General features: G+C 33.6%; 2 protein-coding genes across 2 annotated transcripts; both read right to left on the reverse strand.

Annotated features, from left to right (window-relative positions):
* Window positions 1-10,049: 10,049 nt before the first annotated feature.
* Window positions 10,050-45,098, reverse strand: LOC133334255 (myosin-G heavy chain-like). The gene is made up of 10 exons (XM_061542541.1): window positions 44,891-45,098; window positions 33,561-33,933; window positions 33,245-33,464; window positions 33,023-33,140; window positions 25,504-26,144; window positions 19,644-20,351; window positions 19,388-19,485; window positions 15,799-17,306; window positions 14,139-14,383; window positions 10,050-10,442 (listed from the first exon to the last, which is right to left on the reverse strand). The coding sequence occupies exons 1-10, from the start codon at window positions 44,979-44,981 to the stop codon at window positions 10,050-10,052; spliced, it is 4,395 nt and encodes a 1,464-aa protein (XP_061398525.1). The 5' UTR covers window positions 44,982-45,098.
* A 3,305-nt stretch (window positions 45,099-48,403) lies between these two features.
* On the reverse strand, window positions 48,404-57,492 carry LOC133334256 (probable basic-leucine zipper transcription factor E). Its single transcript, XM_061542543.1, has 3 exons — window positions 57,074-57,492; window positions 56,762-57,009; window positions 48,404-48,483 (listed from the first exon to the last, which is right to left on the reverse strand). Exons 1-3 carry the CDS (start codon window positions 57,490-57,492, stop codon window positions 48,404-48,406), a joined length of 747 nt encoding a protein of 248 aa, XP_061398527.1.
* Window positions 57,493-68,707: the final 11,215 nt, after the last annotated feature.

Here is a 68,707-nt window from a genome sequence, read left to right on the forward strand (position 1 = left end):
TTACCTGTAAATTGAATAATATCTACGAATAAGTAATTTTTCAACCAATTCCGTATGCCAACGGTTGGAAAATATGGACATTTGAAGCTATATAGTCAATCGAATGAACAGCTATTATGTTAATTTTTCGACTTTATCTGAGTTAGTTATAGTCTTTAAGAACTATTTGTTATAATATTTTGTTTATCGACATGTTGGTGCGAAATATTGATATGGGACTTATCATTGAATTGTACCATAAAAGTTCATAATCTAGGAATTCTAAAATGAGCCGAATATTGTATTAAGTTCATCAACGTCATGTTTACGCTGTCATTGTCAGTCAATAATTTTCCTTTAGATATGAAAATTATTTATAGCGATCATTTTGTCATTTATGTTTTGTTGTAAAACCGACAAAGTGCTTTTAGATTTACGAAATCCATTCAATCTCAAATGTCAATTCCATGACGTATACATGGAATTATGGATGGGGTTTACTTACGATTAAATGCAATATAAAATCATTTTAATTTTACCTCGCTTTTGCTTTTCCGTTTTCAGAGCTAGAACTACTAGAACAATAACAAATACCTCCACAAACAAAAAAACACTATGCCTCAATTTTTGATTCATAAATCCCGAAAATTTGCCCATATCTATGACCGACATTTCAAAACAATCTTTTTTTATTTATAATTTTAAAACCAGTAAGAAAAGTAGTAAAGTCGGACGGGGCCGACTATATGATACCCTTCACTACTATGGGTATATTAAACAGGACTATTAACATGAAATTGGATGAAAAAAATATGTGATATGTATCTAAATGTGAATCTAAATAGATCTATCTATAAACATGTCATCTGTTTGTTACAATGGGACAAAATTATGTAAATCGACTTCAAACAAATATCAGTACGTCATCCGTTGGGTTATGTCTGCACTTCTAGAAAACGCAACTACGTAATTATATGCTCAATTTTGTACGTTATGCAAAATTTCATGTCAATCTGACTAACATGAGGAGTTTGATGCCCATAATATTTAAAATCGGGCGAAAATATATATGGAGCTATATCCAAATATGACCCGATTTCAACGAAACTTGTCACAGGTTAGGTTATAATAATTTTAGTACATTTTGTTCCTATCAGCCATATATTGGTTCCTTGGTGCATCAATTACTTAAAATCAATCGATAATATATAAGGGAGCTATATCTAAATCTCAATCGATTTTCACGAAACTTGGCACACACCATTCTGGACTAAATTCAGTACGCTATGCAGTATAACAACTTTAGTACATTATTTACATTAAATCGGACGAAACTATATATGGGAGCTATATCTAAACCCGAAACTTGGCAGACATCACACTAGGCTCAATTTTGTTATGCCAAATTTCGTGCAAATCGAAAGATGTATAGGGACGACTTTGGTGCACCATTTACATTAAATCGGACGAAACTATATATGGGAGCTATATCTAAATCTTGACTGATTTTCACGAAACTTGACAGACATCACTCTAGGCTCAATTCAGTACTTTATGCCAAATTTGGTGCACCATTTACATGAAATCGGAAGAAATTATATATGGGAGCTATATCTGGACCGATTTTCACTAAACATGGCAGACATTACTCTAGGCTCAATTCAGTACGTTATGCCAAATTTCGTGCAAATCCAAAGATATATAGAGACTTTGGTGCATCATTTACATGAAATCGAGCGAAACTATATATGGGAGAAACTATATATGACAGACATCACTCTAGGCTCAATTCAGTATGTTGTGCCAAATTGGGTGCAAATCGAAAGATATATAGAGACTTTGGTGTACCATTTACATGAAATCGGACGAAACTATATATGGGAGCTATATCCATGGTACAGTAATACAAGGTAGGTCAGCTTGAGGTGAATAACAAAAGAAGCAACTATGCACGTGTGGCTTCTTCTGCCAAAAATTAAATAAATATACGCAACAAGTGTTTGTGTTTATTTGACATTTTTTCAACACAAAAATAAAAAACGCGAAAAATGAATGAAAGGTTATGATTTCTTCCCAAAATCCAGTAGGGAATACCATAAAATGTTTGTTTCATCCATAACCAAGTAATTACTTCCAGACGAACGTGTTAAAAACTTTATTTTCATTTCAATTAAACTTGAATACATTTCAATTTATTTTGAATTTATTTGACATAGTATTCAAAACAATACACACACATACGCAAAATATGTATTTTAATTTGATGGAACAAGCCACCTTGAGAAAAAATTATAATTAGTTGGTAGCTGTGCCCTACCTTGTAATAATTATACCATGGCTATATCTAAATCTGGACCGATTTTCGCGAAACTTGGCAGACCTAATTTTAAGCTCGATTCAATACGTTATAAAAATTTCTGGCAAATCGACATATATATATATATATATATATATATATAGGGTCTTTGGTGCACCATTTACGTTAAATCGAACGAAAATATATATGGGAGCTATATCTAAATCTGAACCGTTTTTTCCCAATTTCAATAGGGTTCGCCCTTCAGCCAAACAAATGGGCTGTGGCAAATTTCATCCAAATCGGATATTGAATGCGATCTGTAGTTTGTTAACAACGGACACCAACATACGGACGGAATTTCATAAATCGACTCAGAAAGTTATTTTATGCATATTCTCAAAAGGAACTACAGTATTTTTCGGTTAATTGGTTTCCACGCTTAATTGAACCACATGATGGGGCAAAAAATATTTCATAGGAATTATACATGTAAATTTTCCTGGATAATTAAACCCTGTTAATTGATTTTCCCGCTTAATTGGTTCAAAATTCATGTCATCAAAAATAAATGTTCTTTTACTTTTCACCGGTTAATTGCATAATAATAATTGAAAAATAAACTGCCATTTTTACATACATATTTGACATAATTTGTGAAAAAGACTAAGTAGCATCTCTACTAATTCAAAACTTATGTTTATTGCTCAGGAAAAACTGCGAGAAAGCGTAATTTGTATTTGACATTGGATTTTTTTTAATCATTAGTAGTTCCAATTATACGTGGTTACTGTAATTGAACAAACTAGTCAATTATGCGGGTTCGGATAATTGGTTGCTCGGTTAATTGAACAAAAATTTGTGCAAATTTTGATGTGCAATTAACCGAAAAATACTGTATATGTCTATCTCGTTTCCTTTTGCCTGTTACAAACATGTACACAAAGACATAATACCCTGTACCACAGTGTGGTGAAGGGTATAAATACTAACGTGTGATTAATTTAAATTCAACCTCTTAAGCCTCAATTATTTTCGTGCCCATGAAACTGTTTCCAGTGCCCATATGCTATACATCTATCCTAAATAGAACATGAACAAAATTTTACTTCAATATATCCTTACGGCTATCAAAACAAAATTTTCTTTTAAACTAAAATATATTGCGACTAAGCGGAAAGTTGGGCGATAAAGCTACGCACACAAAAATACTCTTTAATAAAAAACTGCGTACGGCAAATAAAGTAGATAATCAGAGGAGAATTATTTTTTATTATATTCTTATTTATTCCGCAATGGTATCGCAATGGTACAAATTATAGCACTTTACCTATATGTGCATAGACCCCTTCTTATAGTAATGTCTTTGGTATACCACATGTGAACGCACACGCATAACTATCTTTATAAATCTTTCAATAATATGGACAGGAAAAAATATTAATCCTAAGGGTATCTTAAAGTAATTGTTGTATACCTTTTATTAACAAACCTATGATAAAAACGAATAGGATAAAAAATATAAACATGTTATAGGCAAACAGTTTATAATTAACTCAACGGAGCGGGGTGATGCGATCGACAACCAGAGCTCATAAGCAGGCCTATAGTGGGGAAGTTGAATATTACATTCATCGATTGTTACATTTTATCGATTGTCGAGTTGTTTAAACATTTAAACAACATTTTTATCGACTTGGGTATTATATAACTTTTTAAGATGTATAACAATGTCAACAATTGACATTGTTTTATATCTTAACAAACTTAAACAAACAACAATACATTTTATGTTGTTAGCAAATCGAGAAATTTTATTCGAAAATTGTTTGAATTCCAAATGTACGACCTGTCGCGAGAAGATTTTCCTCTTAGCGGGTTGTATAAGTGAGATATTGAAACCCAACTGTCTCGTTCGATTGTGATTACATTTCCCTTTTTATACCCTTCACCACACTGTGGTACAGGGTATTATGTCTTTGTGCATATGTTTGTAACAGGCAAAAATAATCGAGATAGACCCATGGTTCCTTTTGAGAATAAATTGTAAACAAACTACAGGTCGCATTTATGATCCGAATTGGATGAAATTTGGCACAGCTCATTTGTTTGGCCCAAGGACGAACCCTATTGAAATTGGGAAAAATCGGTTCAGATTTAGATATAGCTCCCATATATATTTTCGCCCGATTTAATGTAAACGGTCCCTATATATCTTTCGATTTGCACGAAAATTGGCACAGCGTAATGAATTAGGTCTAAAATGATGTGTGTAGAATTTCATAAAAATCGGTTCAGATTTAGATATAGCTCCCATATATATCTTCGTCCGATTTAAGGTAAATTGTGTAATAAAATCCCTATATATCTTTCGATTTGCACGAAATTTGGCACAGCGTAATGAATAAGGTCTAGAATGATGTATGCCAAGTTTCGTGAAAATCGGTTCAGGTTTAGATATAGCTCCCATATATATCTTCGTCCGATTTAAGGTAAATTGTGTACCAAAGCCCCTATATATCTTTCGATTTGCACGAAATTTGGCACAGCGTAATGAATAAGGTCTAGAATGATGTATGCCAAGTTTCGTGAAAATCGGTTTAGATATAGCTCCCATATATAGCTCCCGATTTAAGGTAAATTGTGTAATAAAAATATATATCTTCGTCCGAAATTTAAGGTAAATTGTGTAGCTCCCATGTGTACACAAGTCCCTATATATCTTTCGATTTGCACGAAATTTGGCATAGCGTACTAAATTAAGTTTAGATTGATATGTGCAAAGTTTCGTGGCGATCGGTACAAATTTAGATTTAGCTCCCATATATAGCTTCGCCCGATTTTAGGTAAATAGCCCACTAAAGTCCCTGGAAATCTTTTGGTATAGCGTACTGAATTAAGTCTAGAATGATGTGTGCAAAGTTTCGTGACAATCGGTTCAGATTTAGATATAGCTCCCATTTATATTTTCATCCGATTTAAGGTAATTGGTGTACCAAAGACCCAATATATCTGGCATTTGGGTCTATAATAATTTGTGCTAAATTTCATGAAAATCGGTTCAGATTTAGATATAGCTCCCATATATATTTTCGGCCGATTGTAGGTAATTGGTGCACCAAAGTCCCTGGAAATCTTTTCATTTGCTCGAATTTTGGCATAGCGCACTGAATTAAGTCTAGAATGATGTGGCAAAGTTTCGTGAAAATCGGTTCAGATTTAGATATAGCTCCCATATATATTTTTGTCCGATTTTATGTAATTGGTGCACCAAAGTCCCTATATATCTTTCGATTTGCACGAATTTTGGTATAGGGTACGTTGGTCAGCTAAGTAATTCGCTTTGTTACAAGAGACATTTGGGTTTGAAAGGTTTTTTGTATAGAAGCAATAGCTTCTGGGGAGAATATTTCAACAAAAAACTAAGGGAACTGATGAGGATCAGTGGCGTGATCCGAAACTATAGTCTTCCCTGCCTTTCCCCTCGGCAATCAATGCCATACATTCCCCACTAATAAATAGTTGTTTTTTATAAAAACAAAATACAAATAATATCCCAAATAAACCGCCAACACTACTGAAGTACTGAATTAAGTCTAAAATGATGTTGCTAAGCTGCGTGAAAAGATCCATAGCAAGGCCGAATGACACAACGTACTGAGGAAATATATATTAGTCTCTGGCAATTTTCCCTGAAATCGGTTCAGATACAGATATATAACAAAAACGCGTCGCCTGTTGGGATACATATGGTCGATTCACTATCAAAATTAAACAATTCTCAAATCGATAAAATATTAGAACCACAAAATAAACAATATTTTAATTCTATAACAGTTTTTAACAACAATTGTTAAAAATGTTGTTAATAAACAAGACCAAAAAATCCCAAGTTAACATATCGACAAATATTCTTCAATATTGAACATGCCTGTTTTGTTTTGTTCAAAATTTGTTTGTATTTTGTTTTCAAAATGTTCAAAATAAAAAGCTTTTTGAAAGTTTATCGACAATTTGTCTACATTTTTACAGAATAACATTTTCGTTACTGCAAACGATTTTATGTGTAGACAAAAGTGTCGATTGTCGGATCGTTATAAGTTACTGAATCGACCTACTGATTTATTTGTGAAATATTCTTTCTTAACCCTTTCAGTGTTTTTGTCGAATATATTCGACATTTAAAAGTACTCTCTTTCTTTGCGATTTTTCGGTTATCCTATGCACAGTTAATATTGATGTATTTGCTGAAAGACAGACGAAACACGCCGAGGGTTAAAATGACAGTTGCTATTTTTCTAAACTATGTCCAAGGTGTATTTAATAAGGTGTATGCATCAGATACAACAACAAATATTTTACTAAAACAACATTGTTGTTATAGAAATTAAATTGTCATGCTGACAATAAGTTTTTGAAAAAAAAAAAAAAAACAATTATTAATTTATTTCTGTCAAGAACTATTCTTTGAGGAATAATTAATGAATTTGTGTATTCTTGGGTTATTGGCGGTTTTCGGTCAGTGAAAAATAATGTTTAAGACCTGGTCGCGATTAATTTTAAGTTTCCCACATGCAGCCCATGGCTCCTTGTGATGTTGTTTATATCGTTAATTACAATCTATTTTTTCTATGGAGTGACTTCAAATCTTGCCTTCTTAAAGAAAATTGAAGGACATAAATCCCCGGCCAAAGACTAAATCATGGAAATTGTGTTGACTAAGCACCAAGGGCCCATTCCAATATAGGCTAACATAATCTCCTCAATTTTATGAGTAGCTGAGATTTATGGACAGATTTCCAAATGTTTTTGACAAATTTTCTTTACAATCTAGAAAAAAGTTTGAAACCATATGATTGTCACTTACACCTTATTAAATACACCTTGACTATGTCCCTTTATATGATTTTAAATACAAAATCTTAGATTTTTATTGCGACAAAATTTTTTTTTACACTGAAAGGGTTAAGATCTACATAAACTAATCTAACTTAACCAAATCTTATATACATAATGAACACACCATATATAAGTCGTTAATCGTGTCATGAATGCTATTAATAACAAACTAGTTTGTTCGAATTTATATTTTGTTATTTCATCATATACGAATTTTAGGGTTTCTCTTAAATGAAAATCATCTGAAATGGACAAAATCACACTTCAATAAACTAAATACAATAAAAAATTTGAGAAACACGTTAATGTACGTTGTTTTAAAAATTGTTTTCATAATATGAATTCAACTAGAGTAACTTCGGGTAATGTGGACTATGCGTCTAATGTGGACCAACCCACATATATAAGAAAATGTTTGAACTATGTCAATGCCGCCTTGATAAATGTTTTCCTAATTAGTGAAAACAAACAACAAACTTGGTTTTTAATAAATAATTGCAATGTTGAAAATGTAGTAGTAGAAAATGTAGCTCTGCTTGTAAAAGTGTGATTTGAACATTTTTCAGCACAATAGTCGAAGGTTTTTGCAAAATAGTCGAACACTTTGTTTTTCTCGAATATAAAGAAGTTATGTGGTTTCCTTGTTTTCTTTAACGAAAATATACGTTTAGCTGTAATTACAATCGGCGATTTTTAATTTTTATTCATTTTTGAAGCCGATAATTATTTTTAAATAAAAATATTTAATGTCGGCTAATGTGGACCACTATAAAAAAGTGGGATCTTTTCATGAGGACGTGTTCGAAACATGGGCGCATTTAATATGCGAGAAGATATTCTATCCTCTGAAAACTCGATATACGAAATCACAGGTGCTTCGGTTGGACAATGAAGAAGGGACCTTCAAAATACCGCAAATGGGGCCTATTCTAAAACATGAACCCATATATTTATGCATTCATTGTTACCCATAAGTGCAATAAATTGAATTTTATCCCAACCAATCCACAACCTGGTCCACATTACCCGCCAAGTTATTTTTATTCGTGGTTAAGAGTTTTTTGAAGTATAATGCAATAACATTTTTATAGACAAATATATATGTTTGACCTGAAATATATTTAGCCAACAAATCTACTATGTTGTGAAAACAAATTGTTTTTATTTTTTACAGTTGTTACGCACACAATATCAAAAAAAGAAAATGGTGGTCCACATTACCCGAAGTTACTCTATATAATGTAGAATGCATAACGGCGATAATCTTAATTATTTAGAAAAGTTATTATAAATAAAAAAATGTATGACTACACCAGGGACTTTGACAATGTACGATTTTTCAAAAAGTGGAATTTATCAATTGGCTAGTCAAATCAGTAGTGATTTTTAGAATTTTATGGCAAAAGGAATTGCTTAGTATGGTATTTCGACGCAAAATTTTTCAGGTTTTACGAAATAAATTCTGTAGGACTATTCTGTAACTTTTAGCAACATTCGATAATGTTTAATTTTCTTTTGTTATTATAAAAACAAAAAGAAAAAACAAGTGAAATTGTTGTAAACTAAACAATGTCGAATGTTGTTAAAAAGTTACAGAATATGCCTACTGATTTTCTATTGTACGTTTTTATTTAACAATAAATGCAAACGTTTTTTAAGAAGTGTGCCACAAAATGTTTTCGTGAGACATTCTCTTTTCTTGAAACCAAAATTAACAATTTAGAAAAATTATAATCTGGCATTAATTATAATATTTCTTCCGATTATCCTTTAGATTGTTCTCAATTCTATGTTTTCTATTATATAATACTGTCATATGTAAACTAAGCAAAGAATGTACAACAAAAAAGATCGAAATAGAATTATGGAATTAATACCTGCGAATAAAAAGCGGTTTAAAAATTGGTTGGTACTTACCGTGTGATTTAGGCATGAAATGTGTTTCGTGTAGTTATCCCGTGTATTTTAAAATTCAAATGGATATAATTAAAAATCAAGGTTTATTAAAGAAATATTTAAAATTTTAATAAATCTACGATATAAAAACCATCGTTTTTTTCGTTGATTTCTTAAAATACATGGAAGAACTTTTGAACTTATTAAACAAATATTTATGTAGATGTAGATTGGCACTTAATGGGGGGAAACTTAAATCTATGCTCAAATACTTTACCTAAAACGATAATACTTATTATAAATCCATATTTAAGAGGATATATAAATATTTGAAATCAGATGAGGACAGTAGTAAAGTGGTAGTAAGGCACATTGATTGCAACAGTTATGGTAACGTTGTGGGCCTCAAAGAACAATTGAACGTTAAAGAACGATTTACAGTACAGTTTCAGTACCATCTATCGATTCCAGTGAGCTCTATATTTGAATTTCTTTGCAATTGTAATGTTCCAGTTTACATTTTTAAGATTAATATGTATATTTTCTTATTAACTAGTATACTTTGTGTTGCTGTTTTTACTGGCAATAGAAATTAGATATACGAGTAAAAATTATGATGCAGGATATTGTAGCTTTTAATATTTACAGTCTTAATTTATTCGTGTGGTCATCATTTATCATCTGTGTTCATATGGTGGTTTCGATGAACTCTTGTATCGGATATTTGAATATGAGCGATTTCTTCATACTTCTACGAGTTTTAATACAACGAAATTTTACCATCATTGCGATTTAATTTTGTGCAGTTACAAACACATCGCGACAAAGTTTTCGGAAATTACTCAATTACAATTATGTTCACTATGCAGTGTTGCTTCTAAGCATTTTGCTCAGTCATTGCATATCTCTTATTTGTTCACACGAGGTTTCATAATAGGATGACGAACGGGCGGACGCTCCATTGTTAATTATCACTTGGTTATATTTTGACAGCTGCACTTGTTGCGGCTGCATTAGTAGTGTTGTTATTGCCACCAGTGTTGTTGTTAGCTCCACCGCCATTGTTGTTGTTGCTGGCATTTTGGATTGCGTTGGTTCCGTTGGTTGTACCGTTGCCCATACCTTTGAGCAGTTCCATATATTGGAATGGAACATGAAAGTTTTGTCCTTTGTGTTCGACAATCAAATGGCCACGGCATGATGACGCACCAACAACATTTACACTTTCGCCCTTTTTCAATTGTTCGGTAGGCGGATTTGTTATGGTGTCCTCGGGAAAGTTCATTTTCATAACACGCGTTTGTGGAAAGCTTAATTTTGTGTTACCAGTTATAGTGTAATTACGAGATGGTGGTACAGGTGGTGGACGTTCCTGCAAATGGATAGAAGTGGAAAATAACAAATTATTAGCTGGATTGTACACATACTTACATATGAATGAGAATTAAGTATGTATAAGCGAATTTTTGACAAAAAGAATATATGTATGTATGTTCTGATTGAATTTTATAGTTGATAACTTAAATTGCAATAAATACAGTGAGAAACAAAATTTTATGACAATGGAACGATATATCCACCGCTATTGGTCTGAATGCTGTTGGGCCTAGAGCTTATAATCACCTGTAGCAATTGTATAACTTCACTGACCAAAAAAATACATGACGACAGACGATAAAATTTGCTACTCATCCTTCTTTGAAACTCTCGAATGCGACTTGCACAATGATTTCATTACAAGCAATTCTGATAGAGAAGTCATGTAAACTGTGGATTTTCTATGAAAATGACAAGGTGTAGGCTTTGTAGAAATTACTACTATATTGGATAGATACATTAGTAGGGAAAACTTTTCTATAAAATGTTAAGAACCAACCTTATGTCCCTGAGGATAAACGGATTGGAGAACTTCCATTTATTAATGGAAAGGAGATACAAATTCCATACTCACACTCCTAAACCTTTGGTGCCAATTTCTATGGTAGCCAGTGGACTATCGCATCTATACTCTAAACATAGCATTGAAGATTTCATGTCCTTCTCATGCCCCAATCTACTCAATTGCTACTGTATTGCTGATGACAAATGGATCTTCAAATTAGGAAGATCCACAGATATGAGATTTTATAAATTAAAGAAAATTATACACAATGACGTCACATTTGTAAAAGACAAAGGGCGGAACAATACCACAATTGTCAAAGGCCAGGCCACGTGTAACATAACTGCGGTATGACATACAAATGTGTGAAATGCTCGTAGGACCATGGACCTGGCAAATGTTTAATCCCTAGCAAGAAAATTTTAGAAAAATTGCCAGAAGAAGAAGCCAAGAAATTTATTTTGAAATGTGCAAACTGTGGTGCTGAAGGTCACCCAGCTAATTCCAAAGAATGCCCTAGGATTCAGGCTACACTCCAAAATAGGGCTGAAAAAATAGGCACTCAAGAAAGCGAAGGTTGCCTGAAGTTCGTAATGGAATTCCGTTCTCATTTATTATTCGTTCATCCTTGCTTATTAATTCGGGGCCAACACTAACCTCAATAAACCTAAATAAAACGCCAAATACGGCTGATATAAGGATTACATTATAAATCCTACTTAGGACAAAGTTTAGCTGAACTACTTATAGATTTGGACGAATTCAACGATGTTTTGTCATAGCTAAGCACAAACTTAATAACTGACATAGATTTTGCATTGATGGATACACAATTTACATGCAGTGTAGAGGGGGTACTGTTATCCTTATTAGTATAAAAACCGGCAACATTGAATCCTGCTGCGCCATTTTTAGACCTAATGGTTCAAACATAATTTTTGTGTCCATGTACCTTCAACCACAGGAGCAACTTTACCCCACCCATCTGGATGAAATCGTACATTTAGGTTCAAACAATGAAATTATCATTGGTTGCGACCTGAATGCGAAGCATCCGGATTGGGGGGTTTTGTCACAAACCGTAGAGGAATATATTATATAATTATCTATTAAACTGCCCAACACTATGCTTATGCCCAACGTCAAAGCCAACAACTAGGCCTAACAGAACAGACGGATATTTTATTGACTATTTTTTAATATCACCATGTATTACTCTCGTTTGTTGCCAACACATTACTTTAAGTCCGATCATATGGCTGTCGAGATGAAAATGTTTGTTGGCAGCACTGAATCCGCTGAGGCGCAATCCTATTTCAATTTCGATAGGATCAATATTCGTAGATTTAGGAGGGAAATTTAAAATAATATTGGTAATAATTTTCTGCCAATAAATAGAAATGTAAATGTAGCAGAAATAGATTCTTGTATTGAAGGACTTACCTCCACTTTTCAAAACGCAATTAAATTGTCAGTACCAAAAATTTAATGCCGTAGCCCATTACTAGAAGAATTGTCACGAAATATTATTCGTTTTATGCAAGAACGCAAAAGGATGAAACTTACGTTGCGAAGTACATTATATCCGGACAGATATGCAGTACTAAAAGCTGACATCAGGAGCTCTCTCAAACGAGGTAAAATTACTAATTTATCAGCAGGTAGTTAGGCCGATAGTAACCCAGATGGAAAGGAGACGTTAAATTCAAACGCATCGATGCATATATGATGCAAGGAGCTCTTAAGTTCCTGCAATCGTGTGAATTCATCGACAATATGCTAGTTAATGATATCCTCCAATTAAACGGGGACCTATTAGACCTTCTCCCCAGGAGGTACTTGCCTCCTGCAGCTTTATTAAAGCTACGCGATGAGGGTCTTTTGTATGACGATAACCGCCTCATGTTTTATCACAGAAGGCATCAAAGATACGACTGGAGAGCAAACCCTGGATACAACACAATACAATAACCCAATTAAAAATAAGAAAGTATTGAAAGAATTAAAATATACCTTCTATGCTTATACTCCAAAAGAGGAAAAACCTATATAATCATTATATGTAAAAAGATATTGATAATGAAGAATATATCAGCACTGGCCCAATAACAGGTCCTGTCAAGAAAAGTATTGGATTATCTGCCCGATGCACCAGTTACAAAGTAGATTGCCTCGTGATAAAAGATGCCAACAGGGGCAAGAATAATCGAAGGAGTAAATCAAAACAGGAACAAGTCTCATATTGATAGTCAAGAAAATGCTCTGGCATTTTAAGTCTATCTGTCATTTTACAATATATGTATTTAAATTAATCCATATAATCAACCAACAGTAGTGAACACAGAAACCCCTGATGACTATATTGGACAGAATGGATGAAATTATGTCCAAACAAATTGTGTCATATAAAAAAGTTTAGAATTTTTCCAGAAGGGAATACGTGTACCAAAGGGTGCATTACGTATGCTGTTCGATCATCCTCAAAAATATGATACAATGTACATATTAACTGCTGACCAACCAAGATTGGCGTGAGCATTTTTTGGAGCAAAATTAAGTTCTAAGTGACCACCCATGACTTTAAGTCTCGTATTAGGAAATATATGTGGTAATGTTTTTGCATTCGTTTGTAGCACGCAATACAGAACTTTTATCCGGAATTGATATTCAAATAATTGGATAATCTCAAAGATACTACTTTTTCGACCACACGATTTAAAACGATGTAGTAGAGGCTAATAAAAACAAAAACGATATCCAACAGAGTATTAACTTTTATCAGAACGCGTAACATGTTCAGTCACAAATTGATAGATTTGTTGGTACATTGCAATTTATTCCAAAATTATTTAACGGGATAACTTCGGCTTCATTTAGCACATTTTAATGTCGAATAGTTTTTTTAGAAATTTTATGTAAAAGGGAATACAGAATCTATGTGACATTAAATGTCACTTTAATATAGATTTAAAATCTATAGTAAACATTCTTGAGACATTTTTTGTAAGTTCCATAAACTTAATCTATAAATAAAATAATTTAAAATACAACCTCAATGCGACTTCAATCTATTGTTGTGCGATGCATTGTCCACACCAGTCAATATTTACCAATGTATTCATTCTTAAGGAAAAGAGGTCATTTTATGTCATGACCAGTAACAATATACACGTCCTCGTTACTTACCAAATCTAATCCGAAAAGGCTACATGTTTGTTGTATTATCTTTGTGTCACATTTTTCATTTGGATCTGGTGGCGGAGTACCAGCAATTGGCTGTGGTCTTGGTCTCGTGACATTGCTTCCTCCTGTTCCTGCAGGATTTGTGGTTTTGGCCGATAAGCGCGGCAACGATGCTGATAATGCATTGACGCCAATCGAAGCATTCGCTGTAATTGTTGTCGATGTTGTTCCTCGTGTTGGCATTGTGGCTAAAACTTGCAGATAATAGAGGAAGAACAGAAAATAACATTAAAAATCACTATAAATAATGACAAATTGAAGTTATTTATGGGAGAAAAATTCCATACATTTGCAGATGCCATGTGATGACGTCTTAATGAAGTGAAAACATATTCTAATAAAAAACATATATTATTTAGAAACGCTTTATGCAAAAATATTTGAAAACAAAAAATGGAGTTATTATAAATTCAGGATTTACAGATATATTAGAATCTCTGTGTCATTTCAATATCGTTTGTTTAGCATGTATAGTGCTTATGCGTAACAAAATACCGGTCCCTAGGAAAAATCGTGATAATTCTTAAAAATCCCATATATTTCGGTCCTCTTCGATAATTCGTAAAAGCGCCAGGGACTTCATTAAAAACTATGAACCCTAAAATATTTTACGGGGCTGTTTTTTAAATGCCTTCGTGACAGAACAATGTGTTTCAAGTATGATACGTGCCATAATGGTAAAACAAGTAAGGACAGAATCACATTTTTGTTTGCTGCTAATATGGATGGCACTGAAAAGTGGAAACCTTTAATGATCGGAAAGTCAGCGAACCCAAGATTCATTAAAAATATTAATTCATTTCCTATGGACTATCGTCCGAACAAAAATTCGGGGATGACAGGCATTTTGTTTGGTAATATGGTAAATAACAAAATAGTCAGCCTAAATCTCTGCTTCAGCCACTCATAAACAATTAAATCTTTCTATCACAATGAAGTCTTAATGCAACTCTTAGACTGCATTGAAGATAAAAATGAACACAAAATTACAATCTTGCACGCGATGAAAAAGGCCTGGAAAAATGTTAGCCAATCCACGATTCAGACCTGTTTTCGACAAAGGACCATATTAGTAAGTGAAGAACCATGTATTGAACCCAAAGTAGCCGTATGGAAACGCGTACCTCAAGATGGAGAAAATCATATCAGCTTCGACGAATACGTTCCCTTTGACGACAATGTCACTATTGCAGGCAAAGAAACGGATGACGATATGTTTTCTGCAATTGTGACTCTAGACAACGTAATCAACAAGACGCGACAAAACTCGCTGCATCAAAAAACTGATTGATTTTATTTTCTATTATATACCACAGATACATATGGGCATTTCCGGAAAAGAGTAAACCAAAGTCATAGAATTTGAAAGACTACGTTTGTCATTTTTTCTTCTTGTTCTTAGCATAAATACTAATTTAAAGACAAAAATGACAGCAAAAGAAGACTTAGACATTAATTGGCTCCCGGTAGGCCTTGATTATAGGCCATGCTTTGACCTGGACATCCTAAATCCTTAAAAATTATATTGGGTCCTCAATTGATTGAACTCAAATAACAAATGTAATATACCACCATTAAAGTAAGTTACCATAATATTTCTTACCTCCACTATTTATACCATTGTGTCCATGCAATTTATTAAGCTTAGCCGATGGAGATGTCATAAGCCCACCAGTTCCATTATTGATTACTCGATGATTAACACCACCCATTTTCTTCCGCCACTGCCAACCACGCCATGTGGCCTGAATCAGTGTTGCACTCTTGTTACGTATTTCCGTACGTAAATGTTCCAAATGTTGGCGAATTCCTTCGCTTAAGAAGACATGACGTTTTCCCGGTGCCCAGCCCAATGTAACGGAGCCCTCAACAACGGGAGGATTTTCCATAGCATGTTGCAATATTATATTGCAACATTCTTCCATTTTATCCTCGTTTCGACGTATCAAATGGAATGGCGCCAACATACGGTAGCGTGCATTGAACTGTTTAAAGCGCATACGATGGGGAAATCCCGAAGCCATAAGGTTGACCGTTTCAAGGACTTGCAGAGAGCGTATTTGTTTGACAACTGTCATGCGTTCAAAACAACCAACTGCTTCCATTGAATTGCTGCGGATGCAGCGTACAAAATGTGGGCGTGCATGTACCAGAGTACGTAAAAGGTTGTCCAAACGTGTATGGAAGTCTTGAGTTAAGGTTGATACCGGTTCGTCACCATTCAGTAGATCTGTGTGTGATGTTGGCGCTATGCGGAAACTTAAACCACGGGGGACACTTTGCAAGGCATACAGCGCCTTCAGTTCGGATCCAAAAAGATGTGTGGCAAAACCAAAGTTACACGTATGCTTATAAAATACCGCAACCAAATCGTCGGGTACTACATCACGATTTGTATCCAGAAAATCTGTTGCATCGTATTCCACTCGACCGGCAAAATGACGTATCATGAACATTCGTGGATCATGAGGCTCAGTGGTGTGCTTGATTTCCAATCTAGGTGAATTACGATGTTGCACCTTTATTTTACACACATAACTCTCAGCAGTACCGCGGGCGGCACATTCCGCATCCAACATACTCAGCAGTCCAGTGCGCAACGAAGATATCAAATCGATGCATGGAACATTATCCACATAATCCACTTCGGTATCGCAAACGATTCCCTCATCCCGACATGATTCAACGGAGCTCTTAAAGATGTGAGTATTATAAAAATGTTGCATTGTTTCGGCACACAAATTGATACACAGATGTTCCAGTTGAGCATGTGGTGAGGGTTCCTCAAATCCGAACATATCTAGGATGCCAATGAATCCATCCGTGGCATGGCGTACTGCATTGTTAAGGGCAGCCATTGATTTGGAGCCGGAATTTCCGCCAATAGTGGAAGCATGTTGTGATGCAATATCGCCTTGATTGTGTACTGATTCATTGGAATCTGAACTTAGTGTGCCCAATGTTGAACCCAAACGCTTCAGGCTATTTGCTCTCCTGACAATTGTGGCAACAGTACGGCAATAGAGAGCCTTTGCCAAGGAATCACGCGTCATGTTAGACATGTTGGCGTCACAAACTGATTTTATCAGTTGTCCGCGTGCATTGTGAGTCCTAAAAAATTCATAAAGGTGAATTACTTAACCAGAAAATGGAAATAATAACCTTAAACAAATCTAACATTAAATTTAATATATTGAAAGACTATACCAGAATACCAAAACATTTTTATTTATATACATACTGAATCTTTGTATATAGACTCCAAATATTTTATATTTTAAGACAAGGTGTATGAACAACGGAAAGGGTTCACCAACCATAACTGACGTAATGTCGGTGCAATTATTGGACGATTCTATAGAAAATATGACTATAAAACCAAGGATACTAACAGAGTATTTGTACGATATATTTAGTATAGTGAAGAAAACGGGAGTCGAAAATAAGGGTATTAATTTAAATCGAAAACATACAGTTTAAACATAAATTAGAGAATAATGACTAGCTGCAATAATCAGAAAAGACACTTAAACTAGATTTGTACCAAATAAAAACAGCATCTGGACGACTAATAAACTTTTATTCTAATCATCCCCAAAGAGTGAAGATAAATAAGGCAATAAATTTTATACATAGAGATTTCAATACAAGTGACCAACAATTCCACAAAAACAATGGTTTCCCACAAAAAACAATCGACGACCTATTAAAACATACAAAACAGAATAAAAATCTTAGAATTAGAGGGGAAAATAAAAAATCGTATAAATTTTTAACATATATCCCTTGATCTCCGGAGAGATTCTGTACAAAATTTTGTAGTGAAAATGTTCAGTAGTAGTTCAACGCAATGTAGTTTATAAGATAGCTTGTAGCGGTGTCAAATCTGATGTATGCCAAAAGATATGTCAATGACATGACAAAAACAAATTTAACCAGTGAGCGGAGCAGTATAGGCGGACGGGACCGACCATATTATAACTTACACAACTTCCACGATCAATAAAAACTAATTTTACAGCCCTTCTAATTACATGTCCAGATTCCCTTCACGGTGGGTTGTGTTGTGATGTTCGGCTTTCAACTAGGGCAAAAAAATAAGTTTCCGGTCCACTTCATACCAATATTATTATATGATCGTCATCGAAAATGATAGGCGTTTCCCTTGACCATATCTGAATCCTCATGGAAAATTGCAAAGCGATCAGCGCCATATTGGTAATGTGTGGTAATGGGTTACTAAATAATATCTGAATACGTTAGCACCTGTAAATATTTCAGTGTAACTCCTATATCAGAGTACATACGACGATATAATTGGTATCAATTTGAAGGTCAACCACTCCTCTTGGACATACTATCAACTTCTCGGGTCTATGTCCATCTGGAGTAACTATATACGCCATAGAATACAAATTTTGTCATTTTTCACACAAAAGTCAGGGTCCATTTGACCGCCTAAATATTGACCGATCTTTATGAAAAGAGGCATGCTTATTCTTTGGCCCGATCAGCTCCTCCATGAAAAATTTTGCGATGTTTGGGCCATAAATGCGACCTCTGAAGCGACCAGAAAATCAGACAAAAATAACGGTTTTGGTCCATTTCATCCCCTAAATATTAACCTAAATTGGCCTGAACCCATCCTACATGCAAATTTTCTTGAAGATTGGGTATAACTGTGGCCTGTATCGTGTTTACAAATTATAATGGACAGACGGAGGACACACATGTCTAGATCAACTCAGCTAGTCGAGATATGACGATCGGCATACTTAAAGGTGGGTCTAGGACCAATATTTCGCGGCGTTACAAACTCTTGGGGCTGCACAAAGCTATAATACCCTGACAAATCAAAATGAGTTGCCATTATTAGTTTCTCAAAAACTTAACCAATAAAAAATTTACCAAATAAAAATCTAGCCAAAGGAACTAAAATTATAAATTTATTTTATTTAAACAAATAATTGCATCTATAAGTGAAATAAGGTGTCATAAAATTTCTCGCCACACAACATTCACCTCAAATTCACCAAAAATTTCACACTACACAACATTCACGTCAAATGGACAACCGTGTCTTTTAATATCCCACCACAACAGATTCACCAAATACTAATGTGTTATAATTCAATTATGAAACGAAATCCATGACAAGAACCACACAATGGTAGTGTTATAATTGAACTCACCTCACTGTTAGACCACGAAACAGGGCCGCTGGTGGAACACCCAGTAAACTGGCCACGGCATTTAATTCAGTTTCACCCTTGACATCAACCTCTAGACTCTGTGAATAAAAAAATAATAGCATTTTTAGTACATATTTGCACCACAAATACAGAATCACCAATTTATTAGTATTGTAATTTTACAGATTTCATTTTTCAAATGCCGTATGGAATTCCAATACACAAATTAAATTTATGAAATAGCTTTAACACTTACCTGACCATCGATAAATTGTACATTTCCCAATAGTAGAACAGCGGCCAACACACGAACCACATCCAAAAATGGTATACCCAATATACCCAAACAAGTCTTCCATGCTTGAAAGCGTATCGAATCTTCTTGTTCGTTTTGTACCACATCACCGTTTTGTAAGTAACGCAAATTTAACGGTGAATATCCCTCCAAATTTAATTTCACACGTTCTTCCCGACTGAGGCCGGCAAGCATTTGATAGAAAATATGATAGTTTTTCTCTTTTGGCAGTGGTCTTATCACTCGTGTCTGGTCCAAAAAGTAACAATGAATTTTAGTCCGATACAGAGCACCATCGGTTACTTGTACTTCAATAAATTGACCAATGCGACTGGATTCGGAATTTGTTGTGGTCTTGGCTGAGCCTAAGGAACGTAATACTGTAAATGCGGCTGCCAAATGTTTAAAGGCATCCGTTTCTGGTCCACCACCGGCGACGGCAAATAGTTGACGAAGTAATAGCATAGAACAATGTGTTTTACCAGCACCCGATGTTCCGGATAAAATAATGGCTTGTGGATAACCTGTTTCGGCCTGTTGACGTACGGCTTCCTGGACAATTTTACGCAGTTGGGGTGCCAACGGGAATGCTCGGGTGGATGTAAGTGTCAAGGGATTGCCGACATGAAGATATGGATTTATGGACAGCAATATTGGACCGACATTTGTCTAAAACACACAATATTAAATTAAATAGTTAATGTTTTTTAATATTTTGTTATTGCAATTATATATAGAAGAGCTCATGAAGAAAAAATGTCTGTTTGGATTTATTTTTTTCAAAAAGTCAAAAATAAAAGTAATTTAAAAATGTTTATTGTACTTATGTCTTGTGGTTTCTTGAATTTGGACTATTTACAAAGTTCTGAATATTCTAACATTACTTTTTAATAAACGGAAAGCGTAAATATGATACAATAGCCACAGAATTCCGAGTCATCACCATAAACCCAATTTTGGTGTTTTTAAGGTTTTTGTTCATCGAAAATTCTAAATTCGGGATACTTTTTCGAATTTGATTTCCTTATCCATATTACGAAATTTTTGAGTTTTGTAAAGTTCGACCGGACCATAACATTCCTTTAATATGGATACAGCCGCTTCGGTATTAAAATGTAGCTTGGACCATCGGCATATGTAAAATAGGGAGATACCTGTATATGGGCTATCTAAGAATATGGACTTATATTAAAAAAAATCTTCGAATAATCAATACGGTTAGGAGAAGTAACAAAGTATATGAAAAATTTCATAGGAACATATTTAATATTGCCTATTTATACCCTTCACCACACTGTGGTACAGGGTATTATGTCTTTGTGCATATGTTTGTAACAGACAAAAATAATCGAGATAGACCCATGGTTCCTTTTGAGAATATGGATAGAATCACTTTCTGAGTCGATTTATGCATGTCCGTCCGTCCGCCTGTCCGTCTGTCCATGTTAAATTGTAAAAAAAGTACAGGTCGCATTTATGATCCGATTTGGATGAAATTTGGCACAGCTCATTTGTTTGGACCAAGGACGAATCCTATTGAAATTGGGAAAAATCGGTTCAGATTTAGATATAGCTCCCATATATATTTTTGCCCGATTTACGGGCTTTAGACCCTCAAAATCTTTCGATTTGCACGAAATTTTGGCATAGCGTACAGAATTGAGCCACGAAAGATGTGTGCCAAGTTTCGTGAAAATCGGTTCAGATTTAGATATAGCTCCCATATATAGTTTCGCCCGATTTTTGGTAAATGGCGTACCAAAGTCCCTTATATATCTTTCGATTTGTACGAAATTTGGCATAGCGCACTGAATTAAGTCTAGAAAGATGTGTGCAAAGTTTCGTGAAAATCGGTTCAGATTTAGATATAGCTCCCGTATATATCTTCCTCCGATTTAAGGTAAATGTTGTACCAAAGTCCCTATATATCTTTGGATTTGCACGAAATTTGGCATAGCGTACTGAATTAAGTCTAGAATGATGTGTGCAAAGTTTCGTGAAAATCGGTTCAGATTTAGATATAGCTCCCGTATATATCTTCCTCCGATTTAAGGTAAATGTTGTACCAAAGTCCCTATATATCTTTGGATTTGCACGAAATTTGGCATAGCGTACTGAATTAAGTCTAGAATGATGTGTGCAAAGTTTCGTGAAAATCGGTTCAGATTTAGATATAGCTCCCGTATATATCTTCCTCCGATTTAAGGTAAATGTTGTACCAAAGTCCCTATATATCTTTCGATTTGCACGAAATTTGGCATAGCGTACTGAATTAAGTCTAGAATGATGTGTGCAAAGTTTCGTGAAAATCGGTTCAGATTTAGATATAGCTCCCATATATAGTTTCGCCCGGTTTTAGGTAAATAGTCCACTAAAGTCCCTATATATCTTTTGATTTGCAAGAAATTTGATTTGCACGAAATTTGGCATAGCGTACTGAATTAAGTCTAGAATGATGTGTGCAAAGTTTCGTGAAAATCGGTTCAGATTTAGATATAGCTCCCATATATAGTTTCGCCCGGTTTTAGGTAAATAGTCCACTAAAGTCCCTATATATCTTTTGATTTGCAAGAAATTTGGCATAGCGTACTGAATTAAGTTTTGAATGATGTGTGCAGAGTTTTCTGAAAACCTGTTCAGATTTAGATATAGCTCCTATATATATATTTATATATATATATATATTTATATATATATATGATATATATATATATATATTATTTAAGGTAATTGGTGCATCAAAGACCCTATATATCTTTCGATTTGCACGAAATTTAGCATAGCATACTGAATTACGTCTATAATAATAACAAGCTATGTCTGTTGGATACATATGTAGAATATACCCAAAGTGGTGAAGGGTATCATATAGTCGGCCCCGTCCGACTTTACTACTTTCCTTACTGGTTTTAATTGGTTTTTGGGATGATGTTCATTATTTATTAGGAATCCGATATGTCAAATTAAAGCTAACTCGATTTGAAATTCGGTCGAAAACTTATTAATACCGAAAATGGAGCGCAACTTTTATGTGGGGACTATGTCAAAACTTAAATACAGTATTTTCCGAAACAAAATTTCTTTTACCCTTCAATATCCAGAAAATGTAGCTAAATTCTTCAAAATAAGACAAAGGAACGCTACGCTTATAGGGGGCTATGTGAAAACATGGACCTATATGGATTATTTTCTGTATATGTACAGTGACTCACAATCAAAAATATTCACTTGGTTTTGGCATAAGTTCGTGTTAATTAATGAATATTCTTTTTCATATCGCTCATTTGCTGCAAAACAGGCATAACTCAAAAAAAATGAGGTCTATTATAGCGAACAATCGTACATCATTAACTCGAAAACCACGTTTTATGAGTTACGCTTGTCTTGCAGCGAAGGAGCAATATGTAAACATGAATACCCTAACTTTAAATTAATGAAATAAAATTGCCAACTTTTATATAAATTCAATATAAACAAGTGAAAAAGCGTTAAGTTCGGCCGGGCCGAACTTTGGATACCCTCCACCATAGATATACTGACAGGTACTTGAAATAAAAATATAGGGAACATACCAAAATGTACCTATACCGGCATTTCTACAAAACCGATTATGGTTCTAAATATTGGTCATAGACCCCATATTTCTTTGGACCACATTTGTTTCAAATAATTTTGATTTCTTCCAAACTTTATTTCTTCCAAAATTAGTTCAAGTTCGAACATGGGGAATATCGGTCCACTTCTTCTGGTACCTCCCACAAAGGGGCTAGGCCTAAATGCGGGTTACTTTTCATGTATATGAATATATATATATATATATAAGGATAATTATCGAACCTTATGTTCTAGTTTTTTTCGTATCTTCCGCAGATGAAATGATTACAACAGAGTCTTAGAACCAAACCCAAACACGGAACAAGTCATACAACAATTTTAATATAAAAGGGGGTTATATGGGGACGACCTCAAAAAGGGGGCGAATATTAAAAATTTTTGATAGGGATATGTGTTACCATATACGACAACGAAATACCAACGAAATACCCAATAAAAACCCAATGTACCAGATTTCAACGTATTGGGCTGAAAACGCGCTCAAGAACGCTAAAATACCGAAAATTGGGAGGTACCGTTATATGGTACCTTCCATACTATCGTGGAGGGTATAAAAATAATTATTCGATAGCTATTGTTAGAATTTGAGACCATGGAACGTCACACAACGATTGCCGTGAGAAAATTAGTCCTTTATCATGCTGAGCTATCAAAATTCATCGGAAAATAGGGGAAATACTCAATATTATCCATTCATAAACCCCAAAAACAGGAAAATCCGATTGAAGTTTATTCAGGAGCACGCATTTTCATTTTGAAAATCTGTTATTTTTGCCGATGAAAGTAAACTGGGTTCACTATTGAACACATTTGGTAGGGAGACTTTTTATTCAATCAGAAGCCAATATTAATGAGACACGAGTCAATAACTCCCCTAAATACCAAAACTTGGGATGTAGCGTTATATGAGGGCTAACCTAAAAAGTGTACCAATATTGATCATTAAATATTGAAGGTTGAAAAACGTGCCTAAAACCTTGAAAATACCAAATATGAAGGTATCGTTATATGGGAGCTATCCTAAAAATCCATTCTCAATACCAAACATCAGGAGTAGTGGCAATGTACAAAATTTCAATGCTCTACTTAAATATTGTGAGCTCTATACTGATTTAAAAATACGAGCAGACTGACATGACTAAATCGACATGGAATTTTATTCCGATCAAGAATTTTTAATCTTTATGGGGTCTCGGTTCAATATTATAATACTATACAAGCTTTCTGTCATTGTTGAAAATGTTCAACTTTATATTCTTGTAAGAAAAACATACGTTACCCAACATTAATTGAGGTTTCTGAATTTACACAGTTCAAAATGCGCACGAATCACACCCTGTTATTGTATTTAGTCGAGACATAATACATAGTGCAATCGTTATGGGACATTGGTGAAATTAACTCAAGTAGAATAAAAAAAACTCTCCATATCAAACTCTACAATGTTGATATCGGTATATAAGATGATCACCGTGAAAATGTTTCGTATAAAATAAATGTGTTCGTATTCACCATGTTTTGTTCTATTTATAGCCACAAATTCATAAAAGCTGTTGTGAGGCTGCTAAAATGTGGCGAGTAGGTCGGATGCTAGCGTGCCGACTTTACAATCAGAAGTTAGTGGGTTCGATTCCCACTTCACAGTGTGTGAGTTCATGAAAAATCTTCTGTTCCTGCCACCTGAAATAAAGTTGTCATTTCTCGTAATGATGTCGTCTATCTTGGGTAATTTACGCCTGAACTTTGGATGTTGAGTCTATGATAACTGAGCGAGAACATTTTTTTTGTTTTTCTACATAAAATTATTTTGATATTTGTATACAATAAACCACCTATTCATAATATAGGTTTTAATTATCATAACGAAAATAAATTTTATTATACTATTTTAGAAATTATGGTTGGCACTAATCCGAATTATTCGAGGATATATTTATAAGTGGAGTACGATATCCTACATCTTCCTCTCCGTGAGTTCTTCTAAAACTTAAATTAAATAAACTAAAAATTGGAGAATATATCCATTGATATGGTATGTGATTGTGATTTATGGTTCTTCAAAATGTAGGGGCCACATATGTATGTGTATCTTGGTACGAAGACATTTTCCCTTTGTATCTCACTCCCTATTACAAATCTGTACATTTGTCTGGATATGTAAATTTATCATTTTAGTAAAATATACATAACTATTATAAATACTTACAAAATAGCAATTGTCATGAAAACGAGCCTGCAATGTTCGCATTACAGCATCCTCAGTTAATGGCCCCGAGAGATGAATTAGATCATCCAACTCATGCGGCTGTTTTGTCTGACCTCCAGATGGAAAGCTCTCAATCACGCCAGGAATGTTTCCACCAAAGCTACCATTGGTATTTATAGTAGGGTGTAGTTGATTGGCATATTGGTTCGATCGATAATTAATATTTTGATGGGCGTTACCGTTAGGTCGAGCATGGCAATTTGCGAATGAGATGGGTAGAGTGTTGATACCACTGCAAGGATTCAAATGTTTTTGTATGGGTATGAAGGGCAGTTGTTGCTGCTGCTGATGATGATTCTGCAACTGTTGATGATGTGACGAGTGCTGTGCTGTCTGTTGCTGAAACTGTTGTTGATGTTGATTGGTGCCGTTGGAATGGTGTGATGATGGCTGGTGATGATGCAGGTGCGAATGTTGTAAATTATGTTGGCTCTGATGCTGCAGTTGTGATGCATGCGAGCTGGATGATCGCATTGGTAGAGTGTTTGAGTTGTAATTTAGTGATGTTGTGTTGAGCGAGGTGGATAAAACTGGCATTACAATGGAATCCATAAAATTTTGGGCCGATGAAGAGGAAGGCGCTAAAGAAAAGCAACAACAAAATAATTCATTATTTATAATGTGCAATTAAATATTTTATTTAATAAAATTTAAGTTATTCGAAAAAAATTAAAAAAATACATATTATTTTTTATGATAATATTTAAGGAACCCCTTTTTATATGATTCGAAACTTTAAGTACATACTTAAAAATTGTAATTTTTTGTTAATACAAAATTATGATGGTAATAATATTTCAGTGAGCTGTAACCATGTCCGCATTCGAAAAGAAGCTTAGACAGACGAAGCCTTAATTTTTTGAAACTTTTCATAAATACGGAAACTATCGTCTTTCAGGGGTAAATATTAATTGAAATTAAGAATTTTTTAAGACAAATTAAGGCTGTCTAGGGCAAAAAATCTCAAAAAAAAAAAAAACAACAAACTTATATCAAATTATTTTCCTCGTTTTGAAGTCTTCAAAATTATGAGTGTTCATTTGCCAGTCTGTTAAAAATAATTGCATTTATATGTAAGGGAGACCGGGGACCTTTCGGTATTTTTTAGAGCTCTATATCTCAGTACTTATTAAACAGATACAAAAACTTTATGGCAGATTTTTGTCCTCTGATACTTAATTATAAAAACTAGTACCAAAAATATATAATAAATAAGTATTAGTTAAACATTTTTATAGTTTTGTTAAAAAAAGTCAAATTCGCCGAATGTGTCCCTACCCGGAGTAGCTTCGGCATTTGATGGGAACATTCGGCACCATAGTCATAGTTGAAATTCAGATCTTCTAAAGGTTCTGTTTTGTTTTAATATGCAACTGTTTGACTTTTAAGGCTATATTTTCTAGCGGCGGACGTTGACGTATCAAGGTCCTCAATACAAGAACGTTTGGTCTTATACATGTAAATATGAACCATATTAAAGGATCATTTTTAAAGACAAACCCAAAAACATTTTAAGGAAATAATATTGCACTATCTGTATATGACCGAATGTGCCCCATTTAAAATTGCCGAATGTACCCAAAAGGTACTTTCTATAGATTTCTTAAATTTTAAAAACACAAAAAACCGTAAATCTAAATAACTTTATTAGCTAGCGATTTCAAACTTTGCGACATTTATTTATTTTGATATTCCATACCTATGTATCGAAGCTAGTGATGTACGGTGAGAGATTCATATCGAAAACGCGATTGCCGAAGGTGCCCCAGTCTCCCCTACTATTATTTATTAACCATACGCACTATGGGCAAGAAATGCAATATTTTGGTAAAACGCCCATTTCAGGTAGAGAGGAAAAAATTTATATTTTTCAATTCTGTTGAGGTTTCGTAAATTTATTTTGATCCCGAAAGTCGTGCAGGAAGTGCCAAAGTATATATTAATTGTTATAGCGTCCTTGATATGTTCCAGAATCTGTCCGAATCTTCCTACTATATAAATGTACCCCCAAATTTAGGTATATTGGTACGTATTTCAAACAAATTTGCTATAATTTTGTATTTGGGATTCTCATCTCCGTACAAAATTTTGGCATAAAATAATTGTAAAAATTCGTTATATATTACATTGTGAAAAAATTGAGCGGCTATTAAGAATCCATTATAAATGATTTGACATAGGTCAACATATATTTGTCATTCATCGGGGTCACCATAAACTATATCGAGCCATATTCGCCAAAAAATCGTAACCCTCAAATTTGAAATTTTACAGGAGAAGGTTTTTATTTGATAAATTCAGATTTTATAAAGCTATTACTTTGAAATTTAGAATTGTAGTTTTGTTTTATATGAAATACTCAGTTTAATCAATTCTACGTGGGTTTTTGGAATATTACGGTTGTTTTTGTGAGTTACGTTTTTTTCGCTGTCTTGCTGGCAAAGGGTCAATATAAAAATGTGAGGGTTAATACCAAAATGTATTTTAAGAAAATGAATTTCCGTTCCAATTTTATTAAATTTATAAATATTTTCAATTAATTTAAATTAAATATCATACTTTAAATAAAAATCCTAACATAACAAAAGATACAAATAAAATAACGTAATTCATATTAAATATGTGCTAGTTTAAATAAAATTTCAAAACATCTATTATTTTAAATATCTTATCCTCCTATCGGTTTCATGTATGTGAATCTTTGATCGACTTATACCATTAGGTGGAGAGTATATTAATTTTGTCATTCTGTTTGCAATACCTCGAATTCCATTGTAAACATTGGAATAGCCCCCATATAACGGACCCACCAAATAATTGTTATTCTGGGAATTTTTGGCAATGAGCCAGTTTTTTAAACGAGTGTGCTTTTATTTGTGTTAAATATACTAAAACATTTTCGTGGAATAACCCGCCATATCTCTAAAGCCCTAAGGGTTTCAGGTATTTTATATATAGGGGAGACTGGGGCACCTTCGCCACTTTTTGTTTAGAGCTATATACCTCAGTACTTATTCAACAGATATAAAAATTATATGACTAATTATTGTCCTCTGATACTTAATTATAAAAACTAGTACCAAAAACATATAATAAATTAGTATTAGCTAAACATGTTTACAGTTTTGTAAACTTTTGATGGGATACATTCGGAAAAATAGTCATAGCCTGGTAATTATCACCGCTATCAGTCTCGTTGAAATTCAGATTCTCTAAAGGATCTATTTTGATTTAATATGCGACTGAAAGTTTGACTTTTAAGGCTATATTTTCTAGCGGCGAACGTTGACGTCTAAATATCACACAAACTATAAAAAAATATCTTTTTTCAATCGCATTTTGATCAATACAAGCACGTTTCATCTTATATATGTAATTTCAAAACATATTAAAGGAATATTTTTAAACTAATTGACCACTTTTTAATAATATTGCCTTAAAATGTAAAAACTTTTATACACGAAATACGAAATGGAATGAAAATATTACAAAAACATCTGTAAAAATACAAAAAACCGTGCATCTAATAAGTTTATTAGCTAGAGATTTCAACCTTTGTGACAGTTATTTATTTCGATACCTATGTATCGAAACTAGTGATGTACGGTGAGAGCTTCATAACGAAAACGCGATTGCCGAAGGTGCCCCGATGCCAAAGGTGCCCCAGTCTCCCCTACACCACATGGTATAAGTTCGAGCTGCTCAAATTAACGAAATTTTTACTAGTTGTTTACTAAAATCACATATATATCTTTGACATGTTATCTAAAAGCTTCCGAAGTACGGATTTCTAATATAATACTAAAATAATTGTGTGTTTCATTTATATTATTAGAAGAGAAAAAAAACGTAAACCACACGTGCGTTTAACAAAAATGTAAACAGACTGATCACATGTGTTTACGATAAAATTGTTTTTGTTGTAAAATTATAACGGTAAAATCTACAGCCACCAAATTTTCAGAGATGATGTATATTATCGAGAACTATTGATCTATCGAATAAAACGAAAATCGATTATGTTGAGGGTTACGTTTTTTTGGCGAATATGGCTCGATATATTTTTGATCAGAATACAGTTCTATGCCGTTTATGATAGTTTTGCAATTTTGCACTGATATTGCTATTACTTCTAGGATATTTGGTATTGTAAGTGACACGTATCGCTCCACTTTTGTGAATAGTCCTCATATGACGATAACCCATGAATTCGGTATTTTGGGCACTTTTTTCTACCATATCTACCATATAAAAAATACATGTATGTTCGAAATCGCTAAACTCAAAAACGACTGCGCCGATTTTGACCAAATTTTATGTACAGGCTCTATGGGGCGTGAGGAGTGTTTCTGTGTAGTTTGAAGTTTATCCGGTAGATGGCGCAATATTTTTGTTTGTGTTTTTGCACCGTAACTCAAGAACCACTGCACCGATTTTGACCAAACTTTATATATACGCTCTATATAGTTTCTTTGCATTTTGACCGATTAGAGATTGGGTGCTAAATCGACGTTAAGTATTCCGAAACCAATTCATACATAACCTGTTTTCGTGAATAGCGCGTGGGAGTCAAACGAAAAAAAATAACTTATCAAATTGAAGTAAAATTAATTTAAATCTACTTATAAAAATTATGTAAAAAACTTATAGTAACTCATCAATTTGAGAACGGAGGGACCGATTTGACTAAAAATTTCCTTCAGTTATCTTTAATTGAAGTGGAAAGGATTTTCTGAAAGAAATTTAAAAAAAATACGCAAAAATCTTGAAAAACACATTTTTAAGCAACGGCTGGACCGATTTGTTACAACTTCCAAAGTATCTAAAATAAGACTATGCAAAATATGGAACAAAGATAAGGAGGCTTAAAAAGACACAATAATGGCGAGCCAATTTTTCTATGTTTTAAAACCAAGACATGACATGAATGCCCAAGGGGTGGGTAAATACCCATTTGCGGGTATTTATTTGGGTATTTACTATATTGAATCGGTAATACATCTTACACCCTATTTCCGGGTTTCTGTTATCAAATCGATTTAGAATGGATAGTTTTACGATACTTTAACGACGTGGGTAAATACCAGAGTTTTTACCCAAACATTGGGTATAAACTCATTAACTGCCGAACCACTTGACATAGGGGGCGACAATTTTGCATACATGTTTTTAATGTCAAAGCAAATATAGAAATCCAAAATGGGGTCCCTCGGTCCAAGTTTTGATATATCCCTCATATAACCGTATCTCCCGATTTAAGGTATTTTTTGTCTATTCGACACATTTTACAACCAAATTGGCTGTAATTTGGCACAGAGTGTTCTTTTTGGGTACCAAATGTCCATGCAAAAATGTATGTATGTAGGTCCACGTTTACTGGTAGCCCCCATACAACGGTACCCCTATTTTGAGTATATTTGGCACCCAAAAAGAACACGATGTGCCAAATTATAGCCAATTTGGTTGTAAAATGTGTCTAATAGACAAAAATAGCTTAAATCGGGAGATACGGTTATATGAGGGGTATATCAAAACTTGGACCGAGGGACCCTATTTTGGATTTCTATATTTGCTTTGACATTAAAAACATGTATGCAAACTTTTGGCCGCATATGTCAAGTGGTTCCGCAGTTAATGAGTTTATACCCACTTTTTGGGTAAATACTCAAAATAGGGGTACCTTTGTATGGGGTCTACCAGTAAACGTGGACCTACATACATAAATTTTTGCATGGACAATTAGTACCCAAAAAGAACACTCTGTGCCAAATTACAGCCAATTTGGTTGTAAAATGTGTCTAATAGACAAAATTTACAAATTTATAAGGGGCTATATCAAAACTTGGACCCAGGGACCCCATTTTGGATTTCTATATTTGCTTCGACATTAAAACATTTTGGCCGCCTACGTCAAGTGGTTCGGCAGTTAATGAGTTTATACCCAATTTTTGGGTAAATACCGGGTATTTACCCACTGCCCATCTCTATACATGGAGAAAATTGCGCATTAGATGCTCTAGGTGTCTAACTTAAATGTCCTTTATTGTTCCTCAAATATATTTTCATTGAGAACGACTCACATTTTCCTATGGTTGTTTTTAATTGCAGTGGAAAGGGGGTTTTCTTTTAATCGAAGAAAATTTTGAATGTTGTGTTATTTACACTTTTTATAACTCATGGACGTCTGCACCAACTTTGATGATTTGATTGTGATTAAAATACGAATAGTAATTACGCCATCCATACTAAATTATCTCTTGAGGTAAGAGTAGTTAGATCAAAACTTGACTTGAGTAATTAGTTCAAAACTTGACCTTTCGTTAATTTTTACCAACCCTAAATTGATGCAATTCTGATACGGCAAAACAACGTTTGCCGGGTCTGCTAGTTTACTATAATTTAGTATTTTGAATTCTAATTAGAAAATCTTCATACCAAAATGTATCAATATTAATCCACATTTTACGGTAGCCTTCATACAACGGTAAATTCCAAATATCTTTCATGTGAGTTTTGGTCAGTGATGGAAAATAAAAAAATGTGAAAAGGTACCAAAAGAGTATTTTTTTTAATAAAAAAGTACCTTTTTCAAGAAAATACAAAAAAAACTTTTTTATTCAGTTTCATAAAGATGGATTTACAAAATATCACTTAGTGTATCTTTCTCATGATAATATGTAGTAATTCTTGCTTCTTTCGATTGCATTTGAATGTGTATGCTATTGACTAATTTTAATTTCAGTACCTCTTTCTCGAAAGCCAATATATCCCAAACTAACATGAATTTCAATTCCAAAGTGCTCTTGAAATTATTAAAGTAATCACGGTGACTAGGAATGTCATCAATTTGCCTACCTCAGGAGATAGAACAGAGTATGCCAAATTGAGTATCTGACAAACATATCAATTTAAAAAAAATTGGAACTCATTAACTTAATTTAATGTTTGTAATTTTAATCATAACTGAACAGTTATCAGTCGAAAACGTGTTCATTTTTTCAAGAGAAATATTGCAATCACATCAATATCTTAATCTGCATACTTTTGTCGGTCAAATCCATAACAAATTCTAATCCAAAAAATATATATATAATGGTTTAATTCAGGATTGAAATGGTACTGTAATGGTCACGGGGGTACTACGGTATTTTTTTGGTTAAAAAGATACTGAAAAAAGTACTATTGTACTGAATTTTCCATCCCTGGTTTGGGCACGCTTTCCAACCACATTGGCTATAAAGGTACCGAACGAATACAATTTATATTTTAATGTCCACCTAATGGTGGAAGGTATAAAAATGTTCGGCCCAGACAAACATAATGAAATTTTTACTTGTTTAATTCTCAATAATAGTTATATAATAGTCAATAATATAAGTCTCAATTATGTTGACATATAATTTTCTTAAAAATTTAGATAATTTTTTTAAAACGAAATACCAGTACAACAATTGTTTACCTTTGTCATTGATCTGATGTGGCAATGGATGTGGAATGGACGTATTTCGTGATGAAACAATACCCGATCCACCAGATGTTGAATTATGTGGCAATGTATGACTGAATGTGTGCAAATTCTACGAAAATACAAAACAAAAATCAAACGAAATACTTATTAGTAGTGAATGAATTTCATATAAGCTAAAGCAATGTTTTATTGTGATGTGGCAACTCTACTTACTTTATTATTGCTGCTGTTGGTGTTGTTGTTGTTACAGTTAATAATGGTTGTTGATGGCGTTGTTGTTGATGATGATGGTGGTGTTGTTGTTGCTGAGTGATGATTGTTGTTATGATGCTGTAGTTGTGATGATTGTGGTTGTTGTTGTTGCTGATGATGATGGGCGGTATTAGTTTGTGTTGTTGTTGTTGTTAGATTAGCATTATTATTACTACAATTACTGGTTGTGGTGGTGGTAATGTTGTTGTTGTTGCTGTGATTATTATTATTATTAGTGATGTTATTGTTTATTGTTGTAAATAGTGAACCATGTTGCGATTGATGCAATGATGGCGGTTGCTGTTGTTGTGCTTGTACTACGTTGTTGCCATTTGCGTTGGTGAAATTATTAAAACTAGCGTTGCTGTTATTATTATGGCTATTGTTGTTGTTGGTGCTACCGATGTTCGTACTATTCAAATTTGGACTTGAAGCACTCAATTCCAAGACCGATGTTAAAGGACCCAATTGTTGCTGCTGTTGTTGCAATGACAGACTGTTAGCATTGTTGCTATTTTGTACATTATTGCCATTGGCAATTGTACCCGGGCCTTGGCCCACATGCAAACGATTACGCAGTGTGACTAATTCCGTACTGAGACTTTTAAGTCGTTGCTGTAGATGCACCGCCTCATTTGAAGATGAGGCGTCTGTAAGATAAATAAAATCAGAAAAATTCAATTTATAATACATGCATTATCATACTATCGAATAAGTTATGTTTAAGCTAATATATTTCATTTAACAATGGCGTTTTACGAGTGTATTATATATCCTTAAATCTAACTGAGTTATACTTCAATCGATTGCATATGAAACATTATGATCCGAGTCCAAAAATAATTATATTATACCCTCAATGAAATGTACACAATGTTAATAACATTCAATTTAATTCGGCCAAGTTTTTTTTTAATAATACTATTACTAAGATCATAAACTGTTATGTTTGAATTATAGCAGATCTTAAAATTTTGTGCTATAAAATGTTAACATAGTCGACTACACTCATATAAATGTATGTATAGTGTGTGGAGCCCAAACTATACATGCATGTTGTCATGCCAATTGACCCCTTTGTGTATGTGTGAGATTGGCTAGTGTGTAGCAAAATCTTCAATCATTACTCCAAAAAATAGGATTTCCCAAATTTCAGTATGCTTCACACGTTGGGTTTGATTTTCCAATGTAAATCTATATATATATATATATATATATATAAATGGTGCCAAAAAAATTTATACTAACTCATCAATTGAGAACGGCCGATTTGACTCAAAATTTCTTTCAGTTGTCGGTAATTACGGTGGGAAGGTTTTAATGAAAGAAAATTTTGAGAAAAATCCGCGAAAATCTTGCAAAAATTATTTTAAAGAAATGGCTGGACCGATTTGACTTAAAGTTTCAATTAGTAGCCTGTAATTGAAGTGGAAAGGTTTTAATGAAAGAAAATTTTGAGTGAAATCCGCGAAAAATGTTGCAAAATATATTTTGAAAGATATTAGCATTTTCACACGTTGTATATCGAACATTTATGATTTAATCTCTTCGTAGTTCTTTTTGGACATATTTTGGGCGAAAATTGGGAGGGTATAATACCTTTAAGTAATTGTCAATTATAGAAAATTCTCAAAATATGCTAATTTTCTACAATCAATTGGATTCTCATTGCCTTGAAAACAAACTATTGTATATGAAAATAAATTTGCAGAGTTAAATTTAATAATAAGAAACCGAAAAGAGAGAGTATGATTAATCGCTATCATTACTTGCTCACGTTTTCCATAAAATCAAGATTTATTTAGTTTGAAAATCTATAGTAACGCATCAATTGAGAACGGCTGGACCGATTTGACTCAAACTTTCTTTAGGTTATCAGTAATTGGTTTTTATGATAGAAAATTTTAAGAAAAATCCGCGGAAAAGTCGCGGAACTGTAAAAAATCGAATGTTGTTCTTTTATATGTAAGTTTAAGTGCAGTTGTTCCGCAACGGCTTTTCGAATGGACAAATTGAAACTTGTAACGGAAAATTGCGGAATATTTAGAAGAGAACTTGATTTTGGTTTATCTATAATGGCTTTCCGAATGGAAAAATTTAAATTCTAGCTGAAAATCGCGGAATATTCCGAACAATTGAATTTTTCGCATGATTTGATTTTGGTTTATGGGAAAATTTTTGCGGTTCTTGCAAATTTCTCATAATTATGAAAATCATGATAATAGAAGTTAGCTGAATGGATGCCACAACTTAATATATTCCTTTTAATTGTACGTTGTCTTTGGCTGTGACAAAATTGTCATGTTCCTTCTTTGTTGTAATTTTATATTGAGTAAAAAATTCAAACAAATAAAAATTAAAATTATTCACTTCGTGCACAATGAAATCATTGGAGACGTCCCAATATTGCAAGGGTTCATGCTGCACAATCACCAGATCAAATCCGACCGAATATGTATAGAAGAAGACCAGTAGTAAATATGGACTTGAATCGCGCAGCATTTTAATACCAGTCAACAATCATCTAAAAAGGCGTTCACTGCGTTGATACCGATACATTATATGTGATATGCCAGCATTGTAATGTATTGAAAATCCAATGCGAAACCCCCGGCTTATGCTGTGCTGGTTTCAAGTTAAAATTGCCTCCATTGGCTCACTGCCACTAAACGGGAAATAATCTAACAATTGCAAAAATGTCTGCATGAGCGACCACAAACTCATTATTGGGCCAGAAAAAAGACCCGCTGGGGCCATGCAAGACAGTATAATGCTCCCACTATCGCTACAGGAGGAAATGCGTCCAACGTCGGTTGTTTACCCATCCATCCAACTACTTATATTGGAAACCCACATGACCATGCTCAAGATGTTCACTTGCAATCCGAAATGGACTGAAATTTCAAATCTTTTGCAGACAGACCAACTCCCAGCGATCGGCATAACATTACTGCATGAATATTCAAATAAAAGTTCAGAGTACTCATGGATTACATTGTGGGATTAATCTCGAATCATTTGACGCGCTATATATAGACCGAAGATTATCAGAAAATAATATCAATGCTTTTTCGTTGGCCAAATTTCCCTTCCCCGTATACAATTTATTGGTGTTCTGGTTATAAATATGGTCTCTATATCAAGTAAAAAAACGGCAAAAATAACGTTGGCTATCCACTGAAAGATATAGATATCACACTTGTCCATAACCGAAACTTTATCCATAATTTTATATCTATCAACACGACATATATGTGATAATGCTGATACCAAACATTTTTCTCGATATTTGCCCCCTCTTGACGGATTATAGGTGAAAAAACATAATTTTTTAACCTGCCACAATGTCCAAATGTGGTTTTCTCGGGTTGAATTGTTAGCTATAAAATAAAAAATTGGACACTTTAGGTTTTGGTTGATTTGACCCTCGGAATATTGACCGATCATTATCTAAACAGCCGTTCTAAGAATTTGGTCATAACTCCCTTCACCGTGTAAAATATGTGACCGTCTGCATACAATATGGGCGACTAGAAAATCTGACAAAATTAAAGTTTTCGGTTCATTATCTCAATATCACTGAAAATTTTAGGCGTCGTCCTTGACCCTAACCGGAACTTAATGTACATTTTCAAAACGATCAATGCGACATTCCCACCCACATTTCGTCATCCGCCGACATTTTTCATTTTTTTTTTTTGTCATAACTGTGGCTTGTATCCTGTTTAAAAAATAAAATATACAGACGAACGGACGGACACACATGCTAGTCGTCTAGTCGAGATATGACCGGTATACTTAAAGGTGGGTATAGGACCAATATTTCACGGCGATACATAAACTTGGGGCTGCACAAAGCTGCAATATCCTGAAAACATGGTATAAAAATATAGATCTCATTATGTAACGAAATTCTGTATAATAAATATTTTTGGATTTTTTGATAGATTTCTAAAATTATTAGTACTATTTAGCATTTTTTAAAAAAAATCTAAAATTTTGTCTAAATGAAGTTCTGGCAACACTGTTTAAAAGCGATATCAAATAAAGGGTAGAACATTTGTGGGCACCGTCTTTATAACCAATATGTCGTTGAAAGCCGTGTCACTGCAATATTAAATTTAATATTTCATTTTCTTCCACTGTGCCTAACTTGTTGATGATATACCAATGAATATAAAGATTACAGACCAGATTCGACGTCTGGTCATGAATGCTGCTATTAGTAAGTATTTGTGTGTGTGTTGGTGTGTGTGTCATTGGAAAATATATGTATGAAGTAAAATGTTTCTTTTTTGTTGAAAGAATAAATGACTACCACGGGAACAGGTTTTAGCTATGGGCCAGTCATTTTTACTAATTCGATTTAATGACCATTTTCGGTTATTTTTATTTCTTTATTTTAAGAATTTTACTATGTTTTGTTTTCTTTGGCATATTTATGAGATGTCCATACAATTTTTTATTCAAATCAAATGTTTGGGCTTTCGAAAATAAAGGGTTTTTTGACAATAAATCATAGTAAATAGCTAAACCTTTCAAATTTCGTACTGGCGATTATAATGAGCCAGGAACATTCTTTGTCAAAATTGTTTCTGGTATGTGTGTTTCGACCGATATTATATGTGTGCACGTTACCAAATATATGTATAAGCAATATTGCCAATATTTTTAATATTCCATATTGAACAAATCAACTTTTTGGTTTTTGTTCTACATCAATGATTTTGGTACATATATTGGGAAAAATGTTCTGACTCCGAATATGCGGTCAAATTTTTGTTCGTTTCGTTTTGGTGGTTTTAATTATGGGCAAAAAAATCTTTAAATTACACTGTTTGTTATATGAATATGGAATAATCGTGAAAAGATGCACATTTTCGCGACATATAAGGAAAATAATAAAAATATCTAATCTAAAACCCCATTACAAAATTATATATATAGATTTTGAAATAAAAAGGAAATAATATATTATATTACATAATATTATATTATATTATATAATATTATATTATAGCTATATTGTAAAATACACATCAATATTTACGCCTAAGTCGTATAAACCCTAAAATCATTTGATGCACATGCGGTCTCCAGGAATCGATGCGGTCCATTAGGAACCATGGATATACAAAAACTCCCACTATTTTTGGGAAAAATTAGATATAGCTATAATTTAGAAAAATATCAAAATCTGTATATGATTCCTTATCAAAGTTCAAATGGTCTGCAGAAGATTCAATTAAATCCGTGATATTTTTAAGCAGATTTATTACAGAATAGATGTTTACAAAATAGTAGATGGATTTTCACGAAGATGATTTTATTTTATCCTAAACGCGGGTACCCAAATCAAATGGCAGATATAACCAGTGAGCGGAGCAGTATAGTCGGACGGGGCCGACCGTATCGCACATTTGCTGCAAGACGGGCATATCCAAATAACACGATTTTGAAGAAAATGCGTTTTAAGTTTTCAATTTACTCACAGTTTATATGGAACGGAGGAACTTCTACAGCTTCTCAATTAGAGTGTGTAAGAGATATTCGTATGAATTTTTTACACAACATGAAGTCTATTATAGCGAACAATCGTGCATCATTAACTCGAAAATCAGGTTTTTTGAGTTATGCCTCTCTTGCAGCAAATGAGCGATATGATACCCTACACAACTACCACGGAACACCAAATTTCTGCGGACAATATTTCGTTTTTCACACAGGTCTGGGTCCATTTGACCAGCTAAATATTGACCGATCTTAATCAAAACTGTCATGCTTATTCTATGGTAGGACCTCTTTCCCTGTGTAAAATTTCGTGATGTTCGCGTCATAATTGCGGCCTCTGGAGCGACCAGAAAATCAGACAAAGATAAAGTTTTAGACAATTCATCCCCTAACTATTACCCGATCATTGCCTAAAACAATAGGGATCTTCATTGCCCAAAACCCATCCTACATGCAAAATTTCGTGAAGATTGGTCCATAACTGTGGTCTGTATCGTGTTTACATATTATAATAGACAGATCGACTCAGCTAGTCGAGATATGATGATCGGTATGCTTAAAGGTGGGTCTAGGACCAATATGTCGCGGCGTTACAAACTCTTGGGGCTGCACAAAACTATAATACCTTGACTACATAGTTGTGTAGGGTATACAAATTGGGGCCGATAAAAAGTTTTGTTAGCAAATTCAGAATAATACATGTGGAATTACTCTGATTCGCGAGTACGACAATCGTATATTTGATTTTAGAAAATTCATAATTGCATTATGATACTAGAAGTAAAATTAAAAAAAAAGTTCAAATCCAGCTTCAAAATGTCCACATAATTTAAAGGAACACAGGGGATTTATACTACTAAATGCACTCGATCTCAAATGTCAATTCCAGGCGTTGTCCTTGACCATAACTGGAACCTCATGGAAAATTTCAAAGCGATCAGCGCTATATTTCAGCCCTCTAGTGTGGTAATGGGTTACTAAATAATATCTGAATGCGTAAGCACCTGTTAACATTTAAGTGTAACATCCGTGTACATTCGACAATACGGGTGAGATGAAAAAAACTGCAACCAACTTCATACTGCTGTCATTTCTAAGCCACTCGTCCGAAAGCTGTTAAAAATTTTCCAATTACAGCTCATTATATTGTTTACAAGCGTACAAAAGAAAATAGACTGAAAAGAGCTAAGGGCATGGCCGAAGGTGGTGCACTACCGAATTTGGTTTTCTTCGATGAGAAAACATTCGTTGTCCAGCAGTTTGTAAACAAACAAATGATCGTGTTTACTTACTTAATCGAATATCATCAGAATAAATGCTGAATATTATCGCGAAAATATTTTGGAGGGTGTATTAAAGCCTTGGGTACGCAAACATTTTGGCCGCAGACCTAGGACAATGCTATGGTGGACGCGCCACACAAGAATGGTTACAAAATGAGGTTCCTCGCTTCATTTCCAGCTCACAATGGCCACCAACATCTGCTGATACCAATCCGTTGGACTAATGTGTCTGGAGTATTTTGGAAAGCAAGGTTGGCACAAAAAAATACCAAAGTGTCGATCACCTCAAGCAAGCGCTTCGTCGGGAATGAGCCAAAATACCACAGAGCAACAATCGGACAGCGTGTGTTGGTTTCATTGGCCGTTTGAAAGCCATAATTTGCGCCAAGGGTGACCAATTCGAACAAATCTTCCGACATTTTTGCTTTCATTCAATAAAATTAAAAAAAGTGTAAAATTATATACGCTATAGAATACAAATTTTGTAATTTTTCACACAAAAGTCAAGGTCCATTTGGCCCGCTAAATATTGACCGATCTATATCAAAACAGACATGGTTTTTTTGCCCGATCCCCTTCTCCATGTAAAAAATCGCGATGTTTGGGCCTCAATTATGGCCTGTGGAGCGACCAAAAAATCAGACAAAAATAGATATAAAATAATCTTCATTGGGCAGAACCCATCCTACATACAAAATTTCGTGAAGATTGGTCCATAACTGTGACTTGTATCGTGTTTACAAATTATAATTGACAGACGGACGGACACACATGTCTAGAGGTGGGCCTAGGACCAATATTTAGCGGCGCTCCACAAAGCTATAATACTCTGGCAGTATAGTTGTGTAGGGTATAATTAATAATTTTAGTTTTATTAAGATAGTTACTTTATATATTCGCAAAGCTTTTTCGGAACTTAATTGCATAGAAACTAGTAGGTTGTGTGCCATTTTTTGTGTATTTTTGAGCAAGTTCGTTATAACAAAATTAAAATATATGAAAACCGAATGTTAGGGTCGAATATATAGTTCCATTGAAAAAAATTCCCTATATCCGTAGTCCGCTATAAGAGTAAAGATTTGTATGAAAAACATGTCTACGCGACCAGATAATGTGTTCGCTAAAAAAGAAAGTTCGTTATGAACGTACTCGACTGACTTTTGGCAATTGATCTATTCAATGTACACTTCGATTAACTACACTTAATAAAAACACTAATCTTAAGTGCCAACGGCTTTGGTAAATTCTTATCTTCTTATTTTATCGTTCCTGTAGGTCGTTTCAGTATTCTGTAAAAATGTAGACAAATTGTCGATAAACTTTCAAAAAGCTTTTAATTTTGAAAACAAAATACAGTGGAGTACGTTTATAACGTACCCCGATTATAACGAACTTCATTTGTAACGAACACTTTTCGCGATCCCAAAGTTTTGAGACATATTTTTCATACAAATCTTAACTCTTATAAGGAACAACCGATATAGCGAACTTTTTTTATAACGAACTATTTATTTGGTCCCAACATTCAGTTTTTTTATATTTTAATTTGGTTATAACGAACGTAATACTGCCGATGACAATTGTCAAAAAAGTTGGTTTTTCTCTATCTTTGGCAAACCTTTACAATAAAATGTCAGCTGTAATGTCAGGTTTTTCAAAGAAGAAATAGGCAAAAAGGACACAAAACCTACCTGTTTCTTTACCTTTGATATAACGAACTTCTTCTATAACGAACTAATTTGCTTGGTCCCTATTAGTTCACTATAACCGTGAACTAATAGTACAAATTTTGAACAAAACACGAATTGAAGAATATTTGTCGATAAGTTAACTTCGATGGTGCGAAATGAAAAAAGTAAAGTTTTTCTTCCTTAAATATAATATGAGCAAATGATTTGTGTACGCATTCATCATTAGTAACGCATGGAAAGACATTACTAATGATGAAAATGTATTAAAACTAAAGTCAATATTTTTAATTCATTAAGGCCAAAATATATTATATATAACTTCATTACTCTTAATGATCTTTATCTCAAATCAAGTATTTTTTACATTTGTTTAGTTATGAGAGCAGTGTTTACTTCAGATTTATGCATAGACATAGGAGCGTGGATTTGCATTTGATTTTTCAGATACTTTTTTACTCGACGTTGGGTAGAAAAAATTCTTTCAGCTAATTCTGTATATTATACATATTTATATTTGGAAACAGATTTCTGTCTTATACAACAATGGCATCAAGTGGATCGGGGATTTTTCGCTTTCCATTTTTCATATAATTGTATGATATATTTAGCATCTTTCCATTCAAATTTCATAATTTTCGATAAGGTTTTAATAGTTTTTTCTTCATTTATCAAAAATCTGCTTGTCATATTTACAGTTAGTTCGTCCAACCATGGGACAAAAAATGTAGTTCTATACAAATACTCGGAGTTCGGGTTACGTACCAACCCTTCTTGGTACTGAAACTTCGACTTCTTAGAAATAAATTCAAATTAAATTTTACCATTTTCCCCTCATTTCTTCCAACGATTCTACTATCTCTTCTATAGATTCGTTAAATAAATATTTGTACGCAATTATGCTGCTCAACACATCGTGTTTCACAATACGAATGTGATCGTTTGAAAGATTTATTTATTTGCTTCTCGAAATATTCTACATAAAGGATGATGATTTCCAAAATTATAGAAAGTATACTTCGAATTTTTCGAATCTTCGTAACTGCATTTATACTTCACCACACTGTGGTACAGGGTATTATGTCTTTGTGCATATGTTTGTAACAGGCAAAAGGAAACGAGATAGACACATGTTTCCTTTTTAGAATATGCATAGAATCACTTTTTAAGTCGATTTATGCATGTCCGTCCGTCTGTCTGTCCATGTTATCGCCACATATATATTCGTCCGATTTAATGTAAATGGTGTACCAATGTCCCTATATAACGTTCGATTTGCACGAAATTTGGCATAGCGTAATGAATTATGTCTAGAATGATGTGTGTTAAGTTTCCTGGAAATCGGTCCAGATTTAGATATAGCTCCCATATATATTTTCGTCCGATTTAAGGTAAATGGTGCGCCAAAGTCCCAAAATATCTTTCGATCTGCACGAAATTGGGCGCAGCGGAATTATTTAGGTCTAGAATATTGAGTGTTAAGTTTCCTGAAAATTGGTTCAGATTTAGATATAGCTCCCAATATATTTTCGTCCGATTTTATGTAAATGGTGCACCAAAATCTCTATATATATCCTTCGGTTTGCACGAAACTTGACATAGCGTACTGAATTGATACTAGAATAATGTGTGCAAAGTTTCGTGACAATCGGTTCAGATTTAGATATAGCTCCCATATATATTTTCATCCGATTTAAGGTAATTGGTGCACCAAAGACCCTATATATCTTTCGATTTATACGAAATTTGGCATAGCGTACTGAATTGCGTCTATAATAATGTGTACAAAGTTTCGTGAAAATCGGTTCAGATTTAGATATAGCTCCCATATATATTTTCATCCGATTTTAGGTAATTGGTGCACCAAAATCTTTGAAAATCATTCGATTTGCACGAAATTTGTCATAGCGTACTGAATTAAGGCTGGAATGACGTGTGCTAAGTTTCGTGAAAATTGGTTTCCGTCCGATTTTAAGTAATTGGTGGACCAAAATCTCTATATATCTTTCGATTTGCACGAATTTTGGTATAGGGTACTGAATTAAGTCTAGTAGAATGATGTTGCTAAGCTTCGTGAAAATATCCATAGCTAGGCCGATTGACAATACGTACTGATGTAATATAAATAAGTCTCTGGCAAGTTTCCCTGAAATCGTTTCTTCATATGTAGAATATACCCAAAGTGGTGAAGGGTATCATATAGTAGGCCCAGTCCGACTTTATTACTTTCCTTACTGTTTTTTTTTTCGAAAAACGATACATAGGGGACGTAATGCTCATTTTGTAGGCTTTTACTTTGGCGCAAATGCTGTGAAATTAATAGCTAAGCCACAAATCGAGAAAAAAAAACATAAAAAAACTTATGTTGCCTCACCCTGTTTTTACCCTTTTCCACACAAATAAACTTTGTAGGTCAATATCATGAAAAGTTTGCAACGACAGATCAATAAATCCAAAACTATTTAATTTTTCTCATGTACTTTGATAATTCCGGTGTTATAAAAGGGTGAAGTTCGGCTTCAGCCATGTTAAAAATTGGCAATGTTGCCCATATATTTGTTTTTCTTTTTTCCTTTAATAGATATTGCTTTACATTTATCAATATTAAGTTTTAATTTTCATATTGTAAAATAGTCATTAAGTATTCTATAGTCATATAGTATTTTTGTAAATTGGTCATAAAACAGCTTATTCAAAAATTATAGAGTTTGCAAAATTTAACTGCACAGAATTCTTTCAGTAATCTGCAGTAAGTTTTTTTTTGTTGTTGAACTGTGAAACTTGCTCTCTCGCTTTACTCGCTTTTACTTGATTTTTGAGTAAAGAGACAACATTTAGTACCATTTGGTAACAATTGTTATCATATAAATACATGTGTTCTACTTTTGTGGTGAAAAACGTCGAACGAGCTAGTTGAATTTTAGGTAAGGCTGTGAAATGTTATGTAGTACAAAAACAAAAACGTCGATTATGTTTTTAAATTGACAGTATTCTCGATTACAAAAAAGATTACCAATTTCAGTATAATTAGAAAAAGTTCTAAAACAACAAACGAATATCACAAGGAGTATGCAAAATACAAAGAAAAGAAACCAATTTGGAAAATAACAATTTAATACACTTACCCTGCAACTTCTTCTCCGTCTCCCAAAATTTTTGCAATTCCGTAAAGTATTTATCCAGTATGAAGACTTTTGAAAGGCCTAATGTGGCCATCGTTGATCAACATTTGTATTTCAATGAAATAACATTAAATAAAATTGTTGTTGAAGACATTTGTGACAATAGTATATTTCTCAGCGATTCACAAATTATTTCACTTTTTCTAATATCTTTAATTTCGAGAAATAAAAACGAATAGCAACACTTAATTATTTATAATGAATGAACACAAAAAATTTAATAATCTGCCCCTCAGTATGGCAAAATAAAAAAAAACGGTTTTGTTCATTTTCTAAGAATTCGCTAAGGAATTCTTTCTTCACTGGCTAATATTTCGTTAGGAATTTTTAAATAGCACTTCTTCATCGGTTTGGGTTTTGTTTTTTGTTATGGTTCCAAAGATACACTTTTTTCCGAAGATTTGGTACAGAAACGCGTTTGAGGCCACTTCTATTTGTTGTTATTTGAAATTGTGTTCGTTGTTGTTGTTGCTATTCTTGTTGTTTTGTCAAACTGGTTTCCAAGATTTGGTTTTTGGGATACACGAATTTATATTAGTATGTATTTGTTGTTGTGGTGTAGATACCAGACACTTTTTACAAAGTTTTGTTTTTCTTTTCTGTTGTTGTTGTTTTTTTTTTTTAATTTTGCTATTTGCACATGAAAACTGACAGCTTGATTAGTGGAGTAGCTAGTTGCACATGGTCACTACAGAGGGAGCCAAAAGTATATTAGGCACATCTACACTTTTGTAGTTCTTTATATGTTTTGGTAAAAAAATAAGTCCATTTCGATGGCTGTCTGCGATGAAGAGATATTTGTATATTGTTCCACCTTCGCGTCAAGTGAATATTAAATTTGCAATTCTGTTTGCAACACCTCGAAATATACGTTGGAGGTTCCATAAATTTAAGATAAAAGTCCTATGATGGGATACATTTTTTGACGCATTTCCACACCGAAGTGGTTGTAAGTTGGCATACCTTGAAGATGAAGAACATCTTTGCAAAAAACGTTTGATATCAAAGACCCAGCCCAATTTTCGGCAATTTTCAACCGTAGTGGCTCGAATTTTCTTGTAGAATACAAAACTTCTTCCACGAAATTTTTCAATATTTTTACATAGTCTCCCTACAAATCCGTATGTAAAACCTCGAAATATTCTACTGAGATCCCATAAAGATTATTAATATTGTTCCACTTTTAGGTAACCCCCATACAACGGTATTTGGAAACATTTGGACACGTTTTCAACCGAATTGGCTCTAATTTGATATTTTAGTTTTTAATGAGTTGTCAAATCTTCATCCCTAAAAATATAAATATCGGTTTACGTTTTGGGGTTAGTGCCCATACATCGGTACCGAACTATATTCGGTATTTTTAAGATTTTTTCGCATTTTCTTAATTTGTAGTATAAGTTGAAAGAAAATTGGATTTTCCAGGCCAAAATAAAATATTTTGAATACAGTCTGATCTGAATAAAATTGTAACCCCCGTCCTATAACCGAAAATCGGAATTAAATAACATTGTAGTAACGACAAATGACACTCATTTTATATACCAGTAATCACATCGATAAACATACATATACATGTACATACGTACATATAGATTATGTATTTGTTGTAGTCTCATGTACGATAGTTTTTTGTTTTGTTGCCATCGTGTTGAAAGGCTAAGAAGTTAAAGGCATGCAACAAGTTTTCAAATTCACCGAGCTTCATTGCAACTGCCATCCAGTGTTTTTTTTTTCTTTTTCAACATTCTGTCTGTCTGTCTGTCTGAGCTTAAACATTTCATTTGTTGTTTGGTTGGTTTTGTTTATTTTCTTTCTTTTGTTAAATATTACTGTTCGCTTCTACTATGCCACACATTTGTATTTTTGGTGTGCAAAATTTCTTATTTTTGTTTCGGTTATTCTGTGTCACTTCACAGATTCTTGTTCTTCTTCTGCATTCACAGATTTGGGCCTGATGATTTGAGAAGGTATGTGTGTGAGCATCTGCGACTTAAATGTGAACAACATCCACAGTGGAAGACAATGTAGCTTTATCGATGTGTAACATACTAAAATGCCTGGACTTTTTAGATTTCAATCCATATTAAATATGTCGTCCCGAAATTAAGACCTCATTAACTTAATATTCTTGGTGGATGTAATATTCTCTATCGATTTTACAATATTTCTACTGTCGATCTAACACTACTACTACAGTATATCCCCAATAGATTTTGCACTGACATCGCTATTATTCTTAGGATATTGCTAATGGAGTAATGGTGGTCAAAGTTTTAGTATAGCTCCCATATAAAGGTACTGACCAATTTTCTATATTTTGAGGGCATAGCCGCATTTTCCAATCGAAAAGTTGAGGACGAATTCGAGTAAAATGGCTTATTCAAATAAATGCTTGCTCGGCAAGACATCTCGGACTCGGGCCAACTGTGAAACTTAAGAACTACAGCTTCGAGGTAGTCAAAGATTTTATATACTTTGGTACCGCCATAAATAAAACGAATGACATCAGTTTTGAAATTCGGAGAAGGATAGTGATGGCCAACCAGTGCTACTATGGTCTGAGCAAACAACTCAAAAGCAAGGCCATCTCCCGCCAGACCAAACTCACACTCTACAAGACGCTGATACTACCCGTGCTGTTATATGGATCTGAAGCATGGGTACTTACGCAAGCAGATGAGGCACCTCTTGGAGTGTTTGAGAGCAAAATTCTCCGAAAGATCTATGGGCCGATCTGCGTTGACGGTAAATATCGCCGTCGAATGAAACATGAGTTGTATCAGCTATTCTCGGACATCGACATTGTTAGACATATTGAACTGCAGTGACTACGTTGGCTAGGTCATGTTGTGAGAATGGATGAAGATCAAAGCGAACCAGCTGATGGTTCACGCAGAAGGGGAAGGCCAAGAATACTATGGGAAGATCAAGTCAAAGACAACATTGCCGAAAATGGACTTTCAAATTGGAAAAACTGTGCAAAAGACCGACGCGCCTGGAAATCTTTTCTAAGCTTGGCTTATGGAACGAAAGTTCTGTCACAAGCCAGCTAAGTAAGTAAGTAAAGTCAGTAAGACATATACAATCAGTCGTACAGAAATGCATATGCTTCGAAAATCAATGTCCATTCTACCTTCTTTTCTGTTTTTTTCACATTTACTCTAGAGATATTATAATTCCTAAGTGGGTAATTTGCAATCTGCATATTTTCATAACTCCCACTGTGATATTCACGTTAGAAATGTTAATTGTCGGGTACCTTGTTTTGTTACGTATTTTCTTTATCTTCTTCTTCTCCTCCTATTTGTTTTGTGTCTTTCATTTTCTATTCGTTTACAATTTTCGGTATATTGTTATTATTTTTCTTTTTACTGTACGAAAAACTTGTTGCCACCAATAACAATAAGAAAATACCGCCAACATTACCCAAGTCCACATGATCGCGTTGTATATTTATTCCATTCCATTTGCTTTGTCGTTGTTTTTGTTGCTGTTGTTGGTGTCATTATTATCATTACCATATACCACCAGCACTGGACCCAACAATAACAACATCCAGTCTTAATGATCTCTTATGTTGAATAGTTGGTGTTTGTTGCTTTTATTGTTGATGGTTTTGTTGTCTGCCTGCCTGGCTAACTGACTGACTGTGTACCTCTTTTGCACTCACACTTCAACACCATTTAAGTCAGACTTTTTCCAAAAGCACACATATGTATGTATGTATGCCTATGTACCTCTTCTGTCTAACCACCAACCAACACATGATCACGCGAACTTACTCCACCAAACCAAGACAAGTCTCACATACAGTGACTCCCCGCGTCCATGTAAACGGTTTGAATTGTTTCTTGATAGGTCTGACTCGCGCTTGCCTGGGTCTGGTACTTTGAAAGTAACCGTCAGATACATACAAATTCAAACAACAACAACGACACCAAAAAACACACACTTCGCGATATTTGTACCTTTAAGGTATCCACACACAAAACGAGATTTTTTTTCAAAAATGAGGTTTACTTGGTTTGCTGAAAATCTTTGATGATAAATTTTTCAAATGGCGATTTTTTTTGGAAATTCTAATTTTCTTTGTGTAACTTTATTTCATTTTTTCATGTAATTTTATTGACCATTTCTATTTGTTAGCAAATAAACATTCAGTAGACAAAACCACTTAATTACTATACATATTTTGATTAGTTATTGTTGTTTTTTTTTCTTCTTTCTTTATTTAAATTTTTTGGTTTCCGTTTTTAAGTCAATTCACTCTTAGGGTTCTTTTGGAACTAACGACCGTGGCTAAAATTTATACACACCAATCACTTCACCATTGCATTTGTAGACACAATCTCTCACTCTCTCTTGCTCTTTTATATGAGAAATCTGCAAACCCCAAATTTAAACTTTCTGGAGAGTCAATAATAACCGGCTTTTATGTTGTATTACATACACACACATGGCTCTTTGAGTTCCTTCCGTTCTCTCTGTTGTTGTTCGTTCAATCAAAACACGACTCACCTGTCTTAAGTCTTTCGAAGAAACTGCATGAATTGGAATTTATCTTTTATGTCTGGGAATTTAGTATTGAGATTTATCTTAACACAGTGGAATTACTGACTAAATAGATAATGTGTCGTTAATGTGATTGCGCCATAAAGTATGCTTCCATTTTAAATTATAAAGGAAAGAGTCTATACCATGTCGAAATGTTTGCACATTAAAAAAGCCGTTCTTCTATTGATCTTACAATTTAGGTGCCCTTGAATTATAAAAATATTTATATATATATAATATATATATATATATATATAATATATATATACAGTGGTGGTCACAGAATTAAAACATTTACTGTGGTAAACATTTTTTTGATCAGCTCTCGATTCGTTTGAAGTATTTTTGAAATTTTTTTAATTCAGAACACTTCGATGTACTGCACTTAAGAGATTTAGTGCGAAAATAGAAAATTATTGTATGCAATTTTCCATTAATAACGGTTTTTATGAAAACACATCGATTTTGAAGTGGCCATATAATTAAAACATTGTGTGATTTTTTACTTTACTGCATTTTTTGAAAATATATTTAAAAAAGCTCTTTAATTTAGTACAATTATGTAAACTAACCACTGATAGAATCATTTACAGATAAAAATATCAGAAAAAATCTATTAAAATTGCCAAAAATTTGTACAGTACACATAACATTCAGAAAACACCCTTATTATAGAAAATAAAGGTCCGAATGTACTAGAAATTGCTGGAATTAGTAAAAAACAATTAATAATTCTCAAAATGAATAAATATTAGAAATAAAAACTCAAAAAACTGGGAATTAACCTAAAGGAACGATTCAATTTCAATAGCCTTTACTAAAGAAGGCCGGAATATTTTTGCAGTATGTGAGAAAATATCGATTGATATTGGTATTTATTATATCAAATCGATTGTTCGAGTAGTACAGAATATATTTTATCAAAAAATATGTAAGTCACAACAGAACGAACAGAGATCAACGCCTATATTGACGAGTATAGGTTTCTGGCACACAGCAGCATTTTTGATGTTCAACACAAGTCTTCAAATATTTGTCAAAGTGTACAATTTTTCCTAATTTATTACTAAAATAGATTAATTGGAAGTTATTCTCTTCATAAAATATTATTTTGGAAAAATATTGTCATGTTCAATAGATTTTAAGGGTCAAGAGTTGACCATCAATCATGCTGCTGTGTGCCAGAAACCTATACTCGTCAACATAGGCGTTGATCTCTGTTCGTTCTGTTGTGACTGATATATTTTTTGATAAAATATATTCTGTACTACTCGAACAATCGATTTGATATAATAAATACCAATATCAATCGATATTTTCTCACATACTGCAAAAATATTCCGGCCTTTTTTAATAAAGGCTATTGAAATTGAATCGTTCCTTTAGGTTAATTCCCATTTTTTGAGTTTTTATTTCAAATATTTATTCATTTTGAGAATTATTAATTGTTTTTTACTAATTCCAGCAATTTCTAGTGCATTCGGACCTTTATTTTCTATAATAAGGGTGTTTTCTGAATGTTATGTGTGCTATACAAATTTTTGGCAATTTTGATAGATTTTACAGATTTTTTCAGATATTTTTATCTGTAAATGATTCTATCAGTGCTTAGTTTACATAATTGTACTAAATTAAAGAGCTTTTTTAAAAATATTTTCAAAAAAATGCAGTAAAGTAAAAAATCACACAATGTTTTAATTATATGGCCACTTCAAAATCGATGTGTTTTCATAAAAACCGTTATTTATGGAAAATTGCATGCAATAATTTTCTATTTTCGCACTAAATCTCTTAAGTGCAGTACATCGAAGTGTTCTGAATTAAAAAATTTTCAAAAATACTGCAAACGAATCGAGGGCTGTCAAAAAATCAAAAAATGTTTACCACAGTATATATAATATATATATATATATAATATATATATATATAATATATATATATATTTAATTTTTTTGTTTCTCTGATAACATATTGACAACGGCCATCCAAAAAGAGATCACTTGTAAATATTTGTATGTTTTTCCATCAGAAATAAACTTTTTATGAGTTCTCGTTTTTCTTTTGTACAATGTTTTCCAAGGCCCAATAAAAAACCAGTAAGGAAAGTAGTAAAGTCGGACGGGGCCGACTATATGATACCTTTCACCACTATGGGTATATTAAACAGGACTATTATCATGAAATTGTATGAAATAAAATATGTGATATTTATCTAAATGTCAAACGACCTAGATCTATCCATAAACATGTCATTCGTTTGTTACAATGGAACAAAAGTATGTAAATCGACTTCAAACAAATATCAAAAGGTCATCCGTTGGGCTAGTCTGTACTTCTAGAAAACCCAACTACGTTATTCTATGCTCACTTTTGTACGTTGTGATGTCAATCTAACAAATATTAGGAGTTTGATGCACAATTTACTTATATATGGATGTTATATCCAAATATGAACCGATTTCAACGAAACTTGTCACAGGTTAGGTTATACTGATTTCAGTACGTTTTGTTCCTATCAGCCATATATTGGTTCCTCGGTGCGTCAATTACTTAAAATCAATCTATAATATAAGGGAGCTATATCTAAATATCAACCGATTTTCACTAAACATGGCACACATTATTCTGGATTAAATTCAAAACGCTATGCAACATAAGAACTTGGTACATTATTTAGATTAAATCGGACGAAAATATATATATCTAAATCTGAATCGATTTTCACGAAACTCAGCACACATCATTCCAGCATCAATTCAGTACGTTATGCCAAATTTCGTGCAAATCGAAAGATATATGGGACTTTGGTGCACTATTTACATGAAATCGGACGAAACTATATATGGGAGCTATATCTAAATCTGGACCGATTTTCACGAAACATACCAGACAGCATTCTAGGCTCAATTCAGTACGTTATTCCAAATTTCGTGCAAATCGAAAGATATATCGGGACTTTGGTGCACCATTTACATGAAATCGGACGAAACTATATATGGGAGCTATATCTAAATCTGGACCGATTTTCACGAAACTTGACAGACATCACTCTAGGTTCAATTCAGTACGTTATGCCAAATTTCGTGCAAATCGAAAGATATATTGGGGCTTTGGTGCACAATTTACATGAAATCGGACGAAACTATATATGGGAGCTATATCTAAATATGGACCGATTTTCATGAAACTTGGCAGACATCACTCTAGGTTCAATTCAGTGCGTTGTGCCAAATTTCGTGCAAATCAAAAGATATATAGGGATTTTGGTGCACCATTTACATGAAATCGGACGAAACTATATATGAGAGCTATATATAAATTTGGACCAATTTTCACGAAATTTGGCAGACATCACTCTAGGCCCAATTCAGTACGTTATACCAAATTTCGTGCAAATCGAAAGATATATAGGGACTTTGGTACACCATTTACATTAAATCGGACGAATATATATATGGGAGCTATATCTAAATCTGAACCGATTTTTTCCAATTTCAATAGGGTTCGTCCTTGGGCCAAACAAATGAGCTGTGCTAAATTTCATCCAATTCGGATCATAAATGCGACCTGTACTTTGCTCACAAAAATACAGACAGACCGACGGACGGACGGACTTACTTAAATCGACTTAAAAAGTGATTCTATGCATATTCTCTAAAGGAACCATGGGTCTATCTCGTTTCCTTTTGCCTGTTACAAACATATGCACAAAGACATAATACCCTGTACCACAGTGTGGTGAAGGGTATAAAAAACGCACATGGTTTTTTTATAAATTATTTAAAAACTAAAATATGCTTATCACAAAAGCAAATTAAAAATCTGAATATAACGCATTTTTTATACTTTTTCTTACACCACTGCAATTATTTGCAAACGAAAATAAAAGAAAGGCTTACAGAAACAACTGTATCTTTTTCAGATTATTTTAATACTTTAAATGGCAATACCGTATAAAATGTAGAAAGAAATCAGCAATTATTTTTTTTTTATTATTTAAAGAAGTTGTGTTGAACTGCTGTTAATTTGCACGCTACTGTATAGCTTTTCCAGATTAAATATAACCCCTATTAAACGAACATTTTCAAAATTAAATGGAACATTTTACAAATTATACGAACTGGGGTGTTTCTTGACCTATTAAAAATGTAGACAATAATAAAACAATTCATATCATTGTTTATGATAATGTAACATGCATAATGGTAATGTTGGGGCAAGAGATGTATGTCAATCAAATTGGATACCTTACAATAAATATGAAAATGTTACTTTTTGTGCTCGAACCTTATTAAGCCCCGAAATTTTTCCGGGACCATAGAAATATGAATGTGCCCAAGCCTCCCCTACATTCTTTCTGAAAATTAAAAGTCTAATATCAAAAAAGCAAGCACTATATCGACATGAAAATTAGTTTAAATTATTTTTTAGGTTCTTTTTTACAAAGATTATTCGAATATGTACGGATGTAAATAATTTGGACCTTGAAATATACACCTGTTCCAAATTGGTTGTATTTAAAAATGTTATGGTATTAAAAAATAGTATATTTCGGTTATCCCTGGGTCTTTAGCTGATGACTCCATTACAAAATCAACACGGAGGTTTGTCGTCATAAACATCACATTATATGATTCGCCGTCATCTGCAGAAAAACGCATTAAAGAAAGAATACAAAAGTATAATTTTACGCAATCTTAATAATTAGAGAAGGGCAGTGGGTAAATACCCGGTGAATTGGGTAAATATCCAGTAAAATTTTGGTATTTATTTTGGTATCTGTAATACAATATCGTACACCCTATTTTCGGGTTCATGTTATCAAATCGATTTAAAATGGAGAGTTTTACAATACTTTAAAGACGTGGCTAAATACTTGGGTAAATACCCGATTATTTACATTAAAATTTTATATAATCACATTAACTGGCGAACCACTTAACATAGGCGGCCAAAAATTCGGCTGTCGTGTTTTTAATGTCAAAACGAATATTGGTGTGGAAATACATTAAATCGGATGATACAGTTATATGGGGGCTACATCAAAACTTGGACCCAAAGACCCCATTTTTCATACAATTAGTTGTATTGATATGAAAACAATGTGATGCAGATTTTGGCCGCCTATGTCAAGTGGTTCGCCAGTTAATGATTTTATACTCAATTTTTGGGTAAGTACTAAAATAGGGATACCTTTGCATAAGGGCTGCCAAAAAACGTGGACCAACATCAATAAATTTTTGAATGGATATTTGGTGCCCAAAGAGAACTCTCTGTGCCAAATTACAGACAATTTGATCGTAAAATGTGTCTAATACACACCAAAATACCCTACGGTACCAGAAAACGTGGACCTGTATCGATACATTTCTGCATGGACATTTGGTACCCATAGAGAACTCTCTGTGACAAATTACAGCCAATCTGATCGTAGAATGTGTCTAATACACACATATGGGGGCTATGTGATAAGGATCTATACTATGAACGATTCTATAAATATATGGACAACCTGCAAACTGAAGTTTTTGGAAATAAAGCCATAACTGAAGTTGATTTTTCTAAAATTCGTTTACGTTATACATATTTGGATGCCGAAAAATATTATAGTTTTTTGGATCATGTCAAGAATGAAGAAGGCATAACATTTGATGAGTTCTGTGGGTTGCGTCTTTTCCTTAATAATTTGGATGATTTTTCCATTGCCATGGGTATGTACACCTGGCTGATGGTGCCATTGCCAAAGATGAATTTTCTAGAGCTGTCAATATCTGCACCGTCGTGAAAGTGTATTCACGTCATTTAATTGATATCGTTTTGCCATTTTCGATCAGGATGGTTTGCTCTCCTGCAAGGAATTCATAGCCATCATGATTGTAATGTCACACTATTTAACTAAAATATTTTTGTAACCCTCCAATATTACAGTCGTTTACTTAAACAACACAATGAAACAAATCATCTCTCACACGTGAAAAACATGACAAGACTATGAACAATCATTTTTTTTTATATTGAATGCACATAAATATTGTTATTTTATTGCATTAATTTTAAGTTATGATTTTCAGATATAACCAGTAAGGAAAGTTCAAAAGTCGGACCCCTCACCACTTTGGGTACATACAAGAGATGCTCATATGTACAATTTCCTTTAGGTAAAATAGACATAGCATCTATGGAGGACCATTGAAATGGAATCGGACGAAATTAACAGCTTGAAGCACATAGATATTTGAACTAAATTTAAACAACCCATACACATACCAATACATGTCATTTTAGGTTTGATTTGGTACCCTGAGCCGATTTCAAACATAACAAAAAGCATTCTAGACAAAATGCCACACTCGTTGCTAAATTTCGTGAAAACACTTAGACTCCTCGGTGCTCCATTTACATAAAATCGGACGAAACTACATATGGGAGCTATATCTATATATGAACAGATTCCAACAAAACTTCGCATACATCAATCATACATCGCGGACGCCAACCTGCAGTAACTTTAATACGCTATGCAAAATTTTGTCTCTATCGGACCAATATTGGCAATATGGTGCTCCATTTACATAGAGCTATATCTAAACCTGAAGCGTTTTTTCCCCAGTTTCGTCCTTAGGCCAAATAAGTGACTTGTGCCAAATTTCATCCAAATCGGATCATGAATGCGACCTGTAGTTTGTTACAAGTATACATGAACAGACGGACAGATGGACATGCATAAATTAAGTCAAAAAGCGATTCTATGAATATTCTCAAAAGGAACCATGTGGCTATCTCGTTTCCTGTTGTCTGTTACTAACATATGCACAAAGTCATTATGCCACCCTGTACCACAGTATGGTGAAGGGTATAAAAAACCAAGTAGATACTTCTGACTGTGACTTACTGTACCTATTATGCAGACAGTCTACTCCATGTGAGTAGAAATATTTTTGACTTTCAAAAAGTTTATGGTTTATGAAAATCAAGACAAAAATGACACGTACGGAGTCGAATTAGAAGAATAAAATGTTCCAAAAAATCTTGTTGCATTCTGTTAATCATTAAACAAATATAAAAATTCTTAAATTCAACATAACATTAAAACCCTTTTATCTGTATTTGTTCGTTCGAAGACACCGTTTATCTTCAAACCAATTCGGCTAGTTGTGAATGCCAAAACTTGTTATTTTTCGCATGAAGTGGAAAATTAACTTATATAAATATATATGCAATAATAATAACAATGAAAATGTCCACTGGATAAATTACCTGGTGTTCCATTGTTTAATGTCTTATTGAGAACTTCGGATTTTCGTTTGGTCATGGGTAAAGTGTATATTGCCGAACGTTTGGTGAATCTTTGGACCATTTCTTCTGATGACGATGATGTCTTTACTGTTATAGGATTCCCAGGGGAGCGATACAACGATTGTTCCCTAGATGAATTCGAAATTTGTTTCTTTTGTTTATTTCGTAATGGGGTATTTCCACTCGAAGATGACGCCGATTGTGAGTTACTAAAAATTTAAAAGTTTTTGAAATATTACTCTCAAAATTATCCAAAGTCTATTTCTTATTTACCTAATTGCTTTATAATACTGACAAAAGAAATCTGGCCGTATACGATATTGTTGTATAATCGCTTCACAGTAACGTAAAAAGCGTGGATTTGTAGATAAATCGGTAGAATCATCTTCATTAATATTATTTCGGAACTGTTTGGCTGTGTCATCTTTATGGTTTTTCTCTTGGTTGCGATCAAAGAGTTCAGCAGTTTCCTCCTCGATCTCTGGTATATTGTCAAAGAAATCGTTGGTCCTTTTATAGCTGCCACTATTGCTGTTTGTGCAGCTGCTCTCATGTCCACTGCTACCACTTGATGCGGTTTTACGGGTATTATCTACTTTCTTAACGTTTCCTTCAAACGTTAAATCTGTATGAGTTTTTGACAAACTTATGCGTCGATAATAATCTTCGTATGTCTCATCCGGGAACAACATATCATGTTTGATGTAATTGCACAGACTATGTCCCACTACTATGCTCTGGTGTCAGTTACGAATGATGGTTATTTGTTCACCTTCAACTGTAAATAGAAATAAAAAAATAAAAAAAACATTAACTTTATTGCAGGAAGAAAAAATGCATCTGACACTCTTCGAGTTCTGCCAACTTCTCTGTGTGTGTTCCCAATTAAATTTTGTTATTCTAAATTGTTGTTGTTTTATGTTATCTTGGAAGAACTAGCGGGCAGATATATTTTGTGACGAGTTTCTGTTCATTTGTAGAAGGAGACATGTCATGCTCTTCATATTATATTAAATTACACAGTCATGATTTTTCTATAAATTGCATTTTTGTTGGTTTTGACAACCAAAACGTTATTTCGTTATGGAGCGTATATTAATGTTGTCATTCCGTTTGTAACTCATCGAAATATTCATTTTCGACCCTATAAAGTATAGTATATATATTCTTGATCAGTGATTATTTATACTCTTTCGAGTCGAGCTTGAAGATCTAAGTTTTTGCAATGAAAAGGAAAGCCAGGAGAAGAACCTACGTACCCAATGAAAAGGAAAGCCAGGAGAAGAACCTACGTACCCACCATTATCAGGGCAAAATTCTTAGACGATCCGTCCCTCTGTCCGTTCGTCCGTCTGTTGTAATCACGCTATCTTTTGAAGGAATTGAGATAGGGTGCTGAAATTTTGCATAGGTTTGTCTTTTGTCTGCAGGCAGGTCAAGTTCGAAGATATCGCTCCACGTTTAGACATAGCTCCCATATAACAGTATTTCGGGGGTTTTTTCGTATTTTTCCACCGAATTGACTGTAATTTAGTATTTTGAGTTCTTAATAGGTACCAAATCTATCGGCAAAAAATTATAAATATAATTAATTTTTTCGGATATCGCCCATATAAGGGTACACCCCAATTTTCGGTATTTTGGGGTTCTCTAGCGCGCTTTTCAAGTGAATTCGCAGCAATTTGGTATTTTGTAGTCGTATATGGTAACAAATCTCTCTACCACTAAATGTTTAATATTCGCCCTTTTTTTGGCGTCGTCCCCATATAACCCCATTTTTATACCTACCACCATAGTATGAAAGGTATATTAGTTCTGTTTTTCCGTTTGTAACGCATCGGAATAATCATTTCCGACCCTATAAAGTATATATATATATATATATATATTCTGGATCAGCGTAAAATTCTATGACGATCTAGCCATGTCCGTCTGTCTGTATGTTGTAATCACTCTAGCCTCTAAAAGAAATTGAGATAGATCGCCAAAATTTTGCATAGTCTTTTGTGTGCAGGCAGGTCAAATTCGAAGATGGGCTTTGTCGGTCCACGTTTAGGCATAGCTCCCATGGGTTTTTATTGGATATCAAATATCTCCACTAAAAATTATAAATATAAGTACATTTTTTCTGGTAGCCCCCATATAAGGGTACCCGCAAATTTCGGCATTTTGTGGTTCTTGAGCGCGTTTTTCAACCGAATTCACTGAAATTTGGTATTTTGTAGTCGTATATGGTAACAAATTCCCCTACAAAAAATATATTATTATTCACCCCCTTTAAGGGGTACTCCCCATATAACACCATAAAATAGTTAACTGATTTGTTCCGGGTTTTGGTGTGGCCTCCATATATCCGTATTCCACCACTGTATGAGGGATATCCTGTACTCGAAGTTGTTAGTTTATACCATTTATCCGATTGTATAATACCCTTCACCACTAAGGGTATATAAAACAGATGCATCCTAACAGACATCGCATTTATGAAGGATAATTAACATGAAATTGGATGAGCTAAAATATGTTATCTTTATCTAAATGTGAACCAACTTAGATCAATCAATTTCAAACAAAAATCAGTCGGACATCCGTTGAGCTATGTCTGCACTTCTACGTCATTCACTGCTCAATTTTGTACGTTGTGCAAAGTTGCAGGTCAATTTGACAAACATGAGGAGTTTGGTGGTGATTAAAATATATGTAAGATATATCCAAATATGAATCGATTTCAACTAAACTTGATATGTTATACTAATGTTAGTATGTTTTGTTCCTACCTGTCATATTTTGGGTCCTTGGTGCATCATTAACATAATATCAGACGATAATATATATCCGAATCTGAACAGATTTCAACAAAACTTTTCACAAGTTATGTTAGTAACTGGAGTACGTTGTGGACAATTTTGTCCCAATCGGCTTAACTCTGGGTCTTTGGTGGACTATTTACCAAAAATCGGACGAAACTATATACTATATATATCTAAATCTGAACCGATTTTCCCCATTTTAAATTGTGATCGTCCTAAGGCCAAATAAATGAGCTGTGCCAAATTTTACAATTTAACGTGGGAAGACAGACGGGCGGACATGCAAAAATCTACTCAGAAAGTACTTACAGTAGATATCGGATATAAGCACATCTCATATAAGAAACAATCGGACATAAGAAACATTATCAAAAACACTGAGCCTTTTTACATCCATCCATATAAAAAAACGCATAAAAGAAAGAAATCTCCGACTATTTAAGTTTCTTATATCCAATATCAACTGTACATGCATATTCTCAAAAGGAAACCTATGTCTATCTTGTTTATTTTTGCATGTTGCAATCTGACTGAAATAACTGAAAATTCCATTGGATTGCATTTTGGCTGATAATCGATTGCTCTGATCGGAAAAAAATGTATTCCATAAGACTACTTGTACAAAAATCATAAAAAGGAAGAATATTCAAATAATGGGTATATGAAATCATTATTTTATTTGGTACTTGTATGTAGTTTTGTAATATTTATCCCAAAATCATAAAACTATTTTTTTCGAATATCCGCGTAATTTGTACACTTCATTGTAATAATTATGTTGGTTGTGTAACAGTCACCAAGGTATGAATTATAGATGGATGCATGTATAATTTTGACGTTTATTATATAACAGTTTTTTATTTATAATTCCTGCATTTTACCCTTTAAGAAAAACATTTTTCATACTAACATTTTACAAGGATATCTCCCAATATTATGGGAAAATCACATTAGTTTAGTAAATTAATGAAAATTTTATCCAAAGCGGTATAATGTTGCCACAAAGACTGGTCAAAATACCTGTTTCTAATCTCTTGGTACGGTACAGAACTCTATGGAACGGTACCATAATGTTTATTTTCCAACGCTGCTGTATACATATTGCTTATAATTGTTGGAAAAATGTGCACAATAATCTTAGAGATGCACATACAAAAATTATATTTTTCTCTTAAACGGTACTCGTTTCGTTTTTTGTAAAAAAAGTCTTTCTCTTATAAGAATTTTCAATTAACCGGATTTTCTTTTAAGCGAAGTTAAGTGTTTGAAAATTCATTCAAAATTATAATTTTTAGTTGCAATTAACCGATTTTTTCGATAAACCAGCGTTCGCTTATCCGTATTCGACTGTATACAATACAGAACTGATCCTTGAATTGTACTTCTGGCATCATACATTCAACCCACTGGCGGAATCCATGATTGCCAAAATGAACTGTTCTAATCTAAACATCAGTAATTTTTTTCAATAATTTGTGTATTGATGCAGTTAGGAAGACACCGAATATAGGGCCCAATCCACCAAAAGTCCATTGCTTCCAATTCCTGTTGCGGGGGCGTCAACGATATTGCGAAAAGTGTTGTCAGTATATGCCAGGACATTCCGTTTTTTTTCAGCTGTTGCTGACGGTCATTGTACAGCTGTCGACTAATCCTCCAATATGATGGACCGTACGTCTTTTTAAAGATTCATTTAAAGATTGCATGTGAATATTACTATTTTATTATGTGTAAATGCATGTATAGATATGCATGTATATATTCCAGAAAATCCATGGCAAGCTAATAACATTGTAACCATAGGCTTATGCAATGATATACTTCTCTGTCATGTTCACCAAAAATATTAGTTTTCTTTTTTACTTTTTACGAACATCAAGGAAAACCGACAAAAAATATTTTATGTATAACACAATTGGATGAATGTAGGCCTTACAAATTACAGGCTCCCCAAAAATGTATACAAAAAAAGTAATTAATTCTTTATTATATTAAAAACAACTCAAAGACACATTTTGTTTGTATTCAGAGTAGATTGAATTTATATAATACATTCTCTTACATTCTCCTGTAATAGATTACCGCAAAGATATTCATTACAATCATTAAGTGGAATAACAAAACGCACTTAGCCCCCGGTATCCTAAAGCGAAAGAGGCCCATACCAAATGATCACCTCCAATTATGTTTCTGACATTCGTGCATTATTTCAACTCGGACAACTGAGCATGTGGGTGTGTTCATTATAACGCAAAAGGTCAAGATCAAGGCTTGGCCACAAAGGTTCGATGTTCGCAATAGTGTTCGTTTGTTATCGTGATTCCGTTTTTTCTTTTCTTGTTTTTGGTTTTCATAAACAAAAAAGGAAGGACAGATTGCCGACACACACACACACACCAAGTCATTCCTGTTGACCAAGCAACCTAAAACAAAGTTGAAAGCCTTCAAGCGAATGATTGGATCTGTGAGTGAGCAAACAATCATGCAAGGCCAGATCATGGAGGTATACATAAAATTATCCAAATTTATACACGTGTAAATAAATATATGTATATAAGTACACAGACATTTATAAGAGTGGGTTCAGGATTTGCTTGGTGCGAATTGTTGACCAAAACAACTCATTAATACTAGTCTTGGGCAATCTAGTTCAGTTCAGTGATCGAACGAACTAGTTCATTTTTTAAAAGTTAACTAGGTGGTTCACCTCGTTCAGTTGCTTATATCGTTCAAATGATTACTCAGTTCAATTGGCATGTCAGCGTATTCCAATTAAGTTCTGGTAGTTCGACCAACCGTAAAGAATAATTACCTTTCAAAATCATTTGAAGGACTTTCCTATTTTTTCTTCACTTTTTTAATGGGTGGTGGTCGATGGCATAACTCCGTTGTATTCGGCAGCACACTTTTTTGCGCTGCATTTGTTGCTCCGGACACCTTAGCCTCTTTACCGTGGTTTCCAGCTCCACGGTTGTCTATGGGGGTGATTTGATTTTAAATGTCGCTTCATATTTGGTATGTTCCCGTACGGCAAGAATCTACTCGATTTTACAATTTTCTTCGATATCATAAAGGAAAATTCGTTACCGTTGTAAAAAGTAGTAGATTCTTGCAGTTCGGGAACAGACCAATTATTTACTGAACCTCCAGCTATATACGCATGGTACAATTATAAAAGGTAACAGCAAATCCCAGCTGATTTGATTCCAACGTAATACTAGTGTCAATATGAATTTGACAAATTATGTTTTTAAAAATCACCCAACAGGAAAATTGGGAACGTATACAATTTGAAATTGTTCTTTATTAAATGTGCTCCCGTATTCAATTTACTCAATCTGCCTGCTGGGAAAGTTTGAGGAAGCAAATCTTTCTTCAAGGAATAGCTCGCTATTCCCAGCATTTTCATATGTGATGCACATATATATGGCAATGGCTCAATTATAGGAAATATGTGGAAGCGATAGAAATATAAATTTGATAGATTTTCATTCATGTTTTTCAATTTTTATTTTGAGGATTCGAAAATATTTCATTTTCAAAATAAAAATAATTTGATGATAATTTGTTTGTTTGTTTACATTTTTCTGTCAAATGAGTTGACACTAGTAGAACTTACAACAACAAATTTCCATGTGGTTGTTGTATCGTTTTTGTACAACAACACTTGCTGTTACCTTCTATTATTATACCATGCTATATACGTAAAAAACTGTTCTTATTTGACGCCGTTCAGTTGGTCAAAGAAGAAAATACAATGTCGTTCCGTGATTGACGACGTTCATTGAGCAAAGTTTTTCAGTGAGCAACGTCGTTCAGAGACCGACTGAGTTTGGTAAACAAAATCGTTCAGTGAACGACAATAATAAAAACTGAACTATGTCGTTCAGTGGACTGACTCGTTCAATTGAACTAGGTAGTTCCCGAACGACACAAGACTAATAAATACCCCCGTCAAAACGACAAAAGATACACGACTATCGATGTAATATAATAATATAGAATAATAATAATAATATAGGAAATATAAAAAAGTGGAACTATACATAAACCGTTTCCAAACGCGCAATTTTCAAAATAAATCAAATTGATAGTTTTTAGTAGGATGAATAATTTTAATGTAGTCTCATAAATAGTCTCTATCTCTCTCTCCCTGTAGACGAGCTGAACGATGTATCTACATATCGACGCCTCCGAACCATAGGATGCTAAGTCGACTTAGCATGTTTTAAAGTTTTTCACGTTTTTAGATACTACGGTCCTTAATTTATATTCTCTGAAATTTTGGTAATCATCGGCCAATCCAAACCAAAGTTATAAGCAAAAATGTACTTAGCATGGCACGTAAGATACAAGAAACTTCCATACTTTGAGAGCTTCTACTGAAAAACTTACTTTTCAGACTTAGCACACTATGGTTCGGAGGCGTCGATATATACAAACTGAGTCCCTATAAAAATGTTTATTATATGGAATAGAGAATATGATGAATGATTCGCATCCTATATTCAAGATAATCTAATTACATATTTTCGGTAGACTATAAATACTTCATTCTAAACAATCTCCCTACTAAACTGCAACAAGTTATTTAATTCACCAAACACATTAACACTCCAAATTCCTATTTATGCACCAATGACACAATCTTCACAAGTATGAAAATGCATTTCCTACAAAGAAAATAATTTATTCATTTAGTTTTTATTCCCCTCTTGACTAGATGGCATTATTCAACTCTTTTTTCATGATATATTACCATTCCTATGTACTTTTTTGGTGCATTCCTCTTCCGCTTGTGATATAAATCTTCGAACATTTTGTTACTGGTTAGTTTTTTTCTTCTCATGGGTGTGATTCGACACCCTCTACTCAGTGTTCACATAATTTGAATTTCTGTTAGAGGTACAAATGATGAGGTTGTTTTCCAAAATGATCGCACACAAGAAATGCAAACACGTGCTCTGCTACTCTATTGCCGCAAAGAACCGCCGTCATACATGAACATGTTGGATTAGCTCCAAGAACCGGTTTAACTATTCGTGCATGATTTACGTGTTGGATCGGTTGTCAAGATTATATTTGCAATGAAAAGAAAAAAAACTACAAATAAATTGGACACTTTCAATTAACAGTGAATAATCAAATAGCATACGAAATAGAATGTAAGACTCTCATATGTAAATATTCAGTGTTACAAATAGTAGGTGACACATTCACAACAAGAGTTGGGTGGATGTATTTCTAAAGAATAACAATATTCAGATTAAGAAGCAGATGAACACGCAGCCTTCTGTCTTTAATTAGTAAAATAAAGGAAATTTGTACGGTAAATATTGTTTAAAAATTAACCCATAGCTCCCTATGTTTTGGGTCCATACACCGGTACCTGACATTTCTTTAATACTTTATGATATTTGAGATCCTCATTGTGATTCGTTCTAATTGAATTTTCAATTTCCAATGGGGTATCAAATCCTCCTACTTTCTGTATTAAAAACTTTAAAAAATACTTCCAATGAAATGTTTCAATTACGTGACCACCACTGTATATATACAATATTGCCAATATTTTATTAATATTTTTTTTTAGTGCTACATCAACGATTTTTGCTACATATATTGGGAAAAATGTCCTGACTCCGAATCCGTTTGGGATAAAATTTTTGTTTTGTGCGCGCAAAAGTTATGGAGATTTTATTTTGGACGTTGACCAAAAACGTTCATGAAATATGAAACTTATAACAATCGCGAAACATGAGAAAAATAATGAAAATATAGGAGATTGCATCATTATTTTCATTATTTGTAAATTACAGCAACAACAAATCAATGTATTGAGGAAAATTATTTGATTTTTTTTTGTTTCGAACAAATAATGTCATCATATTTATTATAATTTTCAAGGTGTATTTAATAAGGTGTATGCATCAGATACAACAACAAATATTTTACAAAAACAACATTGTTGTTATAGAAATTAAATTGTCATGCTGACAATCAGTTTTTGATAAAAATAAACATATAGTCGGCCCCGTCCGACTTTACTACTTTCCTTACTGGTTATTATTAAAAAAGACTAAATTTAAGGGCAATTTTTGAAATCAATTAAGGGCAATTGTCACTTACACCTTATTAAATACACTTTGATAATTTTATAGCTGGAATCTCTGAAAAAAAATGAATTTGAAATTGGACATATACAGTATTTTTCGGTTAATTTCACATCAAAATTTGCACAAATTTTCGTTCAATTAACCGAGCAATCAATTATCCGAACCCGCTTAATTGAATAGTTTGTTCAATTACAGTAATCACATATAATTGGAACTACTAATGATTTAAAAAAATCCAATGTCAAATACAAATTACGCCTTCTCGAAGTTTTTACTTAAGCATATGTTTTTACTAATCATAGTTTTGAAGTAGTAGAGATGCCACCTAGTAAATTGCGTCTATATCACGTAGTCCTCAAAGTCATTTGATGCGCATGCGGTTTCCAGAAAGTATTAAATATTATCTTTCAATCCATGTAGTACACGTTGCATTTAAATGCACAAAAACTAATAAATCGCGAATAATTCTTAAAACCCCCTAACACGCATCCTAAAATGCATGGATTTCCATGAAGAAGATTTTATTTTATCCGGAACGTAAAAAAGTTTACTGACCGCGGGTACGCATATGAATCAAATGACAGGTAAAAATATTTCGAAGGAAAATAGTTTTTTTAGAAATGGGATCGCACAAAATGTTAATCTTTGGATGGACATTGCGAATTGAAAATAGAAAAAAAATAAAAAAAACACAAAATCGAGCTTCAAAATTTCAGCATTATTTAAGGTAGATGCAGACAAATTATGGATTATACATACATAATGGACGTTAGTAGGTTTCTAATTTACTTTAGATCGAAGGCCGAATTGTCACAAGAGACATTTGGGTATGAAAGGTTTTTTGTATAGAAGTAATAAATAGCTTCTTCCCTGCCTTACCCCTCGGCGGACAATGCCATACATTCTCACTAATAAATATTAGTTTTTTTTTATAAAATAAACTGGGATTCAGCCTGACTTTTTTGCAAACAGAAAATACAAATGGTATCCCAAATAAACCCGCCAACACTACTGAAGTTGTAGACGCAGGCACGGTCATACTGTTTGGTTTATTGCTTTAACTAGCAATACCTACAACAACGTTATGTGCATTCGTCACAAAGTGACGACACATAGCAGTGGCAAATGTATTGTAGTTGTCTGCAAATGCCTTGTTGACCACGAAGTCAGGCGCCAACGAATCGAACTTCTCATTGGGGTCGTATCGCTGGTAACGTAAGAACTTCGAGTTTGTCACAAGACACATTTGGGTATGAAATGTTTTTTGTATAGAAGCAATAAATAGCTTCTGGGGAGAACATCCCAACAAAAAACTAAGTGAACTGATGAGGATCAGTGGCGAAATCCGAAACTATAGTCTTCCCTGCCTTACCCCTCGGCGGACAATGCCATGTATTCCCCACTAATAAATAGTTGTTTTTTATAAAAACAACAAACTGGGATCCAGCCTGACTATTTTGCAAACACTAAATACAAATGGTATCCCAAATAAACCCACCAACACTATTAAACATTTTATTTGAATTTAGTCGACATAATTCAAAAAATGTTATATATGGCCTGTTCCCGTACAGCTAGAATCCACAACTTTGTGCTATTGAAAAAAATAGTAAAAACTGGTAAATTGTTGCAGTACGGGAACAGACCAATATTTTCTGAAAAATTAATGTAATATAACATGGTATAATAATAAAAGGTAACAGAAAGTGTTGTTGTACAAAAAACGATACAACAACCACATGGAAATTTGTTGTTGTAAGTTCTACTAGTGTCTACTCATTTGACAGAAAAATGTAAACAAACAAATTATCATCAAATTATTTTTATTTGGAAAATGAAATATTTTCGAATCCTCGAAATAAAAATTGAAAAACATGAATGAAAATCTATCAAATTTATATTTGTATCGCTTCCACATCTTTCCTTTAATTGAGCCATTGCCATATATATGGGTTACACATATGAAAATGCTGGGAATAGCGAGTTATTCCTTCAAGAAAGGCTTGCTTCCTCAAACTTTCCCAGCAGGCAGATTGAGTAAATTGAATACGGAGCACATTAATAAAGAACAATTTCAAATTGTATGCGTTCCCAATTTTCCTGTTGGGTGATTTTTAAAAACATAATTAGTCAAATTCATATTGACACTAGTATTACGTTCGAATGAAATCAGCTGGGATTTGCTGTTACCTTTTATAATTGTACCATGATGTAATATAACAGCCATACCTAAAATTCAACTAGCTCGTTGGACGTTTTTCACCACAAAGAAGAACACATGTATTTATATGAATGTTACCGAAATACGCCGACGTACAAATTTTCAAAGTTCATTTCTGATATTTCATATGACAGAACGTATTTTTTTTTTTTTTTTTTGAACAAAGAGACAAAACTTATAGAAATATAATTTTTTCAATAAGAATATGAAATATTTGAACACATTTTATAATTTCTTAATTTTATTTCGCGAGTTTGTTCAGTTCGCTAAGAGAAATGGATTCGACGTATTTGGGTAATACGACCGTACAAAACATTTTGCCATGGTGGGGAAACTGAATATTTTTGTACGCTTCGTTGAATTTTAGGTAACGTTGTATATAAAGATTTATTGCACGAATTTTTAAACATTTGTCTTGTGCTCTTGTGAAGTGAAGTTGTCTCTAAAAGTGAAAAGTGATTGAAAAAAGTGTTTTGGTGCGATATTCTCTGAAGAGATAACATTTTGTTCTGACTAGGCAGTTGATGGTGAATTGTGGCTGGTAAAGGAGATATCGGATGAAGTGTGGTAAAAGCAACAAGGTGTCAGTGTGGTGAGAGGAAAGTTATTCCCAAAGTACTCCAGAGCCGCAATTTTTGACGGCGGCAGACTCATAAGCAGCTAGTATTACAGTTCCTACAAGCATAATGAATTTTACGGATAAATTTTCTGTCGATGCAATTGTGCTGCCACGTTCCGACAGAAATATAGATTCGGAGTT

Source organism: Musca vetustissima, unplaced genomic scaffold, assembly GCF_032173495.1.
Source record: "Musca vetustissima isolate MV318-11 ecotype Yass unplaced genomic scaffold, APGP_CSIRO_Mvet_v1 utg29548, whole genome shotgun sequence".
NCBI classification, from domain to species: domain Eukaryota; kingdom Metazoa; phylum Arthropoda; class Insecta; order Diptera; family Muscidae; genus Musca; species Musca vetustissima.

What these genes read in the sequence shown, in the direction of transcription:
- LOC133334255 (XM_061542541.1), bottom strand. Translation starts at nt 44,981, where the DNA reads ATGGCCACATTAGGCCTTTCAAAAGTCTTCATACTGGATAAATACTTT. An exon ending in ACATCAGATCAATGACAAAG is followed by an intron (nt 26,145 to 33,022) that starts GTAAACAATTGT and finishes GCTTTTCTTTAG; the next exon opens with CGCCTTCCTCTTCATCGGCC. An exon ending in TACAATTTATCGATGGTCAG is followed by an intron (nt 19,486 to 19,643) that starts GTAAGTGTTAAA and finishes TTTTATTCACAG; the next exon opens with AGTCTAGAGGTTGATGTCAA.
- LOC133334256 (XM_061542543.1), bottom strand. Translation starts at nt 57,492, where the DNA reads ATGTTGTTCCCGGATGAGACATACGAAGATTATTATCGACGCATAAGT. An exon ending in CAGTATTATAAAGCAATTAG is followed by an intron (nt 57,010 to 57,073) that starts GTAAATAAGAAA and finishes TTAAATTTTTAG; the next exon opens with TAACTCACAATCGGCGTCAT. An exon ending in ATTAAACAATGGAACACCAG is followed by an intron (nt 48,484 to 56,761) that starts GTAATTTATCCA and finishes TGTTGGGTCCAG; the next exon opens with TGCTGGTGGTATATGGTAAT.